General features: G+C 25.9%; 2 protein-coding genes across 7 annotated transcripts in view; one reads left to right on the top strand and one right to left on the bottom strand.

The window, feature by feature from the left end:
- LOC136071934 (adipolin-like) overlaps nt 1-3828 on the top strand; it is a 10480-nt gene extending 6652 nt beyond the window's left edge. The window contains exons 3-8 of the mRNA XM_065797779.1: nt 1113-1203; nt 1776-1810; nt 1929-2051; nt 2132-2325; nt 2742-2820; nt 3563-3828. Of these exons, the coding sequence (XP_065653851.1) occupies nt 1113-1203; nt 1776-1810; nt 1929-2051; nt 2132-2325; nt 2742-2820; nt 3563-3661 (621 nt within the window). The 3' untranslated portion in view covers nt 3662-3828. The remainder of the gene's footprint in view (nt 1-1112; nt 1204-1775; nt 1811-1928; nt 2052-2131; nt 2326-2741; nt 2821-3562) is intronic.
- Nucleotides 3829-12193: 8365 nt separating this feature from the next.
- Nucleotides 12194-67312, bottom strand: LOC136071933 (protein bicaudal C homolog 1-like). Of its 6 annotated transcripts, XM_065797773.1 has the most exons (30): nt 66840-67312; nt 66306-66358; nt 62941-63010; nt 60865-60944; nt 60603-60687; nt 58058-58128; nt 57037-57090; nt 56744-56869; nt 48931-48996; nt 47824-47868; nt 47605-47714; nt 46841-46940; nt 39976-40042; nt 32198-32271; nt 30838-31234; nt 30625-30669; nt 29244-29290; nt 28986-29028; nt 28862-28901; nt 28628-28720; nt 28509-28542; nt 27492-27511; nt 26767-26804; nt 22785-22888; nt 21929-21976; nt 21672-21830; nt 21532-21574; nt 19840-19905; nt 13278-13442; nt 12194-12327 (listed from the first exon to the last, which is right to left on the bottom strand). In XM_065797773.1, the coding sequence occupies exons 1-30, from the start codon at nt 67195-67197 to the stop codon at nt 12221-12223; spliced, it is 2808 nt and encodes a 935-aa protein (XP_065653845.1). In that variant the 5' UTR covers nt 67198-67312; the 3' UTR covers nt 12194-12220. The 6 variants fall into 6 exon arrangements, with proteins under 6 accessions (XP_065653845.1, XP_065653847.1, XP_065653846.1 ...); XM_065797775.1 differs by lacking the exon at nt 27492-27511 and having other exon boundaries at nt 26767-26806; nt 48931-48990; XM_065797774.1 differs by lacking the exon at nt 27492-27511 and having other exon boundaries at nt 26767-26806; nt 66840-67311.
- Nucleotides 67313-72089: the final 4777 nt, after the last annotated feature.

Below are 72089 nucleotides of genomic sequence, written 5' to 3'. Positions count from 1 at the left end.
ACTCAAATGTGTCAAACACCCGACTAGCCGACTATATTCCTCGAAAAACTAGCTATAACTTGAAAATCGTCTTCTTTAAGGGAAGGAGAAGAGTCGTATAACTTTTTTATTTTTTATTACTGGAAGTTTGTAAAAATTTTAATTTCTTTATATGTTTTTACATGATATGAAGAAAAATTCGAAATGTATGTCTGTCTGTCATTAAAATAATAATCATTATAAATGAAATACAAAAAATAAAAACTATAAATACAAAAAATAAAAACTATAAATATAAAAAATAAAAACTATAAATAAAAACTATAAATAAAAACTATTAGAAAGATGATTTTTTTTATTAATTATTAAAAGTTGATTATTTTGATGCAAAAAAAAAAATCAAAAATATTATAAATATTATTATAAATATTAATAAAAAAACTAATGTATAAAGAAAACAATTTTTTTTTTATAATTTTTATAAAACTTTGCTTTTTTTTGAAATCTAGGTTAAAGTTGTTTTGTATAATTTATTTTTAGATAATGTTAGGAACCTGTCAAATGTTTAAGCGTCTTCATCAACCCCTCATAAATAATTAAAAAATAATAATAATAATAATGCCATTGCGTTAAGACACTTATTTGTGGTTTGAACAGATTTCTATAATGCCATTTATATGATAGAAATCTGTCTTTGTTATATAATATAACATTAAGGAAGAGTTTTTTTACAAGCAGATGCTTTTCTGGTACTAAATTATTTTGCGATTTTATTTTTTTTTGGCAACACTTCCGATGGAAACTTTTTTGAACTCTTTCTACCCTTCTTACTCCCAACTAAATTGGAGGTTTTAAATTAGGAGTTTTTCTCCTCCTAGATTGCTTTTGCCTGGTAAGTTTTTTCACCATGACTAAAGAGCCCTAAAATATATATTTACATATATTATATATATATATATATATATATATATATATATATATATATATATATATATATATATATATATATATATATATATATATATATATATATATATATATAGATTTCATTATAATATATATTATAATGAATGTCTATAAATTAATATTAAACCTGGGTCTGTATAATAAAGCTCAAATACTCATTTAATTAGGAAAAAAAAGATGATTCTTTTGCACCTCAGAGAGAGTTAAACCCTCAACTATTTGATGGACATTCTAACAACTTCGAATCTGTTGTTACAGGTTAATAAATTTTCACTTTTCTATTTTTAAAATTATTTTACAAATATTTTTCTCATATAATAAAGCAGTATATTTTCGTGATACATGCGTATCACGTGATCGTATGCGATCAGAAAATTTTTCGTCTAAACTTTTATATTTTAAATCTTAAATCAATTTTTCTGAAAAATCTTCTGAAAATCTTTTTCTGAAAAGTTTAAAAAAATAATAATAGTTGTAAATATAAAATTATTGTTTTTTTTTAAACTTTTTATTAGTTTTAAAATAAAATAATTGTATAATTACGATATATATACAACCAGCTACAAATAAAATGAGGGAGAGAGGGGGGGGGGTGAATGCTTAAAAAGTACTGACTGGTACTTTATAAGGATTCACCCCATTCCTGCCAAGGCTTAACTGTTACTCATTTCAATTTGAAGTCATCAGTGATATTTATAGCTAAACCGTTGCTTGCATTGTTTTTATTTATAGTTAATTATATTTACAGTTTTATTAAATACTGAATATATAATAAATATAGCAATTGATTACTGAGTATAATATTAAATTACATTCAAATTGTTTTATAGCAAAGCATGAAATTCAAGAGATTGAACCAGATCAGGTGTGTTCTTATAGTTAAAGTTTTCTTAATTTTTAAAAAATTATAGTTTGGTAGGTCTTTATAAGTATGAACATTTTAATTAGATATATGTTACATATGCTATTTTATATTTTTGCAGGATTATTCCACTTCGCTTCACTCCACTGCACCTATAAAAAGTATTTTATCAGCATTTATTGTCGAACTAGTTGATAGTGTATCCATAGAAAAAAGATCTGCTCGTACATTGAATAATTTTTCCGTAAGTATTTTTAACAATTTAAATTTTTTTTTTGTTCTGTAAAAGCAGAAAATCATTTTATAATAAAAAATATCATCAAGGTAAATCACATGGGATCATTTATAAAAGGGAGTTCGCTAGATTTGCGAAAAGGAAGATACTCAGCGCCTGTTACTGCTCTTTATCAATTTTATTCTACAGTTCACATCACCAGATCACTAAAGTTATCTAGCTTAAGACCAAATGCCTCAGTAATAGCAATGATTTGTATTGATGCTAACTGCACCAAAGGCTCGTAAGTCTTGAAGTTTTTACTATAGATTACAGTAAATGCACTTTAATACAGGTTACAATGAGTAAACTTTGATACAGATAAAAGTGTGTGTACTTTGATACAGATGAAAGTGAATGCGCTTTGAATCAAGTTAGAGTAATAACATTTTGATATTTAAAGATTTTTCGTAACAAATTATTTCAGACTGTAATCTCACATAATTTTTTTTTTTTTTAAAATTGTTTTTTTATCTTGCAATATTTTATCATGCTGCGAATTTATGAGTAGCGTTATTATATATTTATAGGTATGAGAAGCATAATTATGCATTTACGAAATGTATGCTCAATGAATATACATTTCGTAAATGCATAATTATGTCACTCATACCTGAACATTGTTCATCACATTTTATTATTAAATAAAACTGCTTTCAGAACATTGAAGTTTACTTCTGGTATCTCTTCTAATTCAAAAGTTTTTACAATAAACGTGACTGGTCAACTTTACTTAGTGGTAAATATTTTTACTTACAATTTTATTTACTGCTTGTACAACAATTTGATGTACTGCTTGTACAACAATTATTTGCAAATACTGTAGTAATAAAATTTGAATTTAAAAAAATGAAACATAAGCAGTTAAATATAAAACATATAACATTACCGATTGGCATAGATAATAGAAATAAATTAAAATAAATATAATTAGCCAATAAAAGGTTTAAATATAAATATATAAAATATATTTTATATATATAATATAATTTTATCATATACACTAATCCTTAAAAAATAACTCCTTAACTATCATTTAATTACTTAATTAAACTCCTTAATTATTACTTAATTACTTAATTAAACTCCTTAATTATTACTCCTTAATTATTACTTATCATAATCCAGCAAACATTGTTAGATTGAATTTTCATTGGGCCTATATAGGCATTATAAGCGGTTCATAGGAGTTTTGCTTATCAGTTACTTAGTGGACCAGTGGTTTCCGCTATAAATGGCCAGCCGGGCCATTAGTGAGCTATTAGTGGCTAGCTACTTTTGGGGGCTGCCACTAATAGTTCACTAAGTAACCGATGTGCAAGCCTTCAGTTAACCACTCAAAATACCTATATAAGTCCACAGAAACTTAAATATAGAATCTATTTTTTTTAATTATTATTATCGCTTCATCGGAACTTTTTTAAAAAAAAAATCAGTAATTTCAAAAAAATGTCACATTTTAATTTTTTTTTCTGTTGCAGAAAAACCAATATGTTGAAGTCGTGGTCAAAAATAGTTCAAAAGATCGAGTGACTGTTATGTCTGGTACAATGTTTGGTGGTTATTTAATTGGTATCTAGAATGTATTGATTGATATCTAATATGTTTGGTGTTAATCGATATTTTGGCGTTAATTGATATCTAATTTAAAAAATTAGTTACTAACACAACTTTTAACACTCCTCATTTGTTTATAATGAAATACTTGTACATAATTTATAGAAAAAAAAAAAATTATTTCGCAAAAGTGTTATTTTACAGTTGTGGACCTTTTGTAGACATTTTGACCGTATCATTGGATTTTTGCTCGTCATCTAGTCATCGACTAGCCGCTTTTGGCGGCTGTTTATATAGGTTCGCTGAAATTCCGCTATAGAATGTTTGCTCGGTATATAATATACAAAATGCAAAGGCTAGTAGAAAACCACTACGTTTTGTCATTATATGAATAAAAAATAATGGAAGGTAAGGTTGCCTAAGTTGAGCATGTTAACAGTGTAATATTTTTTGTTTCTAAAGTATTAAAAAAATATACTTTTGAAGGTTTTCTTAATTTAGTCTTTCCTTTCAAAGAATCACTACGAATTATTGCTTAAAAAGTAATCCTTTATACCAAAAGTTGCTGCATTTTCAACACACACCCCAGTGGCACGGTGCATTTTTAAACGTTCTTTGGACGTTTTTACTAGATTTAGACCTAATAAAAACGTCCAAAGAACATTTAAAAAACGCAGCGTGCTCGCTGGGACAATCGTCTTTTGGAAATATATTTGGTAACTAGTTTCCGAAGCTTTTTTAATGCGAGATATGTCATTTTTTATTTGACGAATATTTTAGTAAAGAATAAGAAAAAAACATATGAGAGCAAATAAAAGATAAAAAGAAAGTTTTAAGGGAATAAACATAACAAAAATTAAAACTTTACAGAAATTATGTAAATATAATATGTTTATATATATTAATATAATATAATTATGTTAAATATCAGTAAACTTACGTATAAATAATAAAAAATCAGTAATAAACTCAATAATAAAATCTGAGAATTACAAAGGACAAAAGATTAGTAATGACAACCTATTTCACTATTTAGAGTTATTTTAAATTGATAAATAAAAAATAAACATAAGTAAAACAGATGTCAATAACATCAGCCCGACATTTTCGATGAGTTATCTTTAACAACCCAAGTACTGAAACCATTCCTCATATAAAAATTCATCAATTTGCTTTTTATATATGCAATACATAATGTATCACTTTTACAAAAATAAGTTTTCAATAAAAAAAACAGATACAGGTTTTAAACAAATATTATCTGAGTTAAAACAAAGAAAAGTTTTAGAATGATCAAAATCATAATAAGTTTTCAACAAATAAATAAGAAAATACGACGGAAAATAAAAAAGAAAACACGACAAAAAATAAATAAGAAGACACGACAGAAAATAGAAAAAAAAAACGCAAAACATAATAAATAAGAAAGCACGACACAATATAAAAAAGAAAACACGACATAAAATAAAGAAGAAATCTCTAGTAATAATAAACTTTTAATTTTTTTTTTTTATAAATCTAATCTTTCTCAAAGTCTATATGTAAAAAAATCAAAGTCAATATGTAGATAAGAATTGCACGAGTTATGCGTTTTTCATAATCCCAAAATTTATATCTTTTGGTACAAAATTTTATTAACAGCTCAATGCAAATTATTAGGAGTCAATGAATCAGTCAAAAGAAGAGGTAAAAACAAAAACAAGAAGAAGCCGTCAAGCTCAAAAGAATCCAAATAGAAGGAGCTGACATGAAATGCTAAATCATTAAGCAATTAATATCTATGTTTTTTGATACTGTTATATTTTAAATGTTCTCCCACTAATGGAGTTTTATCGTTTACTTGATACTGTCAATCTACTACTAGATTCTTTAATTCCAATTTGGTCTAAGCTTCATAGTACTTTTTACTTACTTGTTAAATCAACAGTAGCCAGCTCATAAAAATCAGCGAATTGAAAAACTATTTAAAAAAATTCATGAATTATGGTTTAAAGAAATTCCTTTTTCCCAGCACTTTTATTGAAACATTTAGAAAGTTCAATTAATAAATTCATGACCTTATTAATCATAAACACACTTTTTAATCTTTAAATGGCTACTTAAAAACAATGGGAGTCCTTGGAGAGCAAAACGATTGTAAGTAGTGCAAATGCTACTGCTGAAAAAATTGAAGCTAACATTAAAAAAATGTTTAATGCTTTATAGATTAATTAAGTTAAAGACACTTTGAATGAAAACTTATTCTTAAATATGAGTCTAGAAGAAGCTCTTTCATTAAAAACGAACACTATCCTCAGCGATAAACTAATAAATTTCTGATATTAAATGATCAGAAATTCAGCCCTTGCACACAATTTACATACTTATCCACCTTGCAAATGGAAAAGTTTAAGTTCTATCCTTAAAATACATATTTTTTTGAGATTTCTGCAAAGTGTACTCTTCAAAGTATTACCATACTTTGAAGAGTACACTTTGACCATACTGTTGGTTGAGTTTCTGCCAAAATATGGTCATGATCACAAAATTTGATCTTGACCACATTTTGGTCAGGATCAAGTTTTGTAATCAATCAAAAAAACAACTTTAGCATATACAATATAGAAAAAGAGAGTCCATTATTATGCAGAGAAGAGGAAACACATCTAAAAATTTAAACAATAATGCTAGAGACGTTTTGTAAAGTTACGAATGTTGCTGGAAGAATAATGACCCTTATAATCAGCTATAAGGTTGATCTTTCAATGTTTAATAATAAAGTGGTTAATGCACTTACAAACAAAATCCTGCAATGTGTTCAATGCTAAACCTAACGTAATGAGCAATATTGATGCAATAAAAGCAAAACTGGAAAGTGAGTCTTGGCGGAAAGTCAATCTTAGCGCTTGGAGTTTAAGTATGCATAAGGATCGTAATTCCGGGATCCCAGGGTCACGTACAAATTGCTGATGAAAAAAATTTGCTGATGGTAAGAGCAACAGCATTTATCAAAAGATTTTTTTTTTCAATTTCAAATTGATTTTCGGCGTTTTAATTCTAAATGTGTGCATGATTTACAAAAAGTTATTTAATGTCGCATTAAACTAATACATTATCAAAATACAGGTTTATTTATCTATACTGATTCGTGTTCAAAGTATCGTTATCGTTAAAATAATCGTTTTCATGTTATCAAACTTAATTAGAATTATAAATTTGATCAAAAAACGTAAGGTAAAATAATGAATTGAACTTTTTTAAATATACACATTTTTATTTTATTAATCAAATAGAACTTATTAGGAAAATACCATGACAAACTACGCTAAATTTAACAGCATAAATCTCGTCAGATGAAAACAACCATGTGTAAAGTAAGTACATGAAAAAGTATAATGAAAATCTCTGGTGGCTCAACAAAAATTTTACGTTCCAATTTACTGTCAATGCATAAATTTGAAGTAACATCGCAATCGTAGGCACCAAGTTCATCCACTCCAGCTTTAACTTCAAAAATACTAAAAAAAGGAACCTCAAAATAAAAAAGCAAAAATCACGAACTATTTTTCATGAACATTGAAAAAAGAAGAAAATTCACCTGAAGAGTTTGCACGTTTAGCAGCAAAAGATAATTTATTTATTTACTTAATTTAGAGCAATTTATAATTCTATTGATAGGGAAAAATGAGGCAAGGTGGCAAACGTTTTGGAAATCCTGAGGTTTTGCAAAACTGTCAGTCATAAAGCAATAATAATTTGTCAGTGTTTGTTTTATCATAATGGTTCATTCCCTGCATGAGTTTTCAATTTGCAAGAAAAATTGCTTATAAAATTAAAATGTATACGTTTTTAGATTTTAATTTTTAATTTATATTAAAATTTTAACGTGCAAAAACTCATCTTTACCCCGTTCGCGCGACCGGAGCAAGATGACTTTTTATACATTTTTTTTTTTCCAATTTTATAAAATTTTTCAAAATTAACAACTAGTCTAACTAAAGTAACACAAAATAAAACACGCAGCGCAAAAAATATCCCTAAAAAAGTTACATCCAAAGGGCACCCATCCATTTGCAATAATCGAAAACGAGGTATTTTTTTTATAGCGCAATAAAAACAAAATCTGCATATAAAATTAATTTAACAATTTTTAAAATACTAGATAATTAATACAATTTAGCTTCCACTCATTTAATTTTTTATTTTTTTTGTTAAGTTATTAAATGAAAAGCCGTCTTGCACCATTCGCCATCTAGCCCTATTACGTCCCCTAAACGAGCCGGTTTGTCGCACAAAAATATAGGATTTCCTGAAATCGGTAAAGTGGTGTTAGACTACTACAAGCAAATTAAAAAAAAAGTTTTAAAGTAAATTTGTTGATTAAATTTCAATAAAAAAGTTTTCTTAACGCGTGTAGGATGGAATCCTTTTACAGGTGTATGAATATGAACGTACATAAATTGAAAACTATTGAAAATTCCGTAATTTTAAAGTAAAAATTGTGAACGTTATCTTTGATATAACGAGTGATTTTGAGTTATGAAGGAAACTCTGGAAATTCGTCAACAATTAGAAAGTGGAGGCACTAGAGGTCATCACTTTTAAAAAGTATATATTTACTTACTATATATATGTCCAAAAATTCTCAAAAAATTGAATACGATTAAACGACAAAGTGCTTTGAGTTTTTTTAAGTGGTATTTTCAAAAATAAATTAAGTTTATGCATACGCAGTATTCATATTATTTTTTTTGATATTGGGTTATCTATCTGAATTATTTATAATTTTATTTACTTATGTTCATTAACAAATGAACTATTTCAGCAACATTATCACTAAGCTAATCATTCTTTTGTGTTTAATGATTATTTAAAAGTTAGTTCTTTGCCTGCTTTTTGTTTTCCACTCCATCTGGGAATTTCAAGGGAATTTCCGGAGACAAATTTCTCAATCACAAAATTCCGGGGTTAAGAATTTCCGAGATTTTTGTCATTCCTACGTATACACCGCTGGATAAAGTGCTAAGTGTTTATTTACCATTTGAGCCATAAAATAGAAATAAAAACAAACTTAAACAGTAAGATATTTAGTGAGACTTTTTAATTAAGATTTAAGTTAGAACAATTAAGTCTATGTGTTGACATGCCTAAAGCTAGATTTGGCAATAGCCCTGATGGTAATACTAACAGGAGAGTGTTTCAAAATTATGATATATTTTCTGAAATTACAAAATTTGATTGTGATATTATTAAAAAATTGTGTAATATTTTCATAAGCATAACTTAGAATATCCCGTTAGTGTTAATGAACTAGATTTATACTGCACTGGAACAGCTAAACTTTGTACGACTGGTATGGACCTCCTACTGTACACAAACTGTTACTACAAAGTCCTTCTATTTCACATAAACTACCTTTAACGTATAACATTTATGATATTATACGTTCATTGTACGTACAATGTACGTCCAAAATTCGTCCGTTCGTTAACTAAAACTGAACTTTAAAAAATAATTTTAACAAATTAAACCCAAATAGCAACAAACTTAAAGTACTTCTATAAGCTTAGCCGTTTACATAATAAAATTCGTCATTATCATTTACTGCGACCATACTTTTATACAATTTTTTTTTTTTTTCAATTTAATTCTAAAGTTGTTCTGCAGAAGACAAACATGCGTGTTTTCCCATAAGATGAGACCATTGCAAACCATATAACGATAGCTAGGCAAAAGTTTGCTGATCCCTGATAGATCAAGAATGTCTTTGGTCCGCGTAAATTCGTTTCGTTGAAAATCTTTTTGTATTTTTTTTTTGTTACTGAATTTTGATTCGTGATTGTCATTTCTGGTTTTCCATTCACCTTACCTTATTCACCTGTTAATCCAATATAAACTTTGTTGTGTTGGTTTTTAGATGCGATAAGGCATTTGTATACAATGTTTGTGGATTTGCACTTACCATTCAGGGGTCATTCTGCTTTATTTCGACAGTTGGATATTGGGTCATTATTTTCAATTCTTTGCAAGGTAATTATTTTATTTTGTGGTTTTTTTTTATTGTATTGCAGTTAAGAAAATTTTAAGAGATTTTAGAAGATTTTAAAGACTGTCTGGCCAAATAATGACCCATTAGATTTCCAAAATTTTTCATGAACCATTAATCAATTTTGATAATTTTTCAAATTTGTATTAACTTTATCTCCTTTTCAAACAGTACAACTGAAGTTTTAAAAAACCTGATTGTAAACAAATAATACATACTTGCAAGTAAGAAAATTTATTTTGGACGAGTGGCTTAAAAATTCGCTTGCAAAAAAAAAAATAAAGTTTAAAGGAAAACTGTCAGCCATTTCATCAAGTCGTGGAGTAAAGGTCGCAAGTTGGAAAGAAATTGAGAAAAAAAGAAGATTCGTCAACTTTAAAACTTCATTGATAAGTTATTAGGTGGATCAATGTAAATCCGAAGTACTCTGTTCGGGATATCGAATAAAAATAGGTTTTCCCAAGTCGATAATCCAAAAAGACATATGGGTACAAGACATACAATAAGCTGAAATTGCCTGAAAGATTCTGACAGCAATTCAACTATGGCCACAAACGCGATCGAAAGTTGCTACGAGAAAAAATTTAAAAAAATCAAAGTGAGTTGTAATGAAATCTATTGCAAACTCGACAGTTTGAAGTTCCCAGGTCAGCAATTTTAAACATTTTAGAAAGGAATGAAGCCTGGAGTTTTACTAAAATCAATTAAAATAAAAAATTTGCCAACAAGTTTTGGTTTGGCAAGCCTGTTTGTGTAGTTTCAAAACTCAACCATTTTTCACCAACAAAACATGAACTTCAATGTTACGTTAAAGTATGATTAAAGAAGCGATATTTGCCTATCAAACGAATGCATGATGATCCCCCCGTCTTTTGGCCTGATCTTACAATTACTCAAATAGAGTAATTTAACGGCACCAACAAAATGACGTTAATATGTCCTGAAAAATAATCCAGCAAACGTACTACAACTTCGTCTAATTAAAAAGTTTTAAGCAAACATGAAACGCAAATAGGGGAAAATTGCTGATGACATTAGTCAATTTTGGCGTAAGATTACAAAATTTTAAGAATACTGTTGTCTAAAAGCTTTTTCAATGCGCATATTTTACTAACATATACCAGTTTATTTATTTAGCTTATTTTTTTAAGTTTACCTTATTAAAAAATATAATTTATTATCTTATTAAAAAAATCTCCAAAAAATTTTTACTGATAATTTTTAATGTCTGATCAACATAACCGACTTTTCCTGAATTAAGAACTCCTGCAAGATCGATGAGTTTAATCGATGCGTCAAGTGAACATGAACGGAAACTTAATGTTAAATATATTTAGATTCTAAGAAAAGAGATTTGTATAATTATGATCTTTCAAAAACAAAAAACCACTTTGATATTTTATATTGACTTTAAATTCAAGTGCTTTATATTCACAATATTCCATATACCATGTTTCATGGATCAGAAAACTATATACAAGCAAAATAAACTACAATCAAAAACTATTATATTCACAAAAAAAAGGGAAGTTTTTCCAATCCGTTCTTTAAGATTTAAAAATAAAGTTATTTTCAAAAAAACAAAACAAAAAAAAAAACTAATAAAAATTGCAAAAGTTTCATTTTGAGTTACTAAGATAAAAACTTCTCTCCTAAAAATAAAAGTAAATAAAAAAAAAGTGTGAAGGATTGTTCATAACAAGAGTGAAAAATTGGTATTAAAAATTACAAAACAACTAAATAAACAAAATATTTACATCATATTTTTAAAAATCCAAAAGTATCAAAGAAAAATCCAAATAATAAAAACAATAATTACACATCTTTAAAAGTACAAAGTAGAATGTCGTTATTCAATGTTATTATACGATTTTATCTTTATTAAACAAAGAAGCATTTAGTACAACTTAAAACGTACTATTTCAAAAATTGTTTAAAAAAAAATTATACTTTTCTATATTCATTTATGTATATATGTATGGATGTATGTATGAATGTACGTGTGTGTTTGTGTGTGCATTTATATATATACACACACACACACACAAACACATGGGATTATGGATGAATATAACCAGCAGCTTCTTCAAACTTAAAAAAAAAAAAAAATGCTTTTCTATAAGTCTCCAAACCACAAAAAAAGGAATATTTTGACCGTATACTGGTCGTATTAAGGTTAAATAAATTTTTTTTAAATAAAAAAATGCTTGATATATATATATGTATATATATATATATATATATATATATATATATATATATATATATATATATATATATATATATATATATATATATATATATATATATATATATATATAGATAGATATGCGTTAAACATATTTTTTTAAATTTATGTACATAAATTGAAATCTATTTCAGCTCAGCAAAAAGTGCCATTATTTGCAACAAACAATGGAACTTCTTGGTGTCACACACATAAGCATTTTATCTCAAACGATAAAGCCTGGTCGTTACATATTTATATTTGATATCAAAATCCACTCTAGATTTTTCAGTCGTTTTTAAATTTTATTTCGTTTAATCGAGATTGCAATTACCATCTCAGGCTGTGGGCAGCCACGTCAAGATGGCGGTAAAGTCCACCAGCAGATGAATTTGTAGGCAGATGATCTTGTATTGAAGAACTTCGTTTATTCAGTTCTATAAGATTTTAACAATATTTTAGTTTAAAAAAAATATCTTTAAAAAAAAATAATTTAGTTAAAATCTAATTAAAACAATGAGTAACAAATATTTCACCTTAAGTAATTATCATTAGAAGCATACAGCCTTAATTTTTATTCATACTTAAATGCTAAATTAAGCTCATCAAAAATTTGGCTTAAGCAGGAGTTACATTGAAAAATATTAAACTTTATATTGCAGTACAATTGAATCAGTCATTTTGAAAAGAACACGCTCGTTAATAAAATCATTAAATAAAAAAGGTAGAAATTTCTATCTTAGGGTAGGATATGTGATAAACCCTTAGTAAGGTATAATTTTATACCTTCTGAGGTAGAAAATTATACTAAAAATAATGATTTGTTATGCAATTTTCTACCTTAGAAGGTAGTAAACTATACCTTTCTAAGGGTATACCACATATCCTACCTTAAGGTAGAAATCTCTACCTTTTTTTAAGAAGCACCATTTTTAAAATAAAAACATATCTTGTTGATCTTGTAAAGTTTTAATAGAGCCTATATCCTTTTCAAAATGACAGGTTAAATTTAGCATTGAGACAATTATGAAAGATATTATAAGCTTGCAGTTTCTCCATAAAAATTTTGCCCCTAAACAACTACTAAAAAAAATAATATTTGTAAAAACTTTTTAATATTTATCCAACCTATATAATAATATAACCAAACCTTTATCCTAAAAATAACATTGCAACAAAAAATTTAAACAGATTATCTATTAACACAAGAAATTGAATTCTATTACCGCAAAAAAAATTAGGTTAATTTTTCTGTAATGAAACTGATGTAATAAAATCCATGACAACGAGTTCGATATATTTTTATATTATAAAAATTCTTTTTTTTTTTTTTTTTTACATAAAAATGTAATGTAATAAATGTAATTTAATAAGTGCGAATATTTACCTTTCATTGCATTTGACATCTTTTTTCGCGCACCAAAAGTACTTACACCAAGTTCCTTTAAATCGTCATCAGTCAGAGACATAAAGGTAGAAAGATCAACTTCTTCTTTTTGAAATGCTTCTGTATACTGCTCTAATCCAAGCTTTGAAAACAATTCTCCAATAGCTGAAAATTAATTAAATTAAACTTTATTCTTTAAATATAATATACTTTATTCTTTATTTTATAAAATAAATTAAATTTATAAACATCAATAAAAAATATTAAATTAAGTTGTTTTAATTAATCATAATTATACATTTTTAATTAATTGTAACAAATTAGTAATAATCAAGTGAAAGAAAATTTTTGAAGAAATGTAGTACATAATAAGAACACCAAATGTAGAGTACACTATAGCAACATCAAACATCAACCCTCGGAATTAGGGTCGGCATTTGGCAATGCCGACCAAAAAGTGTTTGAGATCGGCAAATAACTGCTGACCTCGTTTCTATGGTAACCCCTTCGTGTCAATTTTTTTCTGCCAACCTCTAACAGTTTGTTTTTCCGAGGGTTGAAACATATAGTACACCACATAGAAACACCAAATATACCATAACAACTAATGTTAAACAAAAATAAGGAATAACGAAAAAGCAAACAAAAAAAAAAAAAAACAAAAAAAAAAAAAAGAGTTATTATTATTTTATTTACTCTTTTAATTAATATTGAATATGATTTTAGTTAGTATTGATGCTGTTGAGAGAGATTCATGGAGCATGAGACTTATGGCCACATAGTGTTGGCTAACATTATGTCACAAGAAATAACAAAGTTCAAAAAATCAGCTTAAAGTTGATGGTTTGTAATCATTTAGCATGCCCTTGCCCAAAAGCACACCTGTTGTGTTCTTTTAATGTAAACTTTTATTGGCCACCAATGGGTTCTTTACAGTTAGCTTTAAATGTTTAATTATACAAATCAAATAGCTGGAGCCTTGATTGTCTGTGGAATTCTGAGAGTAGAATAAAGATGCATTGAAGCCTGATTTAAAATGCCTTGCCTATTTTTTCAGGCACAGTTATTTTTCCTTATTATCACGAGACTTATATTAATTAGGCATTTTAAAATCTTTTTTGTTTGCCTGTTTGCTTATGTTAAAAGCTTGCTCATTTATAATCTTTGTTAAAAGCATGCAACTGACAATGCTTAAAAAATACTTATGTTGTTTCCTGAAAAAACTCCTAAGATCATTGTTAATTATTAAAGGGAATTAACCAAGATTTGACCAAATAACCCAAGAAAGCTTTTTAAAAGTAATAACTAATATTTTACAATTGCATTTGTGTATAAATAAAAGAAAAAATATTTTTGAGTAATGTAAAAATACAAAAAATTTTAATACTTTCATTTTAGTTTAATGTGCAATCAAGGGGTGGTGTTAAAAACAGCAAGTATATTCACGATTTGACTTTCATTCTTTATTTCTCCTAATACTTGATTTCTTTTCATGAGTTAAAAAAATCAATTTTATGTATTCAATAGAAAATTGATAAACTAAAAAATTTTCAACGCTTTAAAAACTTATGTGTTGGAGAACCGAAGGTGGTTAATTTGGTAATAAATAATGCGCTTGTACACAGTGGAGGTGGGGGTCATTGAAAGCATAGAGGTACCTGGAAGGGGCGAAGGGGAGTCCTAAAGCAGTGATTTTGCAGTGTATGTACTTTGTGGATGCCTCTTAACTGCAACCCTTTTGTTTTTATCTCTTATAAGTTAATTTTTTAGCTCATGACCTTGATCAATTTGCTCAAAATAAGCAATAAAGAGATTTCTTTAGATTATTTTTTACTTCAAAGTGTAATTCATTTTAATACAACAAATATTAAAAATATTAAATATAAACCTATTATAATAAAAAAATTGAGATATTGACCTGATAAACCTGACTAATCAAGTATAGAAGTAGTACTGAACTTAGCTAATCAAGTATAGAAGCAGTACTGAACTTAATCAAGTTCTTTATTAATCAAAGTTATCATGTATATTTAATTTTTGTGCATCAGTTCATCTAGTAATTTTTTTACAGAGAAAACATTCAACTTGTGGTACAATAAAAGAAAATCACAAAAGATTTAAGAATATGAAAAATAATAAAATTTGGACTAAAAGGAAGAGCCAAGGAGACTGAGGAGAGTGTTGGGAATGTAAATATAAAATTTTGTCAGTGCAAGAATGCTAATGATTAAATGATTGAGGTAAAACACAAAAAGAAAGTTAATATGTGAAATGATATCATAGTCTTTGTTTATAGTTTACCACTACAATTATTTTACAAATCAATAAAATTAAATGGTGTTTACTAATGGAATTAAATAGTGCTGACCAATAGAATCATATGATTTTGACTAATTGAACCGAAATGTGTTGATCAATAGAATCAAATAGTGTTGACTAATAGAATCAAAATTTTGCCAAATATCTATTGAAGAAGTGTGTTAGATGGTAAAAAACATTTTTAGTAAAATAGTAAAAAATATTTTTTTACTGCATTTTTTATTGTAGGTGCAAATAGCTTCATTATTTTTATTCAACACAAAAAAAAATTATCACCCGTAACTTATTATATACCATTTTAAACAAATCCTCCTGAGCAAAAACCTATTTAATCCAGAGAAATAACACTCTGAGCATCAAAACAAATTTAGAAAGAAAACAAGTGCCAGCAAAGTGTGCTACATTTTATAAAAAACATTTTTTTTTCCTACTGTGATGTCCTTCAGTATCACTACACTGTATTAAACTTACACTTACACACAACAACAAAACTGTATTACTTACACAAAGCAATAAAACTGTGTTAATTACACACAACAACAAAACTGTTTCTTACACACAGCAACAAAACTGTGTTACTTACACACAGCAACAAAACTGTGTTATTTACACACAGCAACAAAACTGTGTTACTTACACACAGCAACTGTTTTGCTATAGTTCAGATTAGGAAAATTTAAGTTATGTATGCAATGTAATATATTAGTAGTTTTCCATTTAAAGTATCTTATAATTTTTCCTCTTTATGCTTTTATATCACAAAACATCACTTGCCAGGTAAACTTGAACAACAAATTGCAAGATCTATTTATCTCTATTAAACTCTATTAAGTTTGGACCCAAGTAGTTGTGTCCAAACAAAACTTATGACAAAATTTATGAGAGAAAGAATAACAGATTAAATTCTGTGATTAGCCTTGTAAACAATCTTAAATAAGACATCAGTGAATTAAAAATAGGCAGAGAGTTTATCAACAAAAGTAAAAGCAAACTATTCTAATCTAAACATAAATTATTTTAACAACTTAAATTATTCTAATAATTGGATTATTTTAATAATTTAACATTAAATCTGGAAAAATCTTAAAGTTGGATGTATAAAGAGCATATAAAAACAAAGAAATCAGTTATAAACTTTCTTAACTTCTTTTCCTTGAGCAATCGAAAAATAATGTTTCAGCTTTAGTAATTTAGAAACTGGTAAAATATTTAAAGATATCAATAAATTCATATTGTATCCATATTTATACCCAAATAAATACAGATACAATATTTTTATGGGTATAAATATGGGACTAACTCTTAAAAAGGAATAATATGGGATTAACTAAAACCCTATTATCCTAATAAGTTAATTTTTTTTACTTCCTGCTAACAAAACTGGAAGAAACAGAGAGTAAAAAAAATAATAAAAGTAATAAAGCACACTTAGTTTTCATTTTATCTACTCAAATGAAAGGCCTGTTGCTACTAGCAACAACAACTTGTCAAACTCATTAAACTTACTACTACCTTAAAGCTAACTTTCTTTTGATTTTTTTAATGATGATCCTTGAGCTAATGTCACTTCTAAAAATGTTGCCTTCTCTAACATCTGATATCTGATAACAATATAAAAATGTTGTCTTCTCTAACATTGGATATCTGAATACAATATGATATCTTTTTAACAACTGATATCATTGTTAAAAGAAATTGTTGCAAAAAGCTATTAAATGACGCTGACTGAAAGCTATAAACTGAAGGTTCTTTATTCTTACATTATTAAATCTTGTATTTTATCTCAGAAATTAGGTTCTACAGACTTTTGAAAATTTTGAAGGTGTTAAAATCACTACAGCTTCCGTTGCTAAAGTTATTTCTTAACTAAACTCTTCTACAACATGTGATACAGATAACATTCATGCAACAGTCTTATATAACTGTTCTTCAAAACAACCTTTAAAACTCTCCTAATAAAAACTATTTAACAAGTGACACTTGCAGTGACACTTCAAGTTCAAGTGACACTTGTGGTTCCAGTTTTTAAATACTCTAGAGATTACTCTGACTAATTTAGTAAGTTATTTCAGTTCATTCAAAACCAGTTTACTTACTATTATTAACTTTGAAACTTTAACTAACACACTTCTAATATCTCATCCATCAACTCTCTGACAATCAATATAGATTTCAATTTTATGGTTCTATAGTTGACTTGTTACCCATAATAATAGAAAAGTTCACGCATTACATGGAAGTGTCTCAAGCAAGAGATATTGTTCTTGACATATCAAAGGTTTTAGATAAAGTCTGAAATATTGATTTTGTCCATAAGCTTTTCATATAGTTATACTTCTAATATCTTAATATTTTTGATATATCGATGAATAGTAACAATTTTTAGGAGATTTTATCTTTTTGGATTATCTTTCACTGCTGATATCTGATAGTGACTACAAACCTCCAAATCCAAACCTAAGCAGATGTTAACTTTGCAATATGTAAATTTAGCATTTGCTAAGGTTGCCATCTTTATTCTGCTTACCATTTTGATACTTCTGATTTTATTCTGTATAATCTGCATAAATCTATTACCCATCCTTTCATGGAAAATTGTTGCCATATTTGTGCTTGTTATAGTAACCTTTATTTTATAGTAAAACCATTTAGTTGAATTCTTTTGCTGTAACTGTTCTGCTCAAAAAACCTTTATCTTGTTTTATTTTTTCAACATCAATGCTTTGGAATTCTTTCCTGTCTTCAAGTTTTTTATACAACTTACAGTTTTTCAAGTCTTCAACCATCTTTAACTTTTTTACTTTTTAGTAACTCCCAAATTAAAAGCTAATGCTTGCAGCCTTTTTAGAAATAAAAAGCATTTGCTTGCAGCTTTGTTAGAAGTAAGCTTACATTAAAAAAAAGAAGCAGTTATCAATATATAGAGATATAAAAATTGAGATTGAGCTGTATTTTTTTGTGCTGAAAAAACCTTATGCTTGTGCAGATACTACATGGCTGAGGATAACATAAAATTAAAGTATTAAAGCCATTTCCAAAAAAAAATTGCAGGTAGTAATAACTTTCAACAGTACTAAAAGTAAGTAGTAATAACCTTTAACAGTACCAACAGTAGGTAGAATAATCTTAAACAGTACTAACAGTAAATAATAATAAACCTAAAAGAAAGTAATAACGACAAAAGTTAACTTTTTCTTGAATTTTTTTGAATTTAAGAATCACTGAACATGTAGCAGTCAATGACTTAAAGACTTACAAAGCTACTTAACTCTAACTCTAAAAAAAATACGATAATCAAACAAAGTAGATCTGAGCCTAGAGTCTTCAGTGAATGTTGCCCTCTCAAAAACTACTTAAGCCAGAGATCATTCAGATCATATTTTAAAAAACCCAAAAAATCTTACAAAGAAAATACAAAAAAATTTGGAATTTATTTCACTCAAATTTGTCTTAATTTAGCTTTAAACAGATGCTTTCTGAGTTTTTTGAAACTTTTCTTATTTTTTGGGTGGGAGTTGACTAAAAAAGTTGAAAAACATATTTATTGCGAAAATATATATTTGAATTTGTATTTAAGGAAAACTTTTTGGAATTCCGGAAAAACCTAAAAGTGTAAAGAAATATCTGGAATTTCTGATTTACCAAAAAAAAAGATAATTCCTGACTAAAGCTGAAGACTTATTCATAGAGGAGACCTTGATTTATTTAAATATCAATGTTTATTTCTAACTTGATGTTTCCATTTCTCTAAAAAAAATATATGTTATACAGACTGTAAAATATAAATGTTATACAGACTGTTTTATTAATGAATTCTTAATAAAGCAAACAAATTCTTGGTATTTTTGAAATTACTTTTGTAACATTGAAAAGCTGAAATAGGTACATTATCTATATAAAATTTATTCATTTAAATTTAATTCAGTGGCTACATCAAGCTGTTCACAACATAACAGAAGCAAAGTAGGGATTTTGTACAAGACAGTATAAGATATGTAATTGATAGAAGACAGTATAAAACATGTAATTGATAGGAAACTATAGCACGCCAAAGAATGATAAATGTAAAGTTTAATCTAGCCTTTGAAAAGGCGATTTTATAAATAAAATTTATAAAAATAACATATTTATGTGTTTTTACACTTAATAACATAAAATAACGTAATTATGAGTTATTACACTTAAAATAAACGCAATAACAAAAATAAATTACATTTAATAAAACTATTTTTAGAAATCATACATTTAACATTTAAACAACTGAATGCAGATTTTCCAGATATACTTGGCATCATAGAACTGTAGTCATCTAAATCAAGGTAAAAAAAGGTCAATAATATTATTTAAAAAGTATATAAATATATTTCTATAACCAACGTGTCAATAACAAGTTCATTTTTTAAAATACCTTATATTAAAAAAATATGGAAAACATATCAGAAAAGGTTGCATCAAAAAAAAAAAAAAAAAAAAAAAAAAAAAAAAAAAAAAAAAAAAGGCACAAACTTTTTTATTGATTTCGATTCTACTTTCCTCTCAAACCAACTTTTTTTAATAATTACTTTATTAAATTATGTTAATTTAACAATATCCTATAAAAGGTTGAATAAATTTACTTATGATGACCAGTCACATTTATTACAAAATATAAATGTTTTGATAAGATTTAAAAGTTAAGAAACGGATCAAAAAGCAGTAAGTGGCTTCACTTACTGCTTTTTGATCCTTTTTTGAACAAAGCGACAAATAATAGGCATGAAAGATGGCTCAATGATTACTAATAGAAAAATTGTAAGAAAAATAAAAATTTCAGAGAACTAAGTCAGATATACTCTAAAGACATTTAAAACAACTGGTGGCATCCAATGACATGCAGAATCAGAAAGGCTAAAAAAAACTACTGAGTGCAAAAATAGTCTTATATTTTGTCAAGCCAATCCGAGGTTAAGATATTATGAACTTACCAACACATTCAAGCCATGAAAAACGTATGCAGCTGCATACACATACATATATGTGTATGCAGCTATTAGAAAACCTATGATAATGGCCAGTGATTGGCTCACAAAATTAAAGTGGTGTAAGGAGAGAATAGGGTACACTTTGGGGAAGTGGAAGCAAGCAATTTTATGAAAGTAACTTTGAAATAATAAATAAAAAAGTGAAATTCATGTTAAAAGATTTAAATATGGAAAGTATAGAAATTACTTTGTTGTACTGAGGTTGCAAGGTGGCAGCAGGAGTGTTAATATTTGCTTTAATTTTACCCGAGTAGGTGTGTGAAACATTTATATAGGCCAAATTAACCAACAATATATAGATGCAACCAACAATGTATAGAGATGCTGATTGATCAAAATGAATGGTAGCAATTTCAACAAGATTTGGCACCTGCCCACACAGCTTGTACAGTAAAAGAACAATAAAGCAAGAACAAGATTACATACTAAAACAGTTTTATGTTTTAGTATGTAATCCAAAATGCAAGATTTGTTTAAAAATGATTTTTCTTGCAAACAAAAAATTTGTTCAATATCTTCTTTAGTTTCAATTTTAAGGTAGTTTAAATGTAAAAAATATCTTTGATAAAGATGTTTTATCTGTGGAAAGTATGTAGGATGTATAAAATAACAGTTAAAAAGTTGTCTTAAATTATACTTATATACTTGGCATCATAGAACTATTAAATTTATTTTAATGCCAAATTTTTATTTGTAACACTATCAGCACCATCCCCAACAATTAAAGTTAACGATTTCATGGTTGTTTATTTTTTTTCTAAAGAATAAACTTTTCTGTTCCTTTATTTTAAAAATACAAATAAAGTCTTGAGATGCCACCATTTCGAAAGCATTTTTATACTTCTTTTGGTGTAATATACATACTTATATATTATATAAAATTGATGATTTAAAAAAATAATTTATTAACTTACGACTGTCATTAAACAATATCAAATTTTCTAGAGATGGATGACTCTAAAAAAATATTTGTGGTACAATATTTTGTAATTTGTTACACTGTAATAAATTACAAAAAGAAAAGTTAAAAAAAACTTAAAAAAACTTTATTTACATCTTCCAATCCTGGAGGTGGTCTACAAACACCTCTATGACTGTTACTTTTAAAGTTAGAAAGACATGTCTCTGAAGAATGTAGACCTTGAGAAGCTACAGAGGGGGTTAACTCATTTGAAGAACCACAAGAAGAACTAAATGATCCATCAGGAGATTGCTAACCAAAGTAAGAAATTTATTTTTAAATTGTTACTTTAAGAAGATTGGTTTTTTTCTAAAATTAAAAAAAAAAGTACTAAAATAAATAAAGCATACTTTTATCTCATGTAGACGTTGACTACCTTGTTTTTCTCGAGCATTCCACTACAAAAAAATAAAAAGCCTGGCTTAAAACTCACATTTAATTAAATATGCCAGCAAAACAATTGCATTAAATTGTTTAATTAGAGCTCATTGTTTAATAATAGTTAAATTCTTTTAAAATCTATTTATTTCTATTCATCTCCTATAAATTGATTGTGAGGAATGTTTTAATTCACTGTAAACATCTAGAAGACCAAAAAAACACTCAACTAAATTTTAGTAATACAAAATATACAAAATAAAAGTAATACTTGATAAACTCATTGTAAAACAAATTTTCTATTTGTGAAAAGAAAAACTTCAGTAGTGTTTGATTATAAATAGCAGTAGTAATTGCTTTTAAAATTTAGTTTGAAATCTAATATTAACATTAATGTGGTTAATTTTCAAGAACTAAATAGTACCAAAAGTATGAATTTAAAAGATTTAAAAGTCAAATTTTTTTTGAAGTTATTGCATAGCCTATAAAAAAAAAAAAGAAAAAAAAGAAAACATGGTAGTTGATTTTTGACTAAACTAAAAATAATAACATATACTTGAAAAGTTAATTTTATCATTTTGGTGTTCAAAAAAACTGAAATAAAAAGTATTTCTTTTGTATCTAAACAAACTTATTTCTAAACTAAAATTCTTAATTACAAATTGGATTAAAAAAATAAAAAGCACAAAATTGTAAAAGAAAAAACTTTGTTATTTTTTAAATGTTTAACAATTTTATTTGTTATGTTTTTAATAATTTAATATTTTTTATGTTACTTCTTAAACATTTTTTGTTATTATCTTGATTATAAACATTATTTATTCTTACCAAATCTTTAATGATAATTTCTGGCATTGAGTTTGAAAATCCAAATCCACTCCAAGCATCAGTTGGTGTCCGAGCCTTAGCATAAGATACCTGGCTTTGCATGGCTAATAAATGGTTTTTTAATATATAAAATTTTTTATGTAAAAAAACATAACATATATAACTATAAAGTCAAAATAATAATCTATATATAAAATGATAATCACTTTATATCGTATATATATTATTAGTTTAAATTTTATGGCTTTAAAACTACTGTTTTCAACAAAAAATAAATTTTTTGTATAGCTTTCTAAAATCAATTTCTTATATTTGTGTTTTAATAAAAAAAAATATTATTTTTGAAGTTTTTATAAAATTTATGCTTCTTCAGAAAATCAACATAATATACTTAAAAAAAAAAAAAAAAAATAACATAATATACTTAAAAAAAAATGCTTAATATAATATACTTTAAAAATATATATTTTGATCATATAAAAGAACTGAATAAAGTCTTCTTATATAATTACTTAATATAATTAAAGTCTTAATATAATATACTTTAAAAATATATATTTTGATCATGTAAAAGAACTGAATAAAATCACCTTAAATATTTACCAAATTTTTGTTTTACTATGTGGATAATAATAGGAGGTTCCAATGTGAATGCAATTGAATATATAAAATGAATTTTTCAGAACATCAGTACTCTGAGGCCAAAAAAGAATGGGCTCCTTAAACTAAATTTTTTTTTTTGTCTGAAATCTTTTAAATTTATCATTTATAGTTTTTATGGATGAAAACATTTGTTAAATGCAGGAGTAGACTATTTAAAGTATCTATTATGAATTTTATGTGTAAGCTAATTTGTCTCATAAAAGCTACATAATAAGAATATTGGAATTCTAAAAAAAAAGAAACCCAAGAATAACTTACAACAATGTACAACTGTACAATTAAATAAATTTTATAATTTTATTTAAATTTTTTTTAATAAGTGGTATTAATTATCAAATGCAAATCAGTATTGTTTTGTTGACAAATCAGGATTGGTGTGTAATAATTAATGTTTCTTGAACAAAGTTAAATGACAAATTTATTAGTAAAACCCATGCATAAGTTTTTATAATTACTTTATTCCCCCACCATGCCTTCTTTTGAAAATGAAAAATGGAGTTTTTATAAATGTGTTTTCTTGTTATAGTTGATGTTGTTGCAGGTATACTGTATTTTTCAGCAATAATTACTTATTTTAGGGTACAGTGTAGGCTTTTCAGTTAATAGATTTAAGATTTGTTAACCACAAGATGCGCAGTGTTAAAACACTGTTTTAAAAACAACCTTTTTAATTCAGTTTAATCATTAAATTCTTTTAAAATTTAACATAACTTAAAAATGCTTACTCAGTATTATTTGAATACAACTAATTTAAAAATTCCCAACTATATATATATATATTTTTTTAATAATTCACCTCCCCAAAGCCGAGAAGGCCACTACAGATGAGGAGGCTACTTGTGGTTATCACCCTCTCTCAACTTTATAACTCCGAAACACGAACCTTGACGAACCAGGCTGCTGCACGGAGAAACAAGTTGAGCGCGGTACTACCAGGGACGTAGTGGGAATTGTACTCGGAACCTCTCGCTTATGAAGCGAGCGCTCAACCACTACCGCATTGCAACATTATTGCAAATGAGTCATAATAACTCTGAAAAAATGTTTTAAATTTGATTTGGTTGGAAAATTTTTTTTGTGTTTAATGTTTCTGTTTAAAACTGATCATAATTCTGCAAATTTTATATGCATTATATCAACTATGGTAGATATAATACATATACAGTGCACAAGTTCTTCAATATCTTCATTACAGTGCACAAGTTCTTCAATATCTTCATATACAGTGCACAAGTGCCCCCTTCAATTATAAATGATTTTAATTAAACTTTTCCATCACATTTCAGAGACTCCACACAATTTCTTCACATGCTTTAAACTAGTTGCCACTTAACAATCCTCTCTTTGTAAACACAGATGCCGCCTCCCATTAATAATATTTGATAACATGATAATATGCTTGATATGAATTTCTACATAGTAGACAAGAATTACTATGAAGAGCAAATAATTTAGGTACAACTGGCTTAATATAAAGTACAACTATCATTCCTCTCCCCACAGCTAGAATATTTCATTCATTCTAAATTATTTTCAAAACTATATATTCGACTTTTTGAATGGCATAATAACATATCATTGAATCCTCTCTATATTTGACTAAACTTTAAAACAAGGTGCGACTCATACCAACTATAAACATATCATCAAACCCTCTCTATTTGACTAAACTTTAAAACAAAGTGCAACTCAAACCAACTATAAATATATATCATTAAATCCTCCATTTGATTAAACTTTAAAACAGGGAGCGACTTAAACCAACTATAAACAAACTTTAACAAAAAACAATAAAGATTCACATTGTAAACAATTAACCAGACAATATAACAACTAATAGAAAATAAAATGAGGCCACCAAAACAATGCTTGGCTGAAAATCAATATAGTTAAAACAAAAAAAGCAGAAATACTAAAGCAAAATAATTTTTAAATGCTAGGCAAGATAAAAATAAACACCTATTCACTCCTGCCAAAATTTATAATTAAGGCTAATTATAACTTAACAATATACAAAATTAAAAGTAAAAACAAAGCATTCTCGTGGTTTTTTAAACTTTGATCAGTAAACTAGATGAAATATCTACAAAAAAGTTTTTACTAGTATTCTTATGGTTATTCTGGTAAAAAAATTGCTTTTAACTAACATTTTTCAGTTATTATAAATTCTTCAGTATACATCACACTTATTACCTAATCTGTAATATAGACCTTTGCACACATAGTTTTTAGTTGGATAACCACATTATTTTATAAGCCTGCTAATCCCTGTGAATTATTGAATAATTATAACCTAAGAAGACATTTTTCTTTCCAGGATTTTTCCATCAATATTTCTAACATCTCACATAAGCATCGAGGATCATTGATAGATATTAATAAACACCAAAGAAACAATTTTAAATCAATAAACTTATACAAAATATTAGCAGGTAGTTAGGATATACTTTTTTGTTTAAATAAAATTTTTAAAACTCTAGAGATCAAAAAAGTTTAAGGACTGGGCTCCAATCTCTAGGTAAAAAAAAAGGACAGTACTCCAGACTCCAAATTTGCATTCCTGATTTTATTCCAATGTAATTGCATGCATATGGTTGATTATAATAGAAAGTGTTTGGTTTTTATAAACTTTAAAAAAACATTGGATTTTAAAAAATTGTTGTCAGTGTGTTTTTTTACCAAACTTATTAAAGTTTAGTAAAATACACTGACAACAATTTTAAAATCCATGATAAACTTTGAACAAAATTGCTAAAATCTACTTCTCTTCAAGATAGAGGAACTTTAAGTTCAACTATTTTTACAAAAGATAACTGTTTAATAAAAATTATTTGTACTTTATCAAAAGCTCAGTAAACATTTTGTTAAAACCAAAAAACATTCTAAAATATTAGTTTTAAAGTAAAATTTATTGTAATCTTTTTAAAAAATGATAAGGCAAACTTAGTGTACAGCAAAAAAGTGTGACAGGTAACCATTGATGCAAATTTCTTTTTTTCTCAACTCAACTTTGTAAAATAAAAACTTGGTCTTATTAAAATTTAAAAACACATGTTAACACTAGAGCAAAAAAATGTATTTAAATTTTGAAAAATTTCAAAGCTTAAATACTCATTATTTTCTATAACAGTTCATTAAAAAATTATTCTCCTTTAAATTTAGCCATATACACAACTTAGTAATGGAATTTAGCGCTACCCCTTCCCTTTCTAAAGAATATCACTTAATCGCAAATAATGCTAACAAGTATAATTAAATGTATTAGCACTTCAAAAAGAAAAATCTAAAATTAAGTCAGAATCAGAAAAAAATTAATTACCGCTTTTTGCTCTTTGCTTACGTATCTCATAGTCATCAGACTAAAAAAAAAAAATTATTTAAAGAGATTGATCTCGTATCTCATAGTCATCAGACTAAAAAAAAAAAATTATTTAAAGAGATTGATCTCGTATCTCATAGTCATCAGACTAAAAAAAAAAAAATTATTTAAAGAGATTGATCTCGTATCTCATAGTCATCAGACTAAAAAAAAAAAATTATTTAAAGAGATTGATCTCGTATCTCATAGTCATCAGACTAAAAAAAAAAAATTATTTAAAGAGATTGATCTCGTATCTCATAGTCATCAGACTAAAAAAAAAAAAATTATTTAAAGAGATTGATCTCGTATCTCATAGTCATCAGACTAAAAAAAAAAAATTATTTAAAGAGATTGATCTCGTATCTCATAGTCATCAGACTAAAAAAAAAAAATTATTTAAAGAGATTGATCTCGTATCTCATAGTCATCAGACTAAAAAAAAAAAATTATTTAAAGAGATTGATCTCGTATCTCATAGTCATCAGACTAAAAAAAAAAAAATTATTTAAATAGATTGATCTCTTATATCATATTCATCAGACTAAAAAAAAAAAATTATATAAAGAGATTGATCTCGTATCTCATAGTCATCAGACTAAAAAAAAAAAATTATTTAAAGAGATTGATCTCGTATCTCATAGTCATCAGACTAAAAAAAAAAAATTATTTAAAGAGATTGATCTCGTATCTCATAGTCATCAGACTAAAAAAAAAAAAATTATTTAAAGAGATTGATCTCGTATCTCATAGTCATCAGACTAAAAAAAAAAAATTATTTAAAGAGATTGATCTCGTATCTCATAGTCATCAGACTAAAAAAAAAAAATTATATAAAGAGATTGATCTCGTATCTCATAGTCATCAGACTAAAAAAAAAAAATTATTTAAAGAGATTGATCTCGTATCTCATAGTCATCAGACTAAAAAAAAAAAATTATTTAAAGAGATTGATCTCGTATCTCATAGTCATCAGACTAAAAAAAAAAAATTATTTAAAGAGATTGATCTCGTATCTCATAGTCATCAGACTAAAAAAAAAAAATTATTTAAAGAGATTGATCTCGTATCTCATAGTCATCAGACTAAAAAAAAAAAATTATTTAAAGAGATTGATCTCGTATCTCATAGTCATCAGACTAAAAAAAAAAAATTATTTAAAGAGATTGATCTCGTATCTCATAGTCATCAGACTAAAAAAAAAAAATTATTTAAAGAGATTGATCTCGTATCTCATAGTCATCAGACTAAAAAAAAAAAATTATTTAAAGAGATTGATCTCGTATCTCATAGTCATCAGACTAAAAAAAAAAATTATTTAAAGAGATTGATCTCGTATCTCATAGTCATCAGACTAAAAAAAAAAAATTATTTAAAGAGATTGATCTCGTATCTCATAGTCATCAGACTAAAAAAAAAAAAATTATTTAAAGAGATTGATCTCGTATCTCATAGTCATCAGACTAAAAAAAAAAAATTATTTAAAGAGATTGATCTCGTATCTCATAGTCATCAGACTAAAAAAAAAAAATTATTTAAAGAGATTGATCTCGTATCTCATAGTCATCAGACTAGAAAAAAAAAATTATTTAAAGAGATTGATCTCGTATCTCATAGTCATCAGACTAAAAAAAAGATTGTTACAAAATAAAATGTAACATAAAAAAAAAAAAGTAATAATAATAAAAAGAAATATTTCTTACAATGTTTTTTTGATTATTCTTCAGATTCATTGCACTATTTGATAATCAAAATTTTTTATTTTAAATTTATTAAAATGCTATGATATTAACATAATAAGAAAATAAAAAATAAATGTTACATTTGATTAGCCAATGTTTCGGTGGATTCTTCTTGAGAATGACTTAATCCAGAGTCAATTGAACCTCCCGAAGAATTAGTACACTCTGGTTTCCTGATTTAAAAACTTATTTCAATAAAAATAAAGCAAAAAAAACTTATTTTCAATATTCTGTATAACCATTTCAAAAATAAAATTATATATAATTAATTACATAATAATAAAACTAATTATAACAATAAAAACAAATCATACAATGTAGTTGATGTCTTAGACTCCCATGTTCCACTTGAAACTTAATATTTATAAAAGAAAAAATATATAAAATATTCTAATATAAATAAACTTTTTTAAAAATAGTAAATTTAAATAAACTTACTTAATATTTCAGAATTATTGTTCTTGTTACTTGTGTTCTTGGTCTAAAAAGTTTAATACAAAAATTGTAGCGTACCCATAAATCTTGACAAATGTTTGTCATGAAATCATTGATAAATAATTAAACTGCTTTCATTTTATATGCAAAAAAAGTCTGACTTCAATTGCAATATTGCATATATTAATAAATAGATAGATACTTTAGACTTGAATTTAAATACAAAATTTATCATCAAAGAAAAAAAAAAAACATATGTACCAAAGAATCCATAATTAATTCTGAACTTCTGGAATTAAACAAATTATCTAAAAAAAATTTTTTGTTTTGTTTAATAAATTCAAACATGCCTCATAAATAACAACTTTTAATAGAGACATAAAAAATATAAATTACATATTGGGAAAGTTATTCCAATCAGTGTGTGTGTATATATATATATATACATATATTTACATATATATATATATATATATATATATATATATATATATATATATATATATATTTATATATATATATATATATATATATATATATAATATATATATATATATATATATATATATATATATATATATTTATATATATATTTATATATTAGTGATGTACTGATTGCACAATTTGGCAAATGCCTATACTGATCCAATGCCAATGGACAAAAAAGACCAATACCAATTAATTAATCGATTATAAGAATAATGAATAATATAAAAGTAAATATTACAGGATGTAGTCATGTCAGGACCATCATCATGATCAGCTACTGGTAACATGTAATCAATTATAACCTGGCAAATTGTCTCTCTGCCTAGTAACTCTGATATAAAATTCACCATGCCTAAGGGTTCTTGGTTGAGTTTAGGCTAGAAATAGTGTCTTGATAAAAATACTTGTCTCAGGCAGATGTTAACATGCAGCTACTGCCTTGTAGAACACATTCTCAGCAAAAACTTTAAGAGTAAGCAGAAAACTGGGCTGATCTGAAAACTGGACTAATTATGCTCATTCTCTTTTAGATACTCCCAAAACACATTGTGAATGAAGTGGACCTGCTCTAGTACACAAGCTTGTGCTGCTGTCCCAACTGTCATATGGTTGCATCTTTTTCTATTTTCTACAACCACTACCACGGTCGCTGCTTAAGAGATGTACATCTCTCACACATCACTTGTTCAATCTCAAAAAATCAATTTTTATTATTATTTAACACTAAACTCTTGTTCTACCTTCATATTTTCCTGACTCAAACAACCTACAACTTTTCAAGTCTTCTTCCAATTGTTTCCTTGCTCTATAACTCTAACCTTTTTTTCTAGTAACTCCAAACTGTGAAAAAATTTCAAAAGTATGTCATGTTGGGTCTCAAATGAAGCGAAATTATATAAAAATTTCAAAAATTTTATTCATTTCATAAAAAAAATTATCCAAAAAAAAAAAAAAAAAATTAAAAACCTGTAGCACAAACTTTTTAAATCCAGTACTATTTTATTATATAGAACACATTTAAGGGGTGCCAGCAGAAATTTTCAAAAAATGTTGTTTTTTGAATGAATTTTTAAATTCTTATTAAATTATTATCAACTTAAGTATAAAAAAAGAAAATATTTAATTATTAAAAGGTGTATGAAAATTAAGAAACCTCCAGAGAAATTGCCTTTTAATCCATCAATATCATTGCTTTCATCTAAATAAGTTATATTATAATAGAAAGTATATATATATATATATATATATATATATATATATATATATATATATATATATATATATATATATATATATATATATATATATATATATATATGTTATAAATACATTAAAAAAATTGTTATAATAACTGCAGTAATAATACCTTCTGCAATCAAACCATCAAAACTCAATCGCTTAATTTTGATTTCACTTCCAATGCTTCGTTGACTTTGCATATTTGATTCCAGCATATTATTCACTGATTTGGAGACATTAACTGGAGATAATACAGGACCTTGACCAGTAAGAGGACTGGAGGATTGTATAGGTGGAGTAAGTGGACTTGGAATTTTATTCATTAAAAACTTAGGACGGAAAAGGGGTTGAGAAGCTAATCCATTACTTAAAAGATGAAATGGAACTCCCATAGGTGGGGGGATGACCAGTGTTGCAAGAGACGAAGATAAAAAAGGCATATTAGAAGGATCTTCTCCCATTAAATGTAAGCGTGCTCTATATATACTAGATGCATTTTTTTCATAACCTTTGATAATAACAGACTAAATAAGAAAAATTATTAAATTAATAATATTTTAAATTATTATTAATATCTATTAGGTATTCAAAATCTTATTTAAAATAATTATATTTCTTAAAAAACATAAAACTTTTTTTTAAATATATTTTTAAACTATAACTTTGTTTAACTTAATTAAAAATAGGTGGTAGGTGGTAAGAAAAATGGGTGGTAGGTGGTAAGAAAAAATGGGTGGTAGATGGTAAGAAAAAACGGGTAGTAGGTGTTAAGATTATACTTAATTTAACTTGTAATTTATGTAGATTGTACCAATTGAGAGGATAAAAAGATCTTTAAAACCACAATTAAAAAAAAAACTTGCAGAATAAATTCAAAAGTATTTTCTAAATAGAGAGAAAATTAAAAAGATTGAGACACTAAACTGCAGTTAAATGATCACAATTTTAACTGACTTTATTTATTTTATTTTTTTTTACTTTTTTGGAAGCTACAGCCAATAAATATTTAATTAAGTAAAAAACTCAAGGTTTTTTATTTTAGTCAAACTTTCATTATAAAAAACTACTACTTGGTATGATTGTGTAATGTTAAATAATAAAATCTCTTATTTTGAAAATGTTGAGGATAGTTCTTCATCTGGAAATTAGAATATTTAGAAAATGTTGAGAATAGTACTTCACCTGGACATTAGATTATTTAAAAAATATTGAGAATAGTTTTTCAATCCGGACATTAGAACATTCAGAAAATGTTGAGGACAGTTCTCTATCTGGACTCTTTATTAATTTATAATTATTAGTTACTTTAGGAATTAAACTTCTTTTATGTATATATTTACACTTTATATTTAAATTATTTACAGCTTAGTAACTGTATTTTTGTATAAAAATAAATTATAAAAGAAAATTCATTTTCCTATTGAGTACAAAGGAAATTAAAAAAAAAAAAAAATTTTTTAAGGAAAAAAAAATATATATATATATACTTTGCAAGACTGTCTTGGCTTCGGTTTAATTGTGATATTTACACCAAGACTATCCATCATTTGATTCAAAGGTCCTGTAAAAAAAAAAAAATAGTTTTTTAAATATGTTATTTAAAGAACTACTTAAAAAAATTTAATAAAAGAACTGCTTGATAAGATGATGATACTAACAGTAATACTATTAAAATATATTTAATTATTTTTTCTCAGAGAGATAAAGTACATACATACATTCTTCAAATACTATCTTACCAAATATATCTAATTATTTTTTCTTAGAGAGATAAAGTACATACATAAATTCTTCCATGAAATACCAAAATACATTAACTTGAAAAAGTTTTAACATTTTAAACTTTACCAACATAGTTTAATGTAAGAGTCACTGTCTTTTTTAATTAGGTTGAGGATTTAAAAATATCAGTACTCCTTGCTAGTTGTGTTTTGGGTTGGAGGAGACCAATCAAAGCCATTTTTTATAGAAATAAAGACAAAAAATTAAAGCTAGCCATCTTTTATAGAAATCAAATATCAAAAACAAAAAATTAGCAAATGACACAAAGGTATTCATTTTTTTATGCTTAAACAAATGATTAGAGAAAAATGTTTGTAAGTGCTGGTATTATGAAATAGCCCTTCCATTTGTCAAAAAAAAAAAAAACTTGATGCTGATGACTGATGACTGACTACATAATTACAGTCTTATAAAACAGGTTCTAACCTTAACCTTCTGACCCGGAGAAACCCTTTGGTGGAATGATAGCCCATGCTATGGGGATCACTTAGATATAAGTATTAAAATCAGATTACAACATCCAGGCAACTATTTACATTTGAATCTTCATATTTTATTGATTGCATAACCATGTAAAATGGCAACTTTTTTTGCATTTCTACAGTCTTAAATTATGATTATTTTGTAAAAACTGTTTAAACTGATATAAAACATATTTAATTAAAACATAAATTATTTTAAAAAAATTCCTTTTTTTGAATTCTGGGAAAATGTACATCATTTTTACTATACTAATGAGAGCTAAACTGTGCACATCTAGTTTTACAGAAAATGCCAAAACTAACTGCTAAAAACCAACAAGAATGCAGGAAAACTGTGAAATTTTTTTGAAAAATGCCACTCTTGTTTGAGAAGGAAAGTGGAGAGGACACCACACTCTCATTATTGTATAAGTTTGAGACTATAAAACTTAACAACCAGAAACTCGAGATTCTCTCTGCAACTGTTTGCTTTGCTCAACTGGAAAACTGAGAAATAATAGTCAAATGAAATCTGCCCAAAGTTTAGCAGCTAGAACACCTCACATTCACCTTCAACAGTTGAAAAAAGATGCTCAGATTATTTTTCAATTATTGGCAATATAAAATATAAATAATTTCAATTCAAGGATTGCCTCACAACTGCATAAAAGGCACTTTGAGAAATAAACTTATTGCTGTTGCTACAAAGAGTCCTTTGGCATCAGAAAGAATTGCAGCTCTTGTTGTTTCAAATAAAGCTTCTTCTGCACATGGAACAGTTCAATTAGTCAACCTTATGGTGGAAGGATGCTTCCAGTAACACCAGATATGAATTTTGTTTTTTATAGCTCAAATTAATACTAGTTAAACTTTAAAATTTTGCATTCTATTATAGGTTTGTCATCAGCTAGACAACTTTTCCCTCCAAATCCATCAATAAGTGTGAAAGACCTTGCTTAAGTTTAAGCAAACACAAGACTTTCAAACAATGACATCAAGAGGTTAACAGCTAATATTAGTCAATCAACCTCACAAAATATATGGCATCTATAATTGTGTTTTTACATACAGAACATGCTCCCACTCTGAAAGCTCTCCCCCTTGTATTCATTTGAACATTAAAAATTTGGTAGAATACAGATAATCATTTAGATAGCTCAGTAATAAAAAGCAAACTTTTATTGCAAATTGGGCAGGAAAAAAGCGTCGTAGGCTTTAAAGGGATCTTAAAGTGCCGAGACAAGTTGTGTTTATTTTAAAGAGAATGATAAAAAAAAAATGTTTGGGCACAATTTTTTTAAGTAAAACAAAATAATAAATGTACACCAACAAAATAAACTTTGTTGTTTTACTCAAAGCTTGCTGTCTCCACAGTAGCAATTCTCTTGGAGTCTTTAAAACATACGCCGCAATCTACAGACTTTATAATTTATTCAAGCACGTTTAATTCCAAAGAGTTTTAGTTAATGACGTCATTGTAGAGTGTTTTTTGAATCAATTTTATTTGTTATTGTCTTTTTTTTTTTTTTTAAATAGCATTTATTATCAATCATATGACTTTCCTATAAATTTTATAGTAAGCTAAACGTAAGAATATTTTTTTATAGAGCATGAGAACCAAATAAAATTAAGATTTTTACATTACACTCTTAAATAAAATAAATATATAAAAAAGTCGTTGATCACCTTATTACATAGTTCTGAATCTTTTTTTCTTTTTATGTAGAAAATGGGAACATTTTTTTAATTCATCTAAGTCATTTATTGCTATGATGTTTTTGTACTCCTATCGAAATGACATTTAAAAAATTTTTAATTAATTAATAATTTTGGTAAATGACATCATTTATTAAAGATAATAGCCGAATTCTTTAATTTATAGTTAGAAAATATAATTAAGTATGTTAATTTAGTGGAAATTGATAAATTTTGATGATTTGCATATAAATACTAAGGTAATTTTGTATTTTGCATTTGGATTTTGATAACTAAACAATTAAAATGTCGGCAACTCCATACCGATTCGAACATCTTAAAAAAAAAAAAAAAACCTGTATGACTAAAAGAAACGAAATAGTTGAAAATCGTATCAGCTATGAAAATTTGAATATTGATATTGCTAAAACGTCAAAGTTAAGCCGTTTAAGTGTTGGCACTGAACAATGGTGTAAATATGGATATTGTAAAACTATGCCACTTGAAAAAGAATTGTTGAAATAAAGGAAATAAATATCGCCTCAGGTATTACAAATTAATTTACATTCTTTAAAATATAAACTGATGTGCACAGTATTAATAATAGTAATAATAACAAACAATAATTTTTTTGTACATAATGGCTATGTACAAAAAAATGTAAAAAAAAAGTTTTTTTTTTAAAGATCATCAATGCATTACAGAGCATGAACAGACAGCTTTTTATTAAAGCAATAAATAATGTTTAATTAATGGCAATAATTCAAGACAGATGGCGATTAAAATTGTTATTTTGTTGAAGCGCGCATTAAAAAACATTTTTAATATTTCCTAATTTATATGTCGCATTTGGCAAGTGTTTTACATTTCTCTTATCAAAAAACAAGCAAAATTGACACAGAAGGTTTTTTGTTAAATGATTTTAATTTAAAAATTGGCTCGATAATACTACACTTTTTTTGCAATCTTTAACAGTAATCATTTAACTTAAAAATAAAATAAAACGAGCAATACATGTTTTATAGAATAAATTTTATTAAATATATCTTACTTAATTAAATAAGTATTTTGAGAATATATGTAACCCGATAAAAAGTTTAGCAAATAAGGGGTTGTCCATAATGTACGTAGGCCTGAATTTCAAACCTTCTTCCCCCCCTCCCCTATTCCGTACTTTGCTATAGCTTTTTTGAGTACCCTCCATCTCCCTATAACTATCTACGCTCTTAACCTACCTCTTGCCCTCCATCTCATATACACTTTTTGCAGACCCCTTCTCCCCTACCCAAGCGTATGTACTTTATGAACAATTCCTAAATGCAGTTAATTAAACTTGTATAAGGTTAAAACATTCAAAATAATTTTTTTAACAGAACCTTTATACGGATAAAAATAAATTAATAACAATAAATATAACACAAAATTAATTTACAGCAATAAACAAGCTTAAAATGTCTGAAATATTTTATTATTATTTTTAATGCAAACCTCGTAAAAATAACAAAAAAATAATTTGAAATAACTAAAAAAATTCTATAGTAATGTATGATTTAAAAAAAAAACTTATATAATGATAAGTAACTAAACATATTCTTTAATAATCTATAATGGAAAAAAAAAATCTATAATTTGTTAACAAAAAAATTTTTTAAGATTTTTTATTGAAATTCAACATGACGTCATTTACTGTGGAGACGGCGAGCTTTGAGTAAAATAACAAAGTTTGTTTTTGTTGGTATACATTTATTATTTTGTTTTACATAAAAAATTGTGCCCAAACATTTTTTTTTTTATCATTCTCTTTAAAATAAACACAACTTGTCTTGGCACTTTGGGATTCCTTTAAGCACTTGTTAGTATGATAAACAAAGACATAAATGCTTGACAATGACTGAATGATTGGTGACTTTTAATAGCATGAAAAATTCCCTTGTCAAACTTGAAGGCCTTAATAATTTGATTCTGCGACCCATAATCAATCCTGGCAGTGACCAACCCAAAAAGAATCACTGGGATTTTAAACCAGCGGATGTGAATGATGTTATCAATGCCAATAAAGCTTATTTGAATGACATCAATTCAATATTTTTAATTTTGAAGTTAAAAAAATTATTATTTTTAATTTTTTTGATAAAGTTTATATCTAGTATCTTCAATGTTAGTATTTGTTATTGTTTTATTATTAAAACATAAGATTACTCAACATTTTATTTATCATATTCCTTTCACCTATAAGAATGCACTTATTTTCAAAAAATATTCAAATAAACATATAACCATTTCATTTACATCTTTTTTACGCTATATGTTTTAAAAAACTAGACAAATGCAGATCTAAGCATAATCAAAAAATAAAGTATTTAAAATTTTTTTTTTATATTTTTTCTTAACCTTCAAAAAATGAAGTATAAACTTCAAAACTTTTTCTTAACGTTTAAAATATCAAGTAAGAACAATGCTAAATTAATAAGTCATAATTAGTCTTTGTAGTTCAGAAGATTTCAACAAAAAGAAGCCACTGTAATGGGATTTGATCTTGAGACTTTTCACTCAGATGAAAATTGCTTTTGTCATCTGAGTGAAGAGATTGCTACAGCATTATGTATATTGTCAGTTCACTAGATGGATTATCTACTAGGTGGATTTTACTAGATGGATTAGTATAAACATTGCAGACTCAAGAAAGAAGAATTCTTACTATTTTACCAAGAAATCAATTTTTGGAAAAGAATGAAAATTAGATGAATTTTAATGATGACATGTAAATAAAGATATTACAGAAGACTGAGGAATAAAAAACTAACATTAACTACACATTTTAGGAAATATTCTAAGCTAACTAAAATTGTTTTTATCATTTTAACATATTTGTTAGTACAACAAGAGTAAGAGATAAGAGATAAGTATTTAGCTACAGAGCAAGCTAGTACAATATATTTAACTTCAATGCTTCCTACAGGAAACAGTTAAGTGTTATGCTATATGTTAAATACAAAAGTGAAAAAAATTAAATGAACTTTTATAATTAAGCATTTACTCTTTAACAATATGGTATGGTTGCACTTCATGGTAGTGTGGTTGTGTACTACCATAGTATGCATGTATAATTTTTTTAAAGTAAAACATCTTTTTATGGATTTAATTTACAATATTTTGAGGGAATATTGATACCCTAGTTATCAAGTATATGAGGGAATATTGATACCCTAGTTATCAAGTATATGAGGGAATATTGATACCCTAGTTATCAAGTATATTAAAAAATTGTTATAAAAAAATAATATTTGCAAAGTTTTGTAATTTTTTCTTTTCATATCCATTTTTAGCAAATACATCTATTAGGAAATGAATTTCTTTATTTACAAATTTTTTAGAGCAAATTGATAAAGCTCTATGGATAGATCCCTTAAATATTCCTTCCAAGATTTTTGGATTATGGTTTGGATTGTGCCTAACCTAAATATTTGTTATTGCTTCTTTTCGATGTTAAAATCATAATTACCTTTTTGATTTTTTGTTATTTTGATATCTAAAAATTTTAATCTGTTGTTTTCATCTTCCAATTCGATTGTGTATTTAATGGCATAATATTGATTGTTTAATATCTTTTAAAAATGAATGGCATTATCTTTATTGGTTAATCATGCATGGCTATATATCATCTCAGCACCTCAAAAATGATTGTTTCTAGTGGTGCCTTAGAATAAAGTACCGTGTCAACTGCTTTATTTTCAAAAAAATGCAGGAAACCTTCTGCAAGTATTATTATGAGTGAAAGTCCTATTGGATTTGAATCCACAAGCTCATTAATTCCTTCATTCCATAAAAAATAACATTTATTTAAACACAGTTTTATTAATGATTTTATTTCTGAAATGCTTAGTTTTGTTAGGTTTTACTTTTTGTAATAGTTTTCTAATATACTTGATAACGAGAGTATCAATATTCTCTCAAAATATTGTAAAAATAAATATATTTTTAACAAATAGAGTTAAATCAATTTAAAATCACTCAAATTCAAATTTACATGCATATATGTGAGGTAGCAATTCACACATGTATGCATGTATATTATGGTATAAATAATCACAGTACTTTACAGTATGATAGCAATTTACACAATACAAATTACATACCAAAAGGAGATCAACTAATGGGGATCAACAAATGGAGATTATCAAATGGATATTACCGAATGGAGATTAAAAAACAGAGATTATCAATGTATATTTTTCATTTTAAGGTCTTTAATAAAATATCAACAAAGTTTCATTTAACTCTGATTAAAATTTAGCAAATCTTCCTAAAGTTTTTGTAGCAAGTGTTATAAAAAAAATATTGATTGGAAAAGAATAATGCAAAATACCTTGTTAAATGGCTAAAACATGTTCTTAAGGTTAGTCAATTAAGTTACTGTTAAATTACTTTTACACAAATAAAATAATGTATTTGAGTTGTAATAATTGTCTTTCTTAATTCATAAGGTCATTAAAATTTAGTTTTGCTTATATTATAAAAAGTGAATGGTTCTGCATTAAAAAAAAATATATTTATTTGCTTAGAAAAACTTATTAAAAATGAACTTCAGATGTTTCAGAAATATCAAAAGATATAACTAAGTTGAATCAAGAAAAATAATAAAGAATGGGTTTAAAATGTTGTGGAATTGTTAAGTCAGGCATAATTTGCCTTCGTGGGGATGTTCAAACTGTAAAAGACTGTAGTTGATGCAGCATATGAATTAGGATCTGCAAGTGCCAAACATGTTGCTCAAGTACCTTAAAAACCAAAATGAAAAGGAAAATAATTTTAGAGATAAATTCATAATTGCTACTCACAGCAGCTATTTGACTAGTTTTGGCTAGTTGGGACTATGGACAAATAAAGTGATTATCTTGGTCTTGATCAATTCTTAATTATGCTTTTAAAATGATTAGAACTATAAGAGTTTTAAACAAAAAAAATGTGTTCTATATTTAGAAAGTTTCAAAATAGCATCAAATAAAATATATTTGAAAAGTTGTAAGCTTTAATGCCAAAATAAATATATTTATTTTAAAAGAAAAAAAGAACTATTGGAAACTGGTGATTTAGTAAATAAACCAAATGGTTTATATAAAGGATTGATGAATTTATTCATGTTTTAATTGCAAAAGAATTATTGACCATTTTTCTACAATTTTAAAAGTTGCTTGTCTGCTTTGTTTTGCAAAGTCTTTTTTAAATTTATAATAATAACAACAACAACAACAACAAAAAACTTCATTACATTTAAAACTTTATATTTTAACTTTAAAAGTAAAAGTTTTATTTACAAAAATATTTACCTTCTTCCAATCTAGAATCTGCTTCTCCATCTCGAACATCAAACATTAATATCAATGGTAAATATTCCTAAAGAAAAATCAATTACAAATATTCCTAAATAATAATCAATGATAAATATTCCTAAATAATAATCAATGGCAAATGTTCCCAAAGAATAATCAATGGTAAATATTCCTAAAGAATAACCAATGGTAAATATTCCTAAAAATAATCAATGGTAAATATTCATCAAGAATAATCAATGGTAAATATTCATCAAGAATAATAGAAAATTATCATCAATGGTATACATTCCTCAAAAATAATCAATGATAAATATTCATAAAAAAATGATCAATGGTAAATATTCCTAAAGAATAATTTATATACTTTTGCTCTTTTTACTTTCTATGTTTTGAACCAATAAAAAAAAAATTTAATGAAACTTTAAAATAATATTTTAAAAGCGATATTATTAAATTAACAGAACAGCAATATTAATAAATTAACAAAACAGTGTAACAGCAACACCTATAAAACATTCTTAAACTCAATCCCATTTCAAGTTTTTGTAAAATATTTGTAAAAAATTAAGAATGAGAAATAAATAAATCTTAAAAATAAGTATAAATATATAATTAACTTTTTAAATTGCTTTAAATAAGAAAATGGCATTGTGGTAAAACATTTTAAGCATTAAATATTAAAACATTAAATATTAAAAATAAAAAATAAGCTTCAACCAGTATGTATATAATTTCAAAAGTATTTATCATTTGTAAAAAAAAAATTTCATAAAACTATTTTTTTAAATAATATTGATGAATAAAACTGCATAATTACAAATAAAACTGCATAGCTACAAATAAGGAAAATCGAAATGGCAAAATGATGTAATGCAGCAAGGTACAAAGTAAACACAACGGTAATACTTATTATTTTTCACTGACCAAATTTATTAGGTTAACAAAAAAGTTACTAAAAAAGTTGAAGGCACATTTAAATTAAGAAAGCTAAAAATTATATTTTAAAAGAAAGCTATATTTGTCATTATTTCATTAAATTGTTACATGGAAAAGAGTTAGAAAAAGGAGTCAAAAATAAGTAGTGAACTTAGAATTAAAGTAAATTAAGCTGGAAATCTAAATAAAATTTATGTTTTCTATTTATAAATGAAACCTTTTTAAATATATTTCTTGATTTACATTCATGTAAATGTTAATAATAATTGAAGTTTTGCAAACGGATATAGGGCTCAAATTAAACATATCTCAATTGCTTTTTGCACCGTCGCATTTAGTTTTTTTTTTGAAAAAATTATTTTTACAATTTTTTTTTCGCTATTAGTTTTTTTCTCTTTTCACAAAATTTTAAAAAACTTTGAATTTGAAATTTTAAAAAATTTAAAAACACTTTTAATGCTCGCTTCCAATAATTATAAATTTAATTAAATGAAAACTGCAGTGATGTTTGTAATACTCAGCGGCATAGTGAGGATTAAGGAAAGGAAAACCGGAAACCGTAAAATTATTGGAAATTGAAAACCAAAAATGTTATTTTCAAAACTGGTTTTTGGATATATATCTTTTGTACAAAATTTACTTGGTTATTTGGTACCTTAAAACACTTTTCTTGATGTGTAGTTGCTTGAGAAAATAAATGAAAACATTCAATTTGCTTCTACTTGAACTTTAACAGTAAGTTACTGCAATTTGTGATGTAAAAAAGTGAAACAAATTTTCACAAAAACGAAAATGTCGTTTTCTGAAGTCCACAAGAATAACACACCAGTTTGGAAGCACTTTTTGCACTCAAAAGAACTTGAATTGGCTAAGTGCAAGCTCTGCGTCTAAGAAATTAAGTGCAAAGGAGGAACCACCTGAGGACAAAGCACAACATCACATTTGCTGCTGTTGTTACTCCTGAGAGGAAACTTGAAGTCATCAAACCCATTGATTCATTTTTTAAGACAAAGGATCCTGTTGATGTTGTTTTGGCTGAGCTTATTTCATGTGATGGGCCTTCGTGTTTTCTCAACTAGTCAACATTTGAGAACAGCTCTAGAGACACAAGGATATAAATTGCCCAAAGATGCTAAATGGATTAAGAATCTGCTGATGAAACATTATGAAGATATAGCCTCTGCTGATGAAACATTATGAAGATATCAAGAAAACATATCTGCAGCAATTTGCAGAAAAAAAAGCTTGTTGGTCACAAATTTAGCTCAACCCTTGATGAGTATACTTCATCCAGAAACAGAAGATATACGAACATAAATGTTCATATAGAAGGTGATTATTGGAACCTTGGAATGATCAGGGTACATGGGTCTATGCCAGCAGAAAAATGTTATGTAATTGTTGACAAGAAACTGAAAGAATTTGAGCTACGTTTTGCCTGTGATATTGTTGCAGTAACCACAGACGGAGCTGCTGTAATGAAAAAATTTGGTAGCTCAATTTTACCAGACCATCAGCTTTGCTTCGCACATAGAATCCACTTGACTGTCTGTGATGTTCTATATAGGCAATCTAGGAAAGAAGATAATGGCACACCTGAGCAAGTCACTATTCTAGAAGAGGACCAAGAATATGATGACAGCGATGAGGAAGGAGGATTAGAAGTTTCAGCAGAAGCAGGTGCATCAGCTCTTTCAATCATCAGGGAGGATGTTACAGAACTCATCAACAAGGAAAAGAAAATGTGTTAGATTTTTTCGAAAGTCTCCGGTTAAAAATGACATGATTCTGCAAAAGCATGTCCATTCTGAGTTTGGAAAGGAGCTGCAGCTAATCTTAGACTCTAAGACACGATGGAACAGCATTGATTTCTGAGTCTGAATTTACCACCTTAGGAAATCTAGTAAATGCTTTAGAACCAATTAAGGTTGGTGCTGAAGCACTTTGCAGAAGAGATTCAAACTTGCTCTCATCTGATGGCATTCTGAAGTTCATTTTCAAGCAGCTAAAAAGCTAGGAAAACACCTTTAGTCAAGAGCTAGTTGACTCATTTACAAAAAGAGTCACCGAGAGGAGGAATGCTATATTAGTAAACTTAGTTAAATATCTGAATAATCCTATGGTCATTAATTAGGCAACTCATGACATTTTCAAAAATTCCATGCCAAAGAGAAATGCAATTGCTATTACTGCATCAAGTTTGTTTAATCGTTTGTTTGAGCAAAAGAGAAATGGGTCTATAGATGAGGAAAATGTGTCAGATAATGAAACTAGTAAGGAACAAGTACAACAATTTACTTACTTGTCAGAAGAGCTCGAGTTCTCCATCAGAGAAACACTCAAAGTTTCACCAAAGAAACAAAAAATAGAATCAACTTCCAAACTAATGCTCAAAGAAATGGCAGTATTAGAGCTAACAAAAAAACTAACAAGCAACTTAGATTTGATGTACACAGCCTTGAAGTCAATCCAAGTAACAAGTGTGGAGGCTGAAAGGTCATTTTCTGCAAGTGGTCTATTTGTCACTAAACTAAGGTCAAGGTTAACTGATGGAACACTTAATGCTTTATGTTTTTTATGTGCTCATTGTCTTAAGAAATGTAAAATTAACCATTAAAAAGACTTATTTGTTTGCTGCTCAATTGTATTCAATGTACGCATATGACATTGTTGTTATATATATTTCTGTTTTTGCTGCTGTTGCTCTCCTGAAATATATATAATAAAAAAATACACTAGAAAACCGGAAAACTGGTTTTTAAAACATTGAAAACCACAGTTTATTCAAAAAACCGGTTTTAGAAAAAGTTTAAATATTTCTTTTCCCTAGTGAGGATCATTTCTGAAAATCAAATATAGATCTAGCTAGAGTAACAATGTCATTTTTAAAAGATAGATAGTGCGATTGAGGAAGAAAGTTTTATTTAAATTGTAAACATTTTTTATAATTTTTGTAAAGACAATATTATTTTTTGTTTTTTGAAAATAATTTAAAAAGTAAAAACATTCAAAACATTAAACAAGTGATAAAAATAAAATTATACAAAAATTTAAATTTAAAATTAGATGTTGACAAAAAAAAAGAACTTTTTTAAAAAATTGATGCAAAATATAATTCATTACAAGAACTTCTAGCATTCTAATCTTTTTTTATTAATTCTTTTTATTTTTTGGAACTTATTTAGAAAACAAAATTCCCTAAAATTTTAGGTGACAAAATGTTTAAAAATAAAACTTTTATATAGTAGAAGTACATGATCCTAGAAGTTACATGATCATACAGCTGTAATATAATTTATACATACAAATATCTTGCAAAAGTAATATATATTTTTATATTTAATATATAACCAGTTATAAAGACTGCAAGTACATGTCCTTATTTGCTGTATTCATCAGAAAAAATTAAGAGCGAAGTTAATATGACTTGTAGGCAGGTGGTTTAAAAAGATTTTTTGTAACAATGGGAATTAACTTAAACACATTTAAAAAACAACACGTTTTAACCGATGCATTGGGTTTCTCATACACAAATATACCTAAATCAATTATAGAATAGAAATTAATGTGTGTATATAAAACAATATATATCAGGGAGTTAGCCAGGCTTGTGGGGTCCCATACAGTCTCTGCAACCATCCCAAGAAAACATTTGTTTGAAAGAAAATACTTTACATTAGAAATTTACAAAAATATGAAATCTGCTACCAGTGACATTTACGCATTTCTACTTACATCAAGTAGTTTGTGAAGGAAAAAAATACCTTTTGAAAACCTTGAAACATGTATTTAGGTATGTTTAAAATTGAAAATTTTTAAGTTTATTTAAAATTGAGCTGATGAAAGCCGATGAACAAATGAAGTTTTGTAAATTGTCAATGTTGATAAGGCACTATGGGAATCTTCATGACTGTTACAAATTCAGTCAAACGGTGCAACAAGACAGAGATGATCCGGAAAAAGTCGAATTTGATAGTTTTTAATTTTCAATTCAAAAGGAATGGAAAACACAATTTGGTCTTGAAATACTCAATACTTCCACTGAACAACAGAGTCAAGAATTAAAAAACACATCTTGATCTTGAAATACTCAATACTTTCACTGAACAACAGAGTCAAGAATTAAAAAAAAAAGGATTCTAAGATGAGGTTCTTGAAAGTTTCATTAAGAAGTTAAAAAAAAAACTTTTTATTCACACATGTATTCATATTTAACATAAAAAATTAATTTAAGAGTAATTATAATCGTATTTTGTCATGTTTGTAAATAGATAAAGATACAGCAAAAGTCACTTAAGTTTGAGAAACGTATTATTAATCTAGTTGCTTTTTCGTAACCAAAGTAAAAAAAGGCAGGACAGGAGGGAGGAATAGTGAGAAATTTTGACAGACAAACAAACAATATTTCCAACATTTTAAATGAATTAGAAAAAAAGATCAAAACATTTATTGCACTCTATGATAATTTAAAGCCCCCTGGCCCCGATGGTGTTGGAGAAGAAAAGAAAAATTGTCAATAAAATTCATAATTTCATAAAAACGCTGTATAAAAATTTATTTCTGGCTAACACCCTGAATATGCAGGCTTGGTCAGGAACTGGGTACAATTGCGCTCTATTCCTGACCACGGATATAATACTTAGTTGCGACAACTTGGCCATGGCTTTTAAGGTGTTTTGAGATCATTCAAATTTATGCATGTTTCCATGTATGTCCGAAAAATAAGTTTCAGCGTGCTAACTTTGTATCTTTAACCTTTTGTAATAAAATATTTTTACATTAGCAAAACGCTTTGAAACAAGGCTATGATTTACTTTTATTGATTGTTTATAAAAAGAAAATTATAAACTTTTTTTTTAATTATATAAAGTTGGTAAGTTTTATCAAAATTATATGAAGTTAAGTAATTTATATAAATATAGATTAATTTTTTATTATTTAAGTTATTAAATGTATATTTAGTCTGAAGTTTGGATAGTGATCATTTTAGACCACTGATTCAGGGAACTAGCGCAAATATAATTTTTTTAAATATTTTAAATACATTGCTAAAAGAGAAGATGGTTATAATATTACTATGGTAACTCAATGATTAAATATTTCTTTAGTTCATCTTATTATGAAGAGTTGTTTCAAATATTTTAAACTTTGTTAACTACACAAAGCATGAGATGATTATAAAAAAAACTTACTTTTTAATTTATATAGTTCAACTAGCATTGGTTTTATTAGAATATTGTTGAAATAAAACATAAAAACACAAATAAAGAATTATATTATACTCTTTAATAAATTAAAGAATGTTTGTTTCCTTATTAAACAATTATTAATGGTAAATTGTTATTTTATAAAAAAAATTATAAAAGAGAAGTTTAGAAATTATTAAAGTAAATTATATTTTTTGATTAAGTTTTTTTTTGTTGGTAAGAATTCATTTCTTTTTTTTAGTAATGTATTTAGTAATTGTTTACTACCAGTCAAGTTAAGTTTTTCTTGTACATCTAAAAAGCTGTGGTCAAGTTGTTGCAACTAAATATTATGTGTGGTCAGATAAAGTGTGTGATCTATACAAATTGTATAGATCACACTCTATATCTGACCACTCTATATCTGACCACTCTATATCTGACCACTCTATATCTGACCACTCTATACCTTACACATGTACATTGGCAAGTTTAAAGTTTTGTTTTAAGCAAGTTTAAAAACAATTTAAAAAAAATGTGTACTGTTTGACTATAAAAATGAGAAAAATTGAGTGTTGTGTATTTAAAATCTAAATAGTGTTGTCAAAATTAATTTCAGAGTGGTAAATAATTTGCTGTAAATAATTTTATTTTTTAAGGGCAGATTTTGTTAACATAGATTTTAATGATAAAAATTTTTCAAGCAGAATTATATTTTATAGTCAAAACTTACATACCAACAAAAACACTTTAGCTGTAACAGCTGCCTCAATAGATCCTGTGATTGTTACAGTGCTTTTACGTGATGCTGGATCAAAAGGATCAGAGAAATGAACACTAAAATAATTTAAAAGTTAATATTAAAGTTCGTGAAAGATAAAAATGCCTATATATGTATATAAAAATAATATATATACTTAATATAATTATATCAGGGATGCAGAGTCTGAAAAGGACTCCAGCTTTATATCCTTATTTTTTTATGGTCTTTGGTGTCCAGAAGCTCTTAACATGTTGGTTGATTTATTATCTGCTATAAGAAAAAACATTGTTTTTAAGCCCGGAGTCCTGGAGTCCTTGCCGTCATTATACCTAAGGGCTCCAGGTTCAAAAATTGTTTATTCCTCTAACCTTAAAGTCTTGATTTTTCCCCATTAGTAGTCCATAAGCTTTCTTATATTTTTAAAGCTCCTGGATACCAAAAACAAATCCGTAGTCATTTTTGGGACTCAGCATCCCTGAACCATATAATATATAATTATATAATAAACTATATAATATATAATTATATAATAAACTATATAATATATAATTATATAATAAACTATATAGTATATAATTATATAATAAACTATATAATTATACATTATATGATTATAAAATTTGAGAAAAAAAACAAATATTATTATAATACTTATTAAATACTTATTATTAACTTAAAAAAATTAAGTTAAAAAAAACTTTAAACTGATATAAAGGAATATTTAATTTGTATACTGACCTTGCTCCGGTAGAATGAGTAATTTTCTTAATGTTACAACCATTGCGTCCAATTACATACATATGATGCTTAGGGTCAACTTCTAACTGAGTTGTTACAGGAACAGTTATCTTAAAAAGAAAATGTTTTTAAATATATTAACAAAATTAAATTATTTAAAGACAACTTTTAATTTTATTTTAAATTAATGAATTAAAAAACAAAACAAAAAAAACATACAGGCACCATTCCAGTCAAATGTTCTAGAACTTTCAAAACTGCATCCTACAAAATTTAATAAAAATTACATTATTTGTTGAAATATTCAATAAATAAAGACTGAAATAATACAAATAAATACAATAAATAAAGAACTTTATAATAGAAAATTCATTGTAAATATATACATAGATGTTACCTTGTGAAATTGTGGCTAACTGGTAATGAATAAAAAAAACTCAAATTGATCTAATAATATTGTGATTTTGAATTAATTTTTAAAGCAATCATTAAATTGAATGTTGATTAATTTAATTAGAGATAGATGCAGCAATATCTATATACATTTTTATTTTAGTTATCAAGGTGCTCAAAAAAGACCTAATTGTCTTATCACAGAGCAACATGGAAAGTGTATTTAACCAGGAAGTTTAATCCTCTATCCTAACAAATATTGCTTATCTGGCTAGAGGCAGCATCAAACCTCAGACCTCTCGATTTGATGAGCCAGAAATCTAACTACTGCACAATGGTAGCTCCCTTACTTCAGTCAGCATACATATACTTAGCACTTTTAATTTGTGTACATATATTTAATAATAGAACTTGATGAATGATATTAGAGCTATATATGTTTGTTTGACATTTATTTTTTATTATTGTAATTTGACCTAATGATTGCTGTACACATGAAACTTTAAGTCAAAAACATGAAATTATTCTTACTTTAATTTAAATAAATATAATATGCCTGTATATATATATATATATATATATATATATATATATATATATATATATATATATATATATATATATATATATATATATATACATATATATATATATTTAAGTCAAATAAATATACATATACTTGTCTATATACATATATATGGGCAATTCCTCAAAAAACAACATAACTTAAATATCATTTCAGTATTAAGTATTTCTACAGTCTGAAGAACAAATAATCTAAAAAGTTTTGAGTCTGGAAAAAAGAGGGCGAACTTATTAACCGAAATGAAATTTAACTTACATTTTTTGGAATTGCAAATATGTGTGTGTGTGTGTGTGTGTATAAATCAGATAATAATCTGTTTGTATATATAAAAATATAAAAAAACATACTCGAACTGAAAATGGATCCGAATGCAATCCTCTAACACTAGCTACATAACCATATGAACACTGTTGCTTAAAAAAAAAATTTAAAAACAAATTAATATTTTAAATTTAATTGTTTAGAAAAATATTTTAAAAAAAAGTAGTTTATGTGAAGAATATTTATGCAACAAACACTAATGAAGAAATATCAACTATTGACAACTGAAATTGTTATACATTGTTTATAAAGAACTGTCTGTTAACTATTTTCTAAAAGCTCCGTTATTTCAACTTGTTTCTCCACGCATTATATATTCAAATTGTTTCTCCGCGCAGCAGCCTTGTTTGTCAAGGTTTGTGTTGCGGAGTAATAGAGATGAGAAAGGGTTATAACCACAAGTAGCTGCCTCATCTGTAGTGGCCTTCTCAGCCTTGGATAGGTGAATTAAAAAAAAAAAAAAAAAAAAAAAAAAAATTTGCAAAGTTATTTTTAGTAAATTTATATTAGCAAGAATTTAGTGCCCCTAGAGCATAAGTAATGAGTTTTGATGGTTGTAGAATACAACCATATGTTTGATGGTTGTAGAATACAAATGTTTGACCAACAATTTTAGCAACAATATTAAAAAAACTTTTGAGTTTTTTTAATATTGTTGCTAAAATATAACAGAATAAAAAGTATTAGAATTAGTAATAGAATTAGAAATAAAAAGAATTAAAAAGTGCTTTTTTTTTTTTTTTTAAAGAGCTTTAACTTGCAGAGCTTGTTTATTGTATAACTTAGTTAATTGACTGCACAGTTTGCTTAACACGGTATATGTGTTTTGCAGTTATAGAGTTAAGAGTGTTGTAAAAATAGTATGAAAAAAATTATTTTAATGTAGTGATCCCACAACCTTGGTTTGAAAAAGGAAAAAAAATAAAGATTTTAATTGTTAGCATTGCCAAAGTTGCCAGACTTGACAATGATACTTTACAAACTTGACAATGATATTTTACAATTCAGTCTCTGCATAATGGGCTATACTTTTAGAGTTTAAAAATATAAAATAAATAGCATATATTAATATTTCTATTGCTTTATTAAAAAACTTAAATTGGTTTAGATCTTTAGTTGTTAGAATTTTAAATTTTTAACGAGGCCTGAGAATAACACGGCTGTTTACCTAAGAATGTCATTTTTTAATTGTTTTATGTTACATTAGTTTTTCCATATGTGAATAATAGGTCATACAGCCAACTTATTTAAGGATTAGTTTAAAATCTACTCTAGGTAGTCCTGAAGTTCTCAGGGCATATATATAAACTTTTTTAATGTGAATTCAGCTCCCCAAGGCCGAGCAGGCCACTACAGACGAGAACTACCGCATATATGGCCTTGTAAAAATAAGACTTAATCAAAATTTAACTTGAAAAATGTTTGGTGGATGTATGGCTGTGTTCTTCTGTGTTCTTCATTTTATTGTAACTATCATTTATTTTACTTTTATTTTGGGAAGAAACTTTTTTATCTTAACAACAATCTTAAGTAAGCCTTTTAACTTTACTTTTAATTAAAAGAGCGAAATAAATAAAGTTTTAAATAGTAAAATAAATAAAAATAAAGTTTTAAAACTTAACAACAATATAATAATTACACTAAAAAATTTTAAGCGAGAGAATGATAGACAATTAGAAATAAAGTTTTATAGTTACTTTTAAAAAAATTATTTATAACTTTTTATAAATTATTTTAATCTATGAACAGTGGCTATTGTGTAAGATTATGCTCAAGTCAACATGTCACATCACATCTTTACATTATATAGATCATTATGACATTTCCAGTAAACATGTCCTGCAATCTTCGCCATTCCATCCATCAGCCTTGATAATGAAACTTAATGACTCCAATCCATCAGCATTAGTAACAGGCTTAGACAGGAATGGCGTGCGATCGCACGCTGTAACTGGCCACGCTTATAATATTTTTTCTTTACAATTCGACCACGGCGGTTTTGACGCTTTAACAATTTAAACGTTCAAAAAAAAATTGTTACATTATAAATAACTTTTAATCATTGATCTTTTCTAAAGTTTTTAATTTATGCGAAGACTTTAAATAAAAAAGTAATTATAGTGATTGTTTCAAAATAAATGTATTTTGTGTATATTTACAAATAATGTTATATTTAAATTTTTTTTATGTAGGCATGCTTTTTTTACGATAAACTTAAATTTGATTATTTGTTTGAAACTATTTTCCCATGTCTTTCTAAAAAATTTTTGAAAGATAATTTTTTAAATTACTTTAAATTACAAATAAGTTAAGTTAAATCTTCCGTTGCAATGGAATGATTTAACTGCTTTATTTTTTTTTTTTTTTGTTTCTATTTTTACAAAGAATTGCTTAAAACTTTTTTTTTAAACTTCACTAGTTAGTAAGAGCATGAAATTTTTTTAACTTGACTAGTTAATCAGCATGAAATGATTAAAAATTACTATTTTAAATAGACTACAGTATTTTTTTAAACAACTTATTTTTTTGTGCAACTTTTAGGAAAAAATAAATGTTTATAAAATATAAAAAAATATATATATAACACTTTTTAGTAATTTAAATAAAATTTGTCCATTCATTAAACAATCATTAGAAGTAATTTATAAAAGAGTTTCGCATAACTTTAACAAAACGTTTCAAAAGATAAATTTTTAAGTAATTTATTTTAAACGTAATAAAAAAAAACATAACAAAAATTAATTTTTGCTTTAAGCTTTTGAGTTTTTTTAATTTTATTTTAGTGCATATATATTTTCTTTTTCGCAAGGAGTTATTTTCTTTTTTCATTTTTTTAAATTTTCTTCCTAGTTTAGCTAACGCTTCTTTTTTCAGCGCATTATTGTTTAAAAATCTTCTAAACATTTAAACAGTCATGATCAAATTGTCATGCATGATTGCACGCCATTCCTGACCTAGTACTTGTAATTTAGAAAGATCTAAATCTCTGATTAAATCATCTAGCTCAATCTAATTTGGAAAGTTAGGCTGAACAGTTGTTCTAGTTAAAAAGTTTCCTCCACTTCTTTGCTACAGTTACCATACTCTCAGATTTGCAAAAGGCATTGTATTTCTTCTATTTTATAACCATCCTGCTAGAGATATTTGGCAGGCTCCACTATCACATGAGGAAGCCCATGTTTGTCCTGTAGGCTGCAAGAGAAGCTCACTAACAATCTCCCATATTTATTGAGGCACTGACATTATAGTTGTCAGTTAATATGTTATAACTTTATGGTCAATGATAAAGAAATATTTTTTAAACCTTTTGAATAAATAGAGAAAATCAATTAATAAACAATAAAAAATTTACGGTGAACAAAAATTCTGTAAAAATTTGAAACACTGCATAACTTGTCCAACTTCAAAAAGAATAATAATTAAAATAACTAATTATTAAAAATGTTGAATTTTTGAAACAGAGAATAAACATTGAGCTTGACATGGTGACACTTATAGAAATTAAGGTTGATGCATCTACACCATTAATATGATGTTTTTGACATTCAGTCCTAGCTACTAAAACCTTCTAGAATTTTCCTGAAATAGCGATATTTAGAAAGTTTTAATCGAGTCATCAAGTTTAAATAATAATTTAGGACAATTTGTGCCATAGATTTTTGTGAGAAAAGCTTTTAAAGTGGCCAGTAAATGGTTAATGGCTGGTAATTGGCGTATTTACCCTATTGAGATTTACCTTGCGCTTAAAGCCCAATAATTTCGGAACAATTTCGGGCATTTTTCGGGGTATTTTGCCAATCAAAATAAATTTTGTTCTAGTAAAGCTAAGATAGGTCAGTTTTTATGTCAACATAGTCAAATGCTAATAAAGATTATGACTGCATGTTGTTAAACTTACATAAAATGATAGATGTAAATTAACTTTATTAAAATAATCTCAATAGTTTTATATTTTAAAACAAATTTTGATGATTGATAATCTGCATGAGATATATGAGAGAACTTCATTGTCTCATGTGTATCACAAAATATATGGGAGAACTTCATTGTCTCATGTGTATCACGAGATATATAAGAGACCTTCACTGTCTCATGTGTATCATGAGATATATGAGAAAATGTCATTGTCTCATGTGTATCATGAAATATATGAGAGAGCTTCATTGTCTCATGTGTATCATGAGAGAGCTTCATTGTCTCATGTGTTTCATGAGATATATGAGAGAACTTCATTGCCTCATGTGTATCATGAGATATATGAGAGACCTTTATTGTCTCATGAGTATCATGAAATATATGAGAGAGCTTCATTGTCTCATGTGTATAATGAGATATATGAGAGCTTCATTGTCTTATGTGTACAGAATACATTGTATATTAAATTCGTGTTAATAATGTACCTTCACAAGAAGGTACATTTATTAAGAAACATTTTCAAATAATGTCTCATATTTAGAATAATGAAGACTTAAGCTCAACAAAATTTTTACTTAATACTCCTATATGGAGGGATGGATTATGACTTAATGAATTCTAGAAAGAAAAAAAAAACCATTTGCTTTATGACATTCAATTGGAAAAGAAATCAGCTCAGAGAAAACCATTCTACTTTAAGATTTTTTTTTTCAAGTCATTTAACTATTGTATCATCAAACAACATCCCCCATGGTCAATTTTTCATTAAACAACATCACCAATGGACAATTTTTCATCAAACAACATCATCCATGGTCAATTTTTTCAGCTTCAAGCTTTCAATTTAAAGACTTTTAAAGTGCTAGAGTTAAATCTTTTTGCAAAATTAGATTCTAATTTGAAGAATAAACTAACAAAAATGTGAAAAAAATGTTAATTTTTGTTTTATTTACATAACTGATGAAATTATTCTAGCACTGGAACAGCATCAACCAGCCACAATATAAGTAAAATTAAAACTTTTAACAGTGAAACGACATTCAAAAAACTTCTAATAGCGAAACAACATTCAAAAAATTTCTAACAGTGAAACGACATTCACTAAAACTAATTATTTAGACATATAATATAAAAACAAGACCCAAATATGTACTATGCTCCACTTAAACTAAACAATTGATATTTGTACTTTTTATTGTATTTATCCTTATTGCTCAGTCAATAACCCAACTTGTTAGTCAGGGTTCAGTAAATACTTTTTTAATGTAATAGATAGTATTGTGTTTTTACTGTATTGCTTTTACTCAATGCAGAAATTCAAGGATGCATTTCTTTATCTGTTCAGACTTCAAAATTGTTTATTTTTCTTGTATCTTGTAAAATTACTTTAAATTTTCCTGAAAGAATTTTAAAACTTCTGAAACTTTACTATATTTAAACTAAAGAATTAAAATTTTGAAGTAAAATAAGAAATTTAACTTTCTTTAGATCATGTTTAAGCTATTTTTTAAATCATTTTATATCCTTTTTATTTAGTCTTTGTTATTATTTATTTTTTTGGGTAGAGTTTTGAGCACAAACCAGATTTTTTTCAAATTTCAGTACATTTTAAACTTCATTTAGACCAGCTATAGAATGAATTATTTAACAAATTCTATATATTTATCTATATTTGCAATAAAAATATAAGATATTACATTTTTTTAAGTGGTTTTATATTGGATAGTTTTTTTATAAGCATACTAATTAACCTGTGGCTAGGGCTGCACATTATTAATGAAGTTAACAGGTTTAACTAGCCAGGTTAACTTTATTTTTTTCAAGTTAAGTTTTAAGTTGTTATGTTAGGCTTTACCACAATTTAACTGTTTTTAAAGGTAATAACATTTTTTTAAAGGTAACATGTAAAAATTTTAAAGGCAACATGTAATTTTAAAGGCAACATTTTTTTTTTTTCAAGTTAAGTTTTAAGTTGTTATGTTAGGCTTTACCACAATTTAACATGTTTTTAAAGGTAATAACATAAAAATATAAATTTTTAATCTGAAAAAATTAAAATCTCAAACTTTCACTTTTTTTAGTAACCTCAATATTTGTGAATAGAAATTAAATGCAATAAAAAAAAAACTTTCAAAAAAACTAGAGCATTTTGAAATTTGATTTGATGAATATTTTCTTAAAAATTAAAAACCAACACAATGATGCTTTTCAAGAATTTTACTTTTTTGTGTAAATGGTTTAAAATAATAAAAATGACAATGATGTTGATAAATTTTATCATCATCATTGAAATTTCTCTGAAATTTAAGTTATAAATATTGCACCCACTCTTCAATAACCTTTAAAAACTATAAAAAGTAATATACTATATAAGTAAACTACTTTTTTTCTTTTAAGTTTGGTATATTAAAAAGTTTTTATTGCATCAAAATCTTTAAAACTAAACTTTAGGATTAAAATAGTCTATAATGAAGTGTAACTGTTTAACAATACAGCCCTGAAAATGTTTAAAGCGTACAAATTTCAAGAAAGTTTAAGTTTAGTGTGAAGATATTAAAGAGTTATTAAGAATGAGGTCTGCAGCAAATGTTAATAAATCAATCTCAAAGAGCTTAACAACATTTTCTTTTGTGGAGAAAAGAAAAAAAATTCTTTTGCGGAGGAAAAAAACAATTATTAAATACACAGAAAAACAAAAAGCAGCTGCAATTATAATTTTAGCTCGGAATCAGATTATTAATTTTTATTTATATTCTAAAATAAAACATTTTGTTTACGTTTTTCAGCACAACTTTGAAATTTTATTTTCTAGATTTTAAACATTTTTCTTCACAAAGAGAAAGAATTTACTTTGAAACTTAGTGAATGCGTTTTAAAGGTGTTAACAAGACAACAGAAATATATCTTTTAAAAGTCATGTCAAGATAGCATAAATATATATTTTAAAAGTGTTGTCAAGACAACTTAAATATATATTTTAAAAGTGATGTCAAGACATATTTTTACATCTTTAAAAGTGTTGTCAAGAAATATATCTTTTAAACAAATTTGTTATAAAGGTTATAATGTATTATTTCATAAATTAAAAATGATAAAAAAAAGACTGCATGGTCTTTTTTATAATCTTTAATTAATGAAACATCATAGAAATATCTTTTATTTATGCTTTACTCTATACTCCATACTTAAATGAAACTTTATAAAGAATAACATGCATATATATATAGACTTGTGCCAAATTTTTAAATTATATTTTGTTTCTTGAAGAAAAATCAACTTCATAGTCCATCAATTTTAAACAAAAGTACAGCACAAAATACCTATAAAAAGATGGTCTAAAATCTAATAATGATTAAAATTAGTGTGCAAAACACTGCATCAGGTGTGTTCATTTGCAAATATTTCTGCACATCTTCAGTATATAAAAGGCAGGCAATGGCTGCACATGGATAAACTTACTGACCAAAACTGTTATAAGCATACTTATATTGGTTTGGCTAATGTTTTTTTTTTGAAAAGAAAATATACAGTAAATGGTAAAATTTATAAATAGAAAAACTACCAAAACAATGTTTAAAAAAAATTATACTGTAAAAATATATTATATATTAGATATTATATTATAAGAAATATGTAAGAAAAAAATAATAAAATCTAATTATAAGGAGATCATATGACTAGAAAAAAGCTAAAATGAGACATCTATAGAAATAAAAAAAGAAAAAAGTTAAATAGAAAACTTTTTTGCAAGTTCATTTGGATACTAGCCTCTGTTTTGCCTGCCCCTACTCCATGCTTAATATTTAAAGAGAATGAAATAAATTTCTTGAACTAAACCCTATTCTTTTTTTCAAAAATAATTTCAAATCTGCTTTTCTTAAAAAAATTATCTTTTAAATGAAACAACTTTAAAATAAGACTAACTTGTTGAAAAGAGATTGTCACATTGTGGCTTTGGGCAATATTCAGAATAGCAGGTGATGAACTATCTGGGATAACAACTGCAGCTGATGAAGGAATCTCAAACTTTAGGACAATAGGAAGGAGTTCCTGATTTAACAAAACAAAAAAATTGTTTAAAAATATATTATAAAATTTCTTGAAAAATGAAACTAAACTAAAATTTTTACTTGGATTTGAAACTGAAATAAAAAAAATTCATTTTAATTAGTGCAAAAATTATTTAAAAAAAAAAATTAAATAAAAATTATTATTACTCGAATTTGTTGCCTTGCTGATTCAACACAAAAAGGTGGACCAGCAATAGAAACCTGCAATATAGCAGCATAATAACAACAGTAGTAAAACATGTCAAATGTAAATTATCATAATAAATAAAAAGTTTAAAAATAAACAATCTAATAACAAAACTGATATAAACTTATAAACTTTATATATAGTATTAAGAACTTATTTGTCAAATTTAAAAGTACAACTGCTACAGACCATGTAGTTTCACACGTTCAAATTAGATTTGCATTGTTGGATAATTTAACATTAATATAGGAGGATTTAATTCAATATTACTTAAAAAAAACTTGAATTTATTTCAAATTAGACTGCAACCAACCACTATTTAAATTGAGAATTACTAGAAAGTATAAAAGACTGCAACCAACCAATAAAATTTTTGGAACATATAAAAGATTGCAATCAACCAATAAAATTACTAGAAAGAATAAGAGTTAAATAGTAAAAAATGACAGAAAATGTAAACAATAGAAAATGATTTGAGTAAAAAAAAACCAGATAATTAAAACTATTTTATGCACGAAGGAACAGTTCCATTGACTTGAAAGGATAAGACTTTACTGAATGACAAAAAAATTAACAACTTGGATAAGATGGTATCAAAAGTGTGATTATTATATAGATAAAAAAATTTTGTAATGGGTCTTTTGCTTGTTCATATCTGGTTTTTTCTATTCGAATAATAAACATTCTTATATTACTTTATAATGAAAAATTAACTACAATGTGACTAATTTGGTAGGAAGAATTAGATTTAAAAAAAAATTGGTTTATTAAATTTATAATAAGTTCAATACTTAATATAATTAAAATATTTAATTTTTATATTTAAGTAAAAAATATATTAGGTTGAAAAACAGAGTTTGAAAATTTAAAAACAGGTTGAGCTACTTCAAAAAAAGTGTAGGGTGGATTTCAGACCTCTTACTTGTGAGCCGAGCGGATTTTCTGAAAGTGTTTAAAAAGAAAATAGCATAAATATATTACCTGATTACTTTTTTCAGAGCTGGTTCTGTTTGAGTCTGGAAAATGAATGTGACACTGAGTATCTCTCATAACTAAAAAATTTTAATGGTTGTATTATTTCACTTGGTAAATAGCAGGGTTGATATTAGATTATTTTATTTTTATTTTAAAAAAGAAAAATAATCTGATTTTTTAAATATAAATTAGATTTATTTAGGTTTTTAAAATATAAACTTCATTCATAAAAATAATAACTTGTTTTAATCATAAAACATAAACTTAGTTTTAATCATAAAATATAAACTTAGTTTTGATCATAAAACATAAACTTAGTTTTAATCATAAAATATAAACTTAGTTTTGATCATAAAACATAAACTTAGTTTTAATCATAAAATATAAACTTAGTTTTGATCATAAAATATAAACTTAGTTTTGATCATAAAAGCAAAATGATAACTAAACCAATTTGAAACAAAAAAAAATTATAATGTTGATTTGTGCAAACAAAATTTGACAAAAGATTAACAAAAGTTAATATAATATTGACAGTGAACTATTAATTATGGTATAATTACAAATTGTCAATTTCTTATGTTGGAATGTATAAGACCAAATAATAAAAATACTCTTTTAACTCCTGCAGATGAAATAGTAGTAAATTGCTAATCAAGAAAATCCAGAAACTCCTAGTTCACACGATCATTATTTTCCACTAATCACATATTTTTATAGTTTTGTAATTTGAACAACTTTATCAAGAAACATAAACTGATTAAATGGTGGAGCTTCTTCATTAATATTAACTAAAAGTGAATTAAAATCTGGATTCTTTGAAGCTGTGAAATTCATTCTAATCCCTATTTCTTATTTGGTTAAATCTATACCTCTGCATTTGAGATTACAATACTAGCAAATAAATGACTTGCCTGCTGTATTATTATGGTATTTGTTAGCATTTTGCAATACATGTTAAGTAAATAAATTTTGATTTAAAAAAAACTTAAATTAAAATAATTATGAAAAGGGTTTAAATGATATTTTACATCAACGTTCATAAGTTCATCAACTTGTTTTTTCGCACAGTGACCTTGTTCGTCGAGGTTCGTGTTTCGGAGTTATAGAGTTGAGAGAGGGTTTATTTAATAAGTGTTTATTGTTGTACTTTTTAGAAACTTTCTTCTTAGAAAATTTCTTCTTAGAAACTTAACAGGTTTGTGTCACACAAAATTAAAATAAATCTCTAAACCATACTTTGTAGCTAATAGTTATGATCGAAGTTTAATAATTAAAAATCAGGTTTAACTTTACCAAGTAGTAATATAATGGTACAAGTAGTAAAGTAAAGAGCTAGGTAAGTAGTGTAATAGTGGTAAAGTGCTCACTACCTCATAAGCTAAAACTAAAAAATCAAAATTATCAGCTGCATCTTATCATAAATGTGCATAAACCGATCACTTATAAATCTATGTTATAAAAAAAGGTTATAAAAATTCATTCTCCATAGAAATACATCTTCTTAGTGGAAATACTAAAATGCTTTGTAAGTGGTTTAAAATGTGGTAGTGGTGTTGTGGTAAAGCGCTCGCTTCATAAGCAAGAGGTTCCGAGTTCAATCCCCTAGTCCCTTGTAGTACCGTGCTCAACTTGTTTCTCCGTGCAGCGGCCTTGTTCGTTGAGGTTCGTGTTTCAGAGTTATAGAGTTGAGAGAGGGTTATAACCACTATTAAGTAGCCTCCTCATCTATAATGGCCTTCTTGGCCTTAAGGAGGTGAATATAATCTTGATGAATATATAAAACCTGATGAATTTTCTTTTAAAGCAGAAGATTGGAATGTTAAACTGGGCTTTGAAAGACCATAGCTCATGATGAGCAATTTAAGGGAGGATAAAGTTTAAAATTTCTTAATAACATAATAATTTTAAAAGATTTGATCAAGTCTCTTATACTGGATAATGATAAATACCTTTCTTTCATACTACAAACATTTAAATGTTTGAGAGATGTTAAAGTTAGTTGTTTAGAAATGACTTTAAAATTTATGACATAAGAATCAAAGAGTATCAAAAAGCTTACTTTAAACAAGCATTAAGAGATCACCTAAATTACACACCTTAGCAAAACATACATATGATTTTTTAAACAAAGGGCTAAGCTTTTAAAAAAATAAGTCTTAGAATCTGTTCATTGTAATTTCAGTAAGTCCTGGATAATGTTAAAAAACCTTTACCTAATGTAAGAAATATTTATTTGTGATAAATGAAATTCCTGAATGTTTAGTTAGGGATTATTAGCAGAATAAAAATAAAGCAGAACCTGCATAAATAAAGATGGATGCAAAAAAGCGTGTATGCTGGGTTTTAGTAGGTGCACATTTGGTAGTTTAAGGTGTCTGCAGGTGCAGCAATCAATGCATTTGTCAAGTTTTGAAAGGAGCAGGCAATATTATGTGCTTTTGTTATTAAAAAATATATCTATATAATAAAAATTGATATAATAAATATTATTTTAATATTGAAATTTTTTACTCTGATTACTATGTAACTATTTGTTAAATATTTTCACCTTTCTTAATGCTGCTTCCGCCTTTGCCAATAATATGTGAATGGTCAACAAATGAAACGTCCATTTTTAAAGCTACTCTGGTTGACTAAACAAACATTAAAAAATTTAAAGATTAAAATGATACATGAATGGTCAACAAATGAAACATCTATTTTTAAAGCTACTTTGGTTGACTAAAAACACATAAAAAATTTCAAGATTAAAATTAACTTATTAATTTAATTTTATACAATGAAAAGAAATTATAAAGATAAAGAAAAACCTTAGTATCCATAATAGAAAGAACCATTTGTTTGGCAGCCAATCTGTCCTCTGGTAGACCAGCTACTTTGATATAAGGATCTATCTCAAAAAATTAATTATATAATACTAAAAGAAAACATTTTTATTGAAACACATATACAGCAATTAAATATTATTATTTTTCATAAGAAACATAAAAATCTTAAAAATTAAACTTAAAAAAACAAAGGCAAGTAATAATCAACTCCACATTAAAAGATATGGAGGATTACTGACATAAAAACAATACCAACATAAAAATAATACTAACATGGAATTAATTGGCATGTTGGAAAAACATTTCCAAACTGCTGCATTTGCAATCTTAAATGTGCTTGAGTTTGTTCAAAATTCTGGTGTTGCATGTATTGTTGATGAAGCACTTGATTTTTTCTATGATTAAAAATATGTTTTCTTGAATCTGACATCTGTGATGGGTTTGGAGAAAGTTGATTTCCCATAAATGAATGCAAAGCCTGTACTAACTCAAGATCCTTATTATTACTGACGACTTCTTGCATTTTTTAACCAATCAATAAAACTTTGATAAAATTTTATATATACCCAACAAAGTAGGTTTGTCAACTAATTTTAATGTAACTTAAATTGTGCAGCAATGTCTCTCAGCCATTTACATCCAGTTAGTCAAGAAAAACAAAAAAACATTTAATACTTTGGAGTAAACACTAAATTCAACAAGTCAGTGTGTAAAAAGTCTGCATCAAAAATGTTCTATAAAATCTTATGTATTTTCAAATGTTCAAGAATTTATTTCACAGCTGTCATGACAACTAATCAAATCATAATTTAGATTAATTAAACTACAAACATTTTAAACTAAACAAATTCTCATTTTGAGTATGTTTCTAGATGAAAGTGTGTTTAAATTTGATCAAACTTGACCTGAATATTTAACCATTGATTTGTAACAACCATAAAAACAGCTCTCCATTACTTGAGAATAAGAATACTAAAACTTAATGTATACTAGCCTAATAAAACTAAAGAAGGAGAGTGCTTGTTTGTACCCAATATGAAACTATTAGAACAGACATGAACTAAGTGCTTGTTTATGTGCTAACAGTTGAGTGCTAAATACCAACCAGGATTTTCAATCAGCAAGTGATTTAACCAGAGAAAACATGCCTCAAAAAAGTCTTCATTTTAAAGAAAACATAAACACAAATTTAAAATTTATGTAACAACAAATTATTGAGTTTACTAAATATTAGATAATTGTAGCATAAATTTAATTGTAATTATATTTATAATATTAAAACATTAAATTATATTAATGTAATTAATTTAAAAGCAATTATTGTGCAATTATTAATATTTTTTTTCAAATTAATTTTTTTTTCAAATTATAAAATATCTATTTTACAAATAATATATATTTTATAAATGACTTATATACTTATATATATATATATATATATATATATATATATATATATATATATATATATATATATATATATATATATATATTTATATATATTTATATATATTTATATATATTTATATATACATATATATATATATATATATATATATATATATATATATATATATATATATATGTATATATATGCATATATATAAATTTATATATATATATAAATATATATTATATATATACATGTATATATATAAATATATACTAAATATATATATACACATATATATACACACACACATATATATATATATATATATATATATATATATATATATATATATATATATATATATATATGTATATATATGCCTATATATAAATTTATATATATATATAAATATATATTATATATATACATGTATATATATAAATATATACTAAATATATATATATATACATATATATACACACACACACACACATATATATATATATATATATATATATATATATATATATATATATATATATATATGTATATATATGCATATATATATATATAAATGTGTGTGTGTATATATATATATATATATATATATATATATATATATATATATATATATATATATATATATATATATATATATATATTACCTTTTTTGGATCTGGTTCCTGTTTTTAATTTAGTAGGCCATGTAATCTTAGTATTTGTAGCCTGCTCTATCTAACATAAAAAAAAGAAAAATCAACAAACTATATATAAACACTTTTACTGGTTTAGGTCAGTTTCCTGCACATACTTTTAAACTACGTTTTAAAATGTCATATTCTGCACATTCAAAGTTTTAAAATGCCAACTTTAAACTTAACATTTTTTTCAGAAAAAGAAGATTAAAACAAATAATATAGGAAAAAAATTTTTTGCCATAAAAAAAGTTCTTCATATCTAAATAATGCCTACCCAAACCCAAATCCTCAGTTGATATATGTACTGAAGCCCTAAACAGCTATTTCAGTATGAAATCATTAATGACATTTGATGGAAGATATACAAAAATATTTGCATTTATATATATATATATATATATATATATATATATATATATATATATATATATATATATATATATATATATATACATATATATATATACACACACACACACGCACATATATATCTATATATGTAGGACTGTGAATGGGTCAGGTCTAGACTAAGAAATTACCCATTTGAACTGGGTTTGGGTTTTGTTTTTCTAAATCCCAAAACCACTAGCCCTGTTAGACCAGTTAATCAAACAGGTTGGGTATGCATATCCGATTTATATAATATATATATAATAATGAAAACCCGGGTTCAAATGGTGCAAATATATAATTTAATACCTTTGCAGTATCTTTTGTATGTGTGTGTGTATATATAGAGAGTGAATATGCAAGAAATGAGAGATAACATCCCATCTCCATGATCTTGTAAAGTTTTACAATTGTGTTTGTTTTACAAAGTTTTACAATTTTTGTGTTTGACTTTCTCCAAAATAAACTACAAAACTCTTTTTTAAATTTTTTTATTAAAACAAATGAAATCCACAATCATCATACCAGGAATACAGAAAATAGTAAGCTATACTCTTCTTTTTTCAGCACAATTAAATAAGTTTTCCATAAAACAACAATGTATTTCCCAATGGAACCAGTGTATTCCTGCATTATTAAAAAAGTTTAAAAAAAAAATATCCCCATGTTACGAATTATTTACTGCTCAACAGACTCAATTTGAAAATATATTGTTGGAGTGTATTTCTTTATAATTTCTCTCTGTACTTAAGTTGCCTTTGGTATATATTTTCTTTTATGAACAAGTGGTTTGATTTTAGCTTTATTTATTATTTATTTATTATATTTATTATTGTTTTATTATTTCTACATTTTATTTCAATTATTGAATTGAATTATTATCTATGATATGTACACACAATTTATATTGTATTATAATTATTTGCAATATTATTGATACTTTATTATTATTATTTTGTATTATTACTATAATTATTACATTATTATTTGTTTAACAATCTTTTCTTTTTTTTCTCTCTTATTTATATTTTGTATATTTTTTAGGTATCACTCCATTGACTAGTTTGTAACTATATGAGTGGCACGTAACCAAATTTAATTTACGATCAGCATTTGTAAACTTTTATTGATATGGTTGAATAAAAAAATATATATATACATATTTAAACACACATGATACCAAAACATTCTGTATAATTTAATTTTTCAAATAGACACTTAATTTCTTTTTATTTGGTTTATTTTGCAACTGATATTATGTTTAAATTCTTAGTCAGTGTATGTGTATAGTATACGTATAGACCATTGTCCCGATTTTTACGTAGAGAGCACCAAACTAATTAAAATTAGTTTAGCTTTTCGCTTTCCTACGTAAAAACCGAGACACCTAGATAATCTTAGATTAGATTTCTGATCTTAGAAAAAGATTAAAACAGAGATAAAAATGTTGTATCGAACAAAATTTTTCAGAGTAGAATAAAGTAATTTGGGTATCAGCATGTAGAGAGCTTCAGGAGGAAATGGTAGAAGTAAGAAAACTTGGAGAGAGCACATTACATATTGTATAAAGGAGCTTTAGATAAGAAAAGAATATGCTCGAGATTGTTTATATTAGAGAAATAGCATCAAAGGAGAATTGATGATGATGATGATGATGATGATGATGATGATGATGATGATGATGATGATGATGATGATGATGATGATGATGATGATGATGATGATGATGATGATGATGATGATAATGATGTTTTTATATAACTATACATGCATATATATATAAAATATAACATAAATTTTGAATAAAAAAAAATACTTTAGGATGTATCCATGTTTATGCAACCCCAGTCACAAACCCTGGCCCGGCCAAATTTTATCAAACCTGGTCCTGACCCTGATCAAATTTTATCCCCGGTCATTTACTATATGTGCAGTGCCCTTTTTTTCACTAACCCTTTTACCCTTAGTCATTTATGTGTATTATTACCTACTGAGATGAGTATAATAAAATTGTACTAAAATTGTTTTATCTGCAAAGATTAATTCCAGAAAATAGTTTATTTTAGATAACTATTTTAATTTAGGTGATACAACACTATAACAATAAATTAAAAATATATTTTACACCAAGACATGTATGCTTTGACCATTCAGTATTTATCATTTATTTTATTTATTCTTAAAAAATAAAATTATCTCTGTATGCTACTCTTACTGTCTTGTTTGTATTGAACACTTGAATATTACAAAATAATCAATACTTCATATTTCATTTAACAAATATAATACAAATTACATTACATTGAAATATAAATGTTACATTATATAAATATTAATAACATTTTTACATTATATTTATTTTTAAATTATTAAAATTCTATGCCCCGACATCTTTTGTTAAACACATATCCAAAACTATACATTTACCTTTAAATTAAATAAAATAATAAAAATTATTATATTAATTTGGTATAGAAATGAGTAACAATTGAAATGTTTTTAACTTCAATAATTAATGCAAACTTGGTTGTGTAATTTGTTCAGAAATTAAGTTGCAATTAACAACTTGGTGTGGACTTCTGTGTGTGTTTGTGTTTATTTCTATACAATATATAAATATACAAATAAATAAATATATATGCATATGGATCAATATATATATATACACATTATGTATGTATGTATGTATATATTAAATATGTATATATATATATATTATATATATATATATATATATATATATATATATATATATATATACATATATATATATATACATATATATATATATATATATATATATATATATATATATATATATATTATATATATATATATATATATATATATATATATATATATATATATTTGTATAAAGTTTCAAATCAACAAACAATTTAAAAAAATTTTGGTTATTTATTTTAAAAAGATTAAATATTTACCCGGCTAAAAAAACCAGTTTCATTATCAATAGTGAATGTTTCTGTCTTTTCATCTAAATGTATATTATGTATATATTACATTAAAGGCATTGATATTTGTTACAAATAATCTATTTACTGTAATATTTTATATATATATCCAGACTAGACTAAAGATCTAGACTTGATTAGAGCTTTAGAATAAACAAATGCTGAAACTTAATTCATCTTGATTGTTATTTTTATTTGAAAAGTATTTTGTAAAACAATAACAAAGATTTTCTCAATCACTTACTAGAAGTATATGTCACTGTTTAAAATTTAAACACTTTCTTATTATAATAACACTAGATACAGTTGTTAATAATATTGTTATTATTACAATTTATAATAAAATTACTATAATATTTCTTTTATTATCATTTATATTAAACAATAAAAAGTAAATATTGGTTTTTATAAAACAAACATTTCAATATGCGAACCTAATGTGGTGTAATGCGAACAAATACGAACCTAATGTTCATGTGGTTTCACAAAATATAACACCTATACCTTGTAATAAACTTTCAAGTTTTTTCCTATCAACTCGAAATCGCTCTTCATTTAATTCATTAGATTTCGAATTAGCTAAAAAATCTGTTGTAAGTTGCTTTTCCTTGATATGTTTAACAAACGTGTCGTTATCGAACTTAATATCGTTGATGCTATCACTCCCATTTGTGACTTCGCACACAGTGTTATTATTATTACATTCTTGCTTTTTCTCAGGACTCTGCAATATTTGGTTAGTAGCTGCGATATACAAACCTTCGATATCGCAAACTGAGTTATTTTTATCATTAAACTCTAGCTCTTCAGAAAAATTTATTTCATCAGCTGCTGCGATACCTAAGCCTTGGTCAATCGACATGTTTCATGGTCCTAACACATTTTATATGTTTTACGCTTTTACTTCATAACTAATTTTACTTAATTTATTCGGAGGTTTTTACATGATATCTCAAATAAAACATAGCTTAAGTGATTTAAAATTATGAATATTCTTTTAAAGAAAACGATTAATTATTCAAAGAATATTAAAAATAACTTATTCGTTGCATTCAATAAAAATTCTCTTAGCATTTTCGAATAATTTATAAGATCTATATATTTCTTTATATACTTCAATACCCCCTGCAATTTGTATAAAACTTTTTTGTGGAAAAATTTCAACATCTTAAAAAAGACAGCACTGATTTTTGTCTGGATCATCATAAACGTATTTTGCATGAAGAGAAAGATATTATTATTATATTATCGTACATTTCGTAAATTATTACAACAGTTAACTGTTGTTAGAAAACCTCTATTTAAAATTCGCCTCGACTCAAAGTAGGAGTGATGCCCCCTGTAAAATAAATATAACCAATTTAAAAGCAAGTCGAAAAATCAATTGCCTTTTTATTTTAGCTCTAAACCCAATACAATTTTATTTATAAACTAATGCTTGCTAATTTTTTTTTTCTTTTCTTTTTTTTTTTTTTTTTCTTGATTAATCAAAAACGTACGACGAAAATACGTTTACAATTAGATTTTACTGTTAGGATTTTAAAAGAAAAAGTATTTAAAAAATCATGCATTAGCTTTATTGGATTCATTTGTTTAAGTTTCATTAAACCAATCAGAATTTAATATTTCAGAGCTGAAAGTTATAAAATAGCCGGATAAACACGAATTCCGGTTATTAGAACCAAATTTTCTTTTACAAGCTTTTACAAACGTTATGAAAAATTTTTCATAAAAAATACATAAAAGTACATAAAAAAGCCTATGAATATAAAAAGGATAAAAAATTATGTATTTTTTTTTTAACCGTATGTTATTGATTTTTATCAAGATCTTTGATCGTCGTAGCAGCGTCTTGCAAACTGCGAACAACCCGATAGAGATAAAAAAAATTTATTAGTTCCATAATTAAACTAAAACTGGAAGTATTTATATTATTTTGTTATATATATTGTTTATATTATATTATTTCATGGCGTACTTTATAACAGGGCTATTCGCTGTGCTGATGACGTCATAAACTGGAGGCGAACATTTTGTATTTTCTATTTTCATTCTGTAACATAAAGTCGAAGTGCTTGCTAAGTTATTTAGTCAATTTTCAAATTTTTAGTTTACTTTGTAATAAACTTGGCTCGTAAATGCTGTGTCACGAATTGCAACGGCAATTACGATAAAAATTTTAAAGAAAAAACTTTTCGTCTTCCTCGAACACCAGAAGACAGAAAAAAGTGGTTGGCTGTTATACCAAGAGACAACATACCAGATAAGAAAGACCGTTGTTTGTGAAAGGCACTGGCTTGTTGGATACGTTTCGACAAAAGGTTATGGCAAAGAAAGATCATGTGATCCTCCATCTGTGTTTAAGTGTGTAAAACCAAGTTTAATACCTAAACCATCTGGTTGTCCCAGAACAACTTCAAGATCACATGCAGAAACAAGAAATGTTCAACCTGACGAGTTGTCTACCTTTAATTTAAAAGATGTTACAAAATCTTGTAATGATCTGAAAACAAACATAGAAAACTATAAATTTAATGGAATGATATATTTAATATTAAAACAGAAAATCAAGTTTTGATTTTCTGTTAGAGTTTGTTCATAACACAGGTGTTCCATTGTTTGTTCTAAAAATAAATAATAATTTTCAGTATGAATCTTTTCACTTTAGAGTCAAATGCCTAATAAAAACACTCACAGAACAGAATTACCATATTAAATAGATGGTAGCATATTGAAAAAGCAGTTCGATTTTTAAATTCATATGAGATAAGCAGTAAAAAAAAAATATTCAACAGCATCTTTTTTCAATGAGCGGTAAACCTGTTACAGATAAAAAGTACTCTGTTGAAACAATGATTAAAGCTTTTGAGTACTTTGCAATGTCACGTGCTACATATAATCGTCTTCAAGAAAACTTTGAACTTCCTAGCATTACAACATTAACAAGACTAACATTAAAAGTAAAATCTATTCATGAGGATATTTATCTACAAAAGATTTTTTCAAACTTATCAGACATTACACATAAAAACTGCGTTCTTCTATTAGATGAAGTTTATGTAAAGACTATGTTGCAGTACCATGGGGAAACAGCTTTTGGAAAAGCAGTTAATAATCCAAATGTTCTTGCAAATACTGTTTTAAGTTTTATGGTTATTACTTTGTTTAATGGACTCAAATTTTTATGTAAAATGCTCCCTGTGTGTGACATTGATTCAAATTTTCTTTTTGAACAAACTACTTTTCTTTTATCTGCGATAAAAGCAGCTGGTGGTAATGTTATTTCTATAGTTTGTGATGGTAACAAGGTAAATCAAGCCTTTTCCAGAAATTTGAAACAGATGGTGTACCTTGGCGAACAAAAGATAATATATATCTTCTGTATGATTATGTGCGTCTTTTAAAAAACATTTTCAATAATTGGATTGTTGAAAAGTCACAGGAACTTGAATTTTTTGTTAATAAAGAAAAAAAGTTGCCAAATGGTCTCATATTGTAGCATTGCATAAATTAGAATCAAATCAAATGATTAAAATATCTAAACTTACAGATGTTGCTGTGTTCCCATAACCAATTGAAAGGCAAAAAGTTTCAACTTGTCTGAAAGTATTTTGTTAAGAAATAGTTTGTGCTTTAAAATGTCACCCAGAGTTAAAAGATGTTGATGATACTATTTCTTTTCTTTCAATAATAACTGAATTTTGGAGAATTGTTAATGTTCATAGCCTTTATGCAGATGTACATATGTGTGATCGAATTGGGCTGCTATTTTCTCTTCTGATGATTTTATTCTTCAAAAGCTGTTAGAATTTGAAAACATGGCTAAGCAATGCATAAAAACATATACTACTTTTACATCATAAAAAAAATACTACTTTTGCAATTAGACAAATATGGTGTTGATCTTGATTTTACTACATCAGGTCATTCTTGTGAAAGATGTGGTTTTTACTTAAATAAAGAAAAATGTTTGATATTTGATAATTTGCCAGAATTAGAAAATATATTATCTATAGATGTCAAAATGACTCTAATTTACATAGCTGGTTATATTGTCCGAAATGACAAAGATTCAGATGATTCATATTTTTATTATGAGAAATTTAGAGATTTTACTGAGGAAATTAATCGTGGAGGATTAACTATACCTGGTGATTTAGTATGTCAATGGGTAATATATTGCTATATTATGTTTCATGAAGTAGCTGGTAATACATGCATATCTTCTTTGTGCAATCTAATGATGCTTGTATCAGAATCCTATAAATTAAATATCAACAGAAACCATGGTGAAATATTTTCTTTAAGAACTATTCTAATTTATATTCTCCCAAGTCTGAAAAAGAACCAAAACAAAAACTTTAAAAACTTAGTGTTAAATAACAAAGGTCAACAGCAACTGTTTTTTGTTAAATTTAAATAATTATACTATTATTATTATTAATTTAAATAATTATAACTATAATAGAATAAAAGAAAAAATTTGTATTATTTTTTAATATTTTTTTAATGCATTTTTGTTGTTTACTATAATTACTTCCTTAAAAATTAATTTTTATGTCAGTTCAGGTTATTTTTTCTGTATTTTTCGTTTAAAAAACTCGCCTTCAGTTTATGACGTCATCCGCACGGTGAATAGGCCTGTTATAAAGTACTCCATGTATTATTTGTATTATTATTACAAAAAAATAATTTTTCTGGTGCCGAGCAAACAATTTGTTTTTTGTATAACATTTCTCATTTTGATTTCAAATATGCAACTCTTTTTTTACCATCGCGTCAAGTTGTAAAGATATTTAGGTTCAAATCTTAAGTATTTTGGGTAAAGTCCCTAATATTGTCGAAAAAAAAGTTATTCAAAAGTATGTCAACCTGGGTCTTAAAAGAAGCGTATTTTCATAGAGATTTTAGAAAACATAAATATTTTTCCTCAAAATTTATTAACAAAAAAATTATGCGAAAAAATGCTAAAGACTCTTAAAAAAATTTCAACAGAATGTTATTCAGCAATTATACAAAAAATACTTATTTTTATTACAAATGAATAACATTTTTAAAATCTCTTTGAAAATATGCTTCTTTTGAGACCCAGGTTGACATACTTTTGAATAATTTTTTTTTTGACAATTTAAGGACTTTACCTTAAATACTTAAGATTTGAACCTAAATATCTTTACAACTTGACGTGATGGTAAAAAAAGAGTTGCATATTTGAAATCAAAATGAGAAATGTTATACAAAAAACAAATTATTTGCTCGGCACCAGAAAAAAAAAAAATTTTTGTTGACCTGTGTTATTATTAAGTATTTTTTAATAAAAATATTGGTAAACATGATATATTTTAACTTTACTACCCTAAAAAAGATTAATGCACCACACCCAATGACGCACTATGATCTCTGACTTATTTTTGATTTTATGAATGACATTAATTACATGGGTAATATTGCTTTACCTAAGTGCTGTAAATACTTTATTTGAAAGGTCTTATTGTATATTGTGTAATACATCTTAAAAAAATGCCATGTCATTAAAACCTAGAACGCACTAGTGTATTAGATTTTTAAATAAATTTTAGTTAAAAGAATGACCTCAATTGTATGAATGAAAACAAGCTGCACACTACCAACATTTATCAGTGGCAGATTTTCGGGGCCCGGAGCTATTCTAAAGCTAAGATACCTCATTCCATTATTCAAAGATTATAATTTCGAAGGTTTTTTAAGAAACAAAAATTTATTTTGAACCAGGGC

The sequence above is a fragment of the Hydra vulgaris genome, chromosome 05, assembly GCF_038396675.1.
Source record: "Hydra vulgaris chromosome 05, alternate assembly HydraT2T_AEP".
Lineage (NCBI taxonomy): Eukaryota > Metazoa > Cnidaria > Hydrozoa > Anthoathecata > Hydridae > Hydra > Hydra vulgaris.
The sequence above is the reverse complement of the archived record's forward strand: the minus strand, read 5'-3'. Positions and strand labels throughout refer to the sequence as shown.

Excerpts from the sequence above, each read along its gene's own strand:
- LOC136071933 (XM_065797773.1), bottom strand. The coding sequence starts at position 67,197 with ATGTCGATTGACCAAGGCTTAGGTATCGCAGCAGCTGATGAAATAAAT. Across the intron at positions 60,688-60,864 it reads TTTCTATTATGGATACTAAG|TCAACCAGAGTAGCTTTAAA; the intron begins GTTTTTCTTTAT and ends ATGTTTGTTTAG. Across the intron at positions 19,906-21,531 it reads GATATTGTTTAATGACAGTC|ATGACTACAGTTCTATGATG; the intron begins GTAAGTTAATAA and ends ACCTTGATTTAG.